We start from the raw sequence: 72,089 nt of genomic DNA on the forward strand, positions 1-72,089 counted from the left end.
TTAAGAAAAATATTATGAGACGAAAAGTAGTCAAATTTAAGGGCTACAATACATCACAAAGAGAAACATTAAAGAAACAAAATCAACTGTGCGATAATAAAAAGAAACGTACAAAAATAAAATCAAATGTACAAAACTAAAAAGAAATGTACATTAAAAATAAAATCAACCGTAAGATAATAAAAGGAACGTACAAATTCAAATACAAGAAATAGAAAAAAAATACAATAGGCTATTTCTTTCCAAGCAACTTCTTTGTTTTCTTGGCTGAATACGATGGAGTGTATTTTTTCGGGGGGGGGGGGCAGGGGGGAATATCTGTCCATAGATATTATGGATGACTCTCAGAAGAACTGTTGCACGAATTCCCACAATTCGTACAACTGAACCAGCAAGTACACTGGGTTGTCCAAATAATACCTGAGTGAGTCAGAGTCGATCCCACGAGGATTGTGATTTGAAGCAAGCTATGGTTATCTTGTAGATCTTAGTCAGGTGGATAGAAAAGTTGTTGGATTTATTTAAACGCATAAAAAGAAAATAAATAAAACGTTACTAGGTTGATGTGTTTGCAATGATAAGAAGATGGTTAAGGCTTGGAGATGCTTTGTTCTTTTGAATTAATCCGGTCTTACTGTCTACTCCAACTGTGTATGATTTCTTTTATGGCAGGCTGTATGTGATAAAGGTCTTTCTTACAAGATCGCCAATGCTCCTCCAGATCTGAACCCCAGGGTTAGTGCGGATCTAGTCTGATTGAAGGTGAAGCTCCTGCAGTTCATTCTCTTTCGTGATCCTACTTAAAACGCCACAGACAAGGTCAAATCTTCCAGATCATAGAATGTTACTCCTTTAGTTCTGGTCTCTACCACAGAGACTCTAATCTCCCTGTACCTCAGCTAAACTGGTGTCTCGAGAAGTTCCCAACAAAGTCGTGGATTAGCTGTCTAAGAGATGTATGATCAAGCTGGTGGTTCATCAACATCCGATAAAATACTCACTCTGAAAACCTTTAGAATGAGATAATCTTGTGTCGGTTCAACGCATTCATAATGATGAAGAACGGATATACATCTTAGAATAGAGAATCAAACACGAATTGTGATAGAACAATAGTACTTTATTAATCCATAAAACTCAATAGAGCTCCTCACCTCAACCTAGGAGGTTTAGAAACTCATATTGATAGAAAATACAATGTAGAAAAAAAAATAAGGAAGGTCTCCCCTTTGAATATGTAAAATTTCTCAAACAAATACTAGACTATTGTCTAAGGATTACATAAGAAGGGTAAAACAGTCTTTTAGTGCTAAAATCCACTTCTGGGGCCCACTTGGTGAGTGTTTGGGCTGATCTTGATTGAGATCCACGTGCAAGGAAGCCTCTAGGGCGTTGAATACTGGCTAGGAGGTCCTTTATGGGAGTTGGACGCTGGTCTCTTTTCCTTTGGGTGTTGGACGCCAGAATAGGGCAGGAGGCTGGCGTTAAACGCCAATTTTGGGCCTTCAATTCTGAAGCAAAATATGGACTATTATACATTGCTGGAAAGCTCTAGATGTTAGCTTTCCATAGCCGTTGAGAACGCATTTGAACTTCTGTAACTCCAGAAAAGCTCTTTCAAATGCAAGGAGGTCAGATCCGGACAGCATCTACAATGCTTTCTCTGTCTCTGACTAAGACTTTTGCTCCAGCTTCTCAATTTCAGCCAGAAAATACCTGAAAATTGTATAAAAATACACAAACTCAAAGTAGAATCCAAAAATGTGAATTTTGCACTAAAACCTATGAAAACATAATAAAACTTAAACAAAACATGCTAAAAACTATATGAAAATGATGCCAAAAAGCGTATAAAATATCCGCTCATCACAACACCAAACTTAAACTATCCCCAAGCAACTAAAAACAAAGTAGGATAAAAAGAAGAGTAAGATACAATAAATCTCAGAGTTTTCAATGAAGCTCTGTTTCAATTAGATGAGCGGGACGTAGTAGCTTTTTGCTTCTAAATAGTTTTGGCATCTCACTATCCATTGAAACTCAGAAGTGTTGGTCTCTTTAGGAACTTAGAATCTAGATGATATTATTGACTCTAATAGTTCAGTTCTTTTTTATTCTTGAACACAAATTTTAGAGTCTTGGCCGTGACCTTAAGCACTTTGTTTTTCAGTATTAGCACCGGATACATAAATGCCACAAACACTTAACTGGGTGAACCTTTTCAGATTGTGATTTAGCTTTGCTATAGAGGTGTCCAGAGTTCTTAAGCACACTCTTTTCTTTGGACCTCGACTTTAACTGCTCAGTCTCAAGTTCTTCACTTGACACCTTCACACCACAAGCATATAGTTAGGGACAGCTTGGTTGAACTGCTTAGGCCAAGATTTTACTCCTTTTAGGCCCACCTAACCATTGATTCTCAAAGTCTTGGATCCTTTTACCCTTGCATTTTGGTTTAAAGGGTTATTGGCTTTTTGCTCTTACCTTTTGATTTAAAGAGCTATTGGCTTTTTCTGCTTTTTATTTCTCTTGGTTTTTTCCGCATATATATATATATATAAAACAAGGAAATAAATATGAAGTTAGATGCGGCGGTAGTCCGCACGCATATGCAAGTTAGTATGAAGTTAGATGTGGCGGTAGTCCGCACACATATGCAGATGCAGAAAGCTAAATATGAAAAACATGAATCTGCAGAATTGGATAAAGATTTATTAGAAAACTGATTGAAAATAAGAAGAGAAAAGAAGAGGAGCTGAAGAGCTTACAAGAGAACACTCAGAGCTTCTCTCTCTAACTTCTCTCTATGTTTGTGTAAATGAAAGGGTGCCTCACAATGAGAACGTGGCTTCCTTTTATAATTGAAAATTTTACTGTTTCTACAGTTCCGGTATACATGACCTAGACTATAGCTACAGTTCCGGTGATTTTTTTTTCTAATTTTATTCATCAGCTAGACAAACTTCGAAACAGTCTTCATGAACTTCACTGTGTTGACCTTCGTCATCACTTTCTTCTTTAGACGAGGATTCTTCATCTTCTTGAAGTAGGTGAAGGATCTGTTGAAGCTTCCCCTTGATTGATTCCTTTGATTGTGAGGCTGCAAGAGCTGTCTGAATTTGAGCCTTTTGATTAAGAAATAAGGCCATTTCTGGATCTGAGATCTTCTGATTCTTGGGATTAGATTTGAACCATTCTCTGACCTTTTCAGGATAGGCCATCGAAGAATCAAATTGGGACCATCATTTGACATAAGCATGTCTTTGTAAGATTGGGAATGCTTTAGGATGGTCCGGTTTTGTATATTGGTATCGCTAGGAGAAAACCCAGGATAATGAGAAGACTGAGAAAAATTTTAACATTACAGGAACGCATGTTTCCTGAATGTCAAATTTTGATTGAAATAATTTGTACCCTTCATCGGTAGGTGAGGGTAGGATTTCTGGAATTGGTCCAAAGGAGTCCCACCATTGGTAGAGCTAATTTGGAAAAACATAGTTTGAATTTCTTTTAAAATAAATTAGCCATGAATGTCTGTACTGAGTATTTTGAAACCAAAATATTTTAGTCCAGGCTTCCATGTAATCCCAATAATTAAAACTTATTGGGTCATAATTTTGAGAAAACTTTTGATTTTTATTTAGATTGTTCCCAAATTGTTTAGGGGTCATGACTATGAGGATTTGGATTGTAGAATGGGTTATGAGTTCAGGATTGGTTTTGTCTTTATAGTGTTTAATAGATACTGAGTCAGTATCTACTAAAATGAACTCATAAAACTGGCGAGTTTTGTTGGGTGAGATAGGTTTGAAATGGAATCCGGTAGGAAAGATTTTTGGAATAACTTTGTTTGGTGATTCATCCCGAAATTCGGGTTCCATTTGGATGATATTTGAAATTTTGTTTGTAGGGATGTAGTTGGTTTGGGCCTTTTGTTGTTTTATTGTGATTGAGGATGTTTGTGGTGTTAGTGTTATGGCTTTTTCTTTTGGTTTGTGTGCGATTATTTTTTGGTTGGCTACTTAGGATATGAGCTGGGATAGGTCAACTTCTTCATCTGACTCACTACATATATCAGCCCAAGTTTTTTTTGTTGATTTTGGTGATACATTGGTCTTGTAAGGCCAAAAGGGTTTGGATTGGGAAGGCGTAATCTGCCTTAGTTTGCTTGGGTTGATGGGCTATTGGTTTAACAGATTGTTGGGTTGGTTTTTTGGAGAGTTGTTGGGTAGAAGATCCAGATTCATGATCAGATTGAGATTGCTTGGATGGCCCTGAAAGGGCTAATCGAATGCTTTTGCCTCTTCCTCTTGAAGAGGCGATAATTGCCTTTCTAGGAATCTTGATCTTGCTTGATTCCCTGCAAATATTCACGTGTGAGAAAGTCAGGGAGAGAGTTTGAGTTGCCCTTAATGTGCTCAATATCAAACTAAAAAACTCTTAAGATAGCTTACCATCTGGCAAAAATTTGTTTTGATGCAAGATTTTTAACATCTTTTTGTAAAACTTCTTTGGCCGATTTGCAATCAACCTGGACCAAAAATTTTTTAGTGAGTAAATCAGATTGAAATTTTGTGATGCACAAAACTATGGCTAGAATTTCCTTTTTGATTGTGGAATAGACTTGTTGAGTACTATTCTAATATTTTGATGTAAATACAATGATACATTCTTTGTCATGTAATTTTTGTTTTAAGATACCACCATATTTTAAATCAGATGCATCTGTTTCAATGATTTTGAATGCATGAGGAACAGGTAGGTAAAGACAAGAAAGATTACGAACTTTGGGTTTAAGGAATCTGATGATTTCAGAATGTTTGTCCATCCATGGTAGAGAATTTTTCTTAAGCCTATCATGAAGAGGCTTAATAAGATTGCTAAGATTTGGGATGAATTCCGAGACATAATTAAGACATCCTAGGAACCTCTGGAGCTGAGGTTTGTCAAGGATATAGTCTGTGAACTTTCAGCAAACAAAATTGATCTTTCAATTGGGGTTATTGTTCCTTGGGAAATTATATGACCAAGAAAACGAACTTTTGTTTGAAAAAGGACAATTTTTGATTTGGAAATAGCAAGTCTGTTTTTCTGGATGATGTACATAAAAGTTTTAACATGTTTGAAATGTTCTGCTAAAGTTTGAGAGAAGATTAAGACATCATCTATATAAATGATTACAAAGTTTGAATATGGGTTAAAAATATCGTTCATGATTTTTTGAAATTCAGATGGGGCATTTTTCAGACTAAACGGTATTACATTCTATTCATATTGTCCGAATAGAACTGTAAATGCAGTTTTATATCTGTCAGATTCTTTGATTTGGATTTGCCAAAAACCCGATTTTATATCAAATTTTAAAAGATATTTGCTGAGTTTAGCCTATTGAGCAAATCGTTTTTGTTTGGGATAGGATAACGAATCCACTATAAAGCTTGATTCAAAGGTTTGTAATTGATGACAAACCTGGGGGTTCCTCGTTCTATCTCAGATTGCTTATTGACATAAAAGCTGAGCAGGACCAATGACTCTTAGACGAATTAATCCCTTGTCCAAAAGATCTTTAATTTCCTTTTGGCAATGCTGCAAAAGCTGCTCATTCATTTGAATGGGGCAGACTTTTGTAGGGATTTGTGATTCTTTGAACCCTTTTTCATAGGGAAGATCAACAATGTGTTCTTTCCTTTTCCAGAAGGCATGAGAAAAATCAGAACAGATAGACTTTTCAATTTGGTTTGAAAGATTTTTTTTATTTTATCTTGAATCCTTGGTTGGGAAAGTTGGGATTCAAGGGTTTTGAAAGAGATTTCTTCTTTCAAAAAATAAATCTGTTTGGTTTTGGATTCAATTAGGTTCAGAGATTTTTGATTGGTGAGTCTAAAAATTCAAAGAAAGTTTCCTGTCCACCCACATAAGAAGTAATTCCAGAAAAATCTGCTAGGTATGGATACAAAAAGATTATAAAAGGCATCCCCAGGACTACATCATTTTTTATATCCTTTGCTATGATGAAATTGGTCGGAATCCTAAGATTACCCTTTTCAACAAAAGCATTGGATAATTTGAATTTGATATTTAGTCTTTCACCCGTTATCGAGCTAAGACGTTCAATAGTCTTTTCAAAATACTCTGTGGGAATCAGACCTTCTTTAATACAATTTGAATCTGCACCTGAGTAAAAAAGTGCTATGGTTTCAAGAACAAAATCTTTAACAACAATCCGGATATTAATACGACATTTCATAAAGGAAAATATGTTTATTATTCTTAGGATTTCTTTTCCATCATTATCGTTAGAAATTTCATTTTCTTGTTTTTCAGAAAACTCAGGTTGGTTTATAAGAGTATCAAGTTCTTCATCATTAGACTCTTCTTCTTGCATTAATTAAGAGAGAATGAGTTGATGATTGTCTTGATTTCTTTTGACCTCTCGAATTTTCTTTTTAAGGTTGTTGACCTCAGTATGGAGATCTTGAATGGTTATAGGATGGATAACTTGTTTTTTTAATTTTTTGAAGATGGGTTTGACATCATATTTATTACTAAGGACAAGGTTCTTGGGTTTCTTTTCCTTTTGTAAAGATTTTTTTAATTTCAAAAGAAAGTCTTTCTTTTGTTCTGGATCCTCAATAACCTCGATAGCATCAAATAGGAGATCTTGATCTTTGGATAAAACATTAATTTGCTTGACATCGGAATTTGAGAAAGATTCAATATCATCAACTTGGATATTATTGATATCATCCGAGAATTCTAGTCCAGAATCATCATCTGAATTTTCGATTAAAAGATTGTTAATCTGTTCCTCAATCTGAGGATCAAGGTTCAGATTATTAATCTTTCCTTTCAACCTACAGTATTTGCTAACATGTCCTGGTTTTTTACATGTATAGCAAATAATGGGGTTTTTCTAGGGATACTTTTGGAAGTTCTTTTGAAAACTTTTCTCATTCTTAGGGTTTTGAAAACCTTTTCTAGATCTCTTGAAGTTCTTTTCAGGATTAGGTTTAAAAACTTTTTGATTGGATGGTCTTTTAGATTTCCTTGGATGGCAAGTAGGAAGACCAAATTGTTCATAGAAAGTTCCCAAATCGATACGATTTTGTGTTTTCTCACGAGCAAGTTGTCGTTGGATTTTATCATCTTGACAAATATTTAGAGCAACTTTTTGGATGAATGAAATAAGTTGCCCATAACTTAACTCGTCATAGGGTATTATTCCGTCTGGAGTTAAGCTACGAATTTTGTCCCTTACTTTATCTCCCAGGGATTTGGGAAGTCCGGCTAGAAATTTTTCTTTCCAGAATGGTTGCTGACTGTCCTTTCTGGTGTAGACCCTGGTAAGGAAGGTGTCCTTATACCATCTAAAGTCAGACAAAGTTTGGCATCTGAGATTGGAAAGTAATTCAGCAGAACGATCTTTCCAAAGAGAAGGGTCACCTATGAAGTGGCTTGCTATAGTAAAGATTAAGGTGTTAACAGCATCAGGGATAGGTTCCCCGTCATCTCCAAGGATGGGTTCGTTTTGATCATTAACATTTATAGCAAAAAAGATTAATTATTTTTGGTCATCAGAAAGTTAGTTGTCCCACCAACCTTTGAGTTGACCAGAGATACCCAGAAACAATAACATTGGCTATTGCTTCCTCAGAGGTTTCATGAGCAGCTTGATAGGCTGTGCCTACCATGGTCATATGCTGAAGCATACTCATGATGTTGTATTCGATTTTGCCATCTATATTCTATTCATAGACATTATTGGCATTGAAGCTGACAAAACCTAGTTCCCTTTGTTCGAGCTAGATCAGGGGCAGACATACGATTATAACTAAGCGCAAAGGGTTTGGTTAAACCTTTCCACTTAGTCATAGAATTGGTCATAATTAGGCTAATTTTGAGAGTTAATTTGTCAGAATCATCACTTTTGTCAGAAGAAGACTCATTATAATCTTGGCCAAGGGAGTTAATGGCCTTAGATGAGCGAGTTTGTATACGAGATGTAGATTCACCAGAGTTTGTAGGAGTTTTAAGGATAGTACTAAGTCGAGTTAAAAGTTGGTCAATCTTTTGCATGACTTCAGAATCACTAGATTCTTGTTTTAAAATAGAAGTTTTAAGACTCTGTTTAGCCTTGCTACTCATTTTGAAAGGTTTAAAAAGGGATTTTTCAATAGGTTTGGAAGTAGAGGCTTCAGAGACATTTTTCAAAGTCAAATGAGATCCTGAAGATGAAAGGTTGTCACCCAAACATTGTAAAAACCTATTGGTGTAGTTTGATTGTTCAATGAGATTTTTAATGTCTTTTGGGGCGACAGCTTCATCTACGTTTTTTGTTTTAAATGAAGAGGCCATAACTGGGTTACGTCCTTCCGTATTTGAAATAACGAAAGATCCTTTTGGAGGAAACTCAGATCTGATTAAATTTCCATCTTTAACTTTCCAGGTTGAAATAACATTTGCTAATGACGAAAGTTTTTTATTTTTAAAAGGATAATTGATATTGTTTTTGATGAAATAAGCATGAAACCATTCAAAGAAAGGAATATGCATTCTGACCTCATTGAGAAAACTGTAATATTTTTCTTTAAATGATGAGATTTGAGAAGCTGTATATGTACGTTAGTACGTAAATACCATTCTCTATGGAGATCATACTCCTTAGAGTAAAGATTTTTACGTATGGCTTCTTTATTTATAATAAATTCTGTGCTACTCATGGGCATCATCATTCATAGAAGAATATGTTGGAGATTGAATAGATTGTAAATCAACATCATCATCAGTTTGATAAAATGGTTGAGAAATATTTGAATTATTTTGTACCCCAGAAATATTAATTCCAGAATTTACAGATCTGGGAATTTACTTGAAAACTGAGATTGCGAAGTCACAGAAAAATATTTTCTTGCTGAAGCAAAATCATTAGATGTTCCTGCTTCAGATCTAGAAGAAAAAGAGTTTTGTCTGTCAAAGAAAATCTCTACTCTTCCTGATTCATCCTGTTTTATTTCTCGTAAGAGAGGTGCTTGTCTAGGTTACGTTGAAATGGCTCTATCAATTGACCATGACTGAAGGAGGTCAATTTCATCCCACTTTATGAGCCTTGGGATCGTGACGTTGACCTTTGTCATGTCTGTGACAAACAAAGCAGTTTCACGATCACTGGATTTAAGAAGGACTCTAGAATTACAAGTGTTCATAACCTTGTAGTGAATCCTATAGATTAAAGCGGCTGGGATAGATCTTTCCTTCATGTTAAGACCATGAATTCAGATGTTTAGGAAAAGAGAGTCAAGGATGTTGATATCTAACAAACTGACTATTTTGTTTGGGAAATAGTTGAAGTAAATCGAACCGTGTCCTAGGCTTGTTTCTACTGTTCCGATTAAGGAATCTTGGAAATTATTGTGCCTAATATCTCTAAGACACATAAGGATGGAAGCATTAAGACCTTCTCTAATGAGAGGTTTGACAGCTACCTGGACACACCCTATGTGAAGATATTTGTAGTGACGGGCATGCTCTCTAACAGATTGCTTAGTTAAAAGATGGAATTCCTCGCCGGAGTCTGGTCCTAGAGGAATATTATTTTCAACGGTTTTGATAATGTAATCCGATTTTCTTTTGTTATCATCAGGGACATATAACTCATCTTGATGGATTTTGGGTATTTCCCAATTGTCTATGGCTTGATTGATATCTTCGAAGCACACTTCTTCTTCGAAGATATTGTGTTTGGGAGAAAGTTTCTCAGGCCGAGTTACTTTCTCAGTAAGAGGATTGTGGGGAGAATGGGGTGAAGAGGTGGAGGAAGAAGGTGAAGAAGATCCCCTAATAGAGAGACGTCTAGAGAGTGAATGGAAGAGATTAGACATATTTTCAAAAATCCTGATATCATTGCCCTCCTTTGGTTCAGAAAGAACATATATATTATCACTAAACTATCACTCAAATTTTTGAATCTAGGAATTATAACTCTCTTTTTTTTTTTGCAACATGCTTTTTCTTTTTTCTTTTTGCTGCTTTTTCTTGCTTCAAGAATCAATTTATTTAGATTTTTCATATTACCAATAATACTTTTCCGTTTTCATCATTCTTTAAGAGCCAACATTCTTAATTCCAACTTCAACTATGCACGATTTATTCATACATTCAGAAAATAAAAGCAATGCCACCACATCAAAATAATTGACTTTTCTTATTATAGAACTCAAAATTCATGTATCTATCAATTCTTTTCAAATAAAATTTTATTTTAAGTAAGGTGAGAGATATATGGAAAATTTTATAGCCTTAAGACATAGATAGAAATGATCATGCAATAAGAACACGAGAACAGACAATAAAACATAACAGAAAATAGAAAAATGACATAAGAAAAGGGAATTAAGAGAACGAATCCACCTTAGTGATGGCAGCTACTACTCCTCCTTGAGGATCCAATGTAGTGCTTGATCTCTTCAATGTCACGCCCTTGTCTTTGATGTTCTTCCCTCATAGCCCTTTGATCTTCTCTATTTCATGGAGGATGGTGGAGTGCTCTTAATGTTCCAACCTCAGTTGCTCCACGTTTGAGCTCCACTCTCCCAGAGAAGTATTCAGTTGATCCCAAAAAAAATTTTTTGAGGAGAAAAATACATCCCTTGAGGCATCTCAGGGATTTCTATTGAGGCGGCTCCACATGCTCTTGCTGTAGTCCATGTGCCGGCTCTCTAACATGCTCCATCCATCTTTTAGTGATGGACTTGTCCTCTTCTATGACAATTCCAACTGAATTACATAGGTGACAAATGAGGTGAGGGATGTGGGGGCAAGTGCCTTTCCATTCCTCTTCCTTGAGGTTTCACCAGTTTTTGGTGCCATACTTAGGAGTGGTAGAAGTCAAAAATCAAAGCTTTTACAATACCAAACTTAAGAGTTTTGCTCGTCCTCGAGCAAATATGAACAATAGAGAAGAATAGGGTAGAAGAAGGTGGAGTATGTGGAGATTCTGTGGGACCTACTGGTCCTGAGAGGCTAGGGAATTCAAATTCCCTGCCCTCCTTATGGGCGTTGAACGCCCAGCTTGTGCACCATAGCTGGCATTCAACGCCAGCTTGCCTCCCATTTGTAGCGTTGAACGCCCAGGAGGAACCTCCTTCCTGGCGTTCAATGCCAGGTCTTCTGCCTTTTTGGGCATTGAACACCCAGCCTAGCTCCCTGGCTGGCGTTCAACGCCAGCTTGTTGCTCCCCAGAGGGCGTTGAACGCCCGCTCTGGCTCCTTGTCTGGCGTTCAACGCCAGCTAGATTTTTGCTCCAATGTGTTCTGTTTCCAACTCTGACTGTTTCTGTTTCTGTTCTAACTACTGCACATGATCACAAACATTAAAAAGCAAGGGAAAACTCTAAAAAAAACTAAAATAAACTCAAATGAAAATAAAAGAAAGAAATAAGAATAGAAATACTCTACTCATGGTTGGGTTGCCTCCCAACAAGAACTTCTTTAATACATTAGCTTGACGGACAGCTCCTTTCAATGAGGAAGATAGTCATAGAGGAATAAATTCTTACTCCTTACTGGGAGCGTCCTTCCTGTGCTCTCATGGATTAGCATAAGACGCTTAAGAGACAGGATCTTGTTCACTGCATGAGGCAGGGTTGGGCTTGCAGCAATATGTCGGTGTCCCTTTTTGCCACTTCCCTCTTCCATGATGAATACCATGATGAGATAAGTGAACATTACCATTTTTCATGGTGAAAAGCCTTCAGTATGGATATTTTTATTTTTCCAGCCCCTAGGTATCATCCTTTTGGGGCCTTCCTCCTTGGTGGATAGTGTACATCCAACACCAAACTTATGTTTGGTCTTAGGAGGGATTGAATTGGTTCCATCCAAGGGAGGAGGCTTGATTACTGAATTCTTTATGCAAGTGCCTCCCTTGTTAGGGGGTAATGGAGGGTCAAGAACCTTGAACACCATCCAGTCCTCATGCAAGGTAATCCTTGTTTCTTGTGCCTCTTGGATTCCAAGCTTCTTTATCATAGATGAAGGTATCAGATTTAAACTTAAGCCAAGATCATACAGGGCTTTGTCAAAAGTGATCTTTCCAGTAGTCCATAGGATTTGAAAGCTCCCTGGATCTGGCATCTTCCTTGGCAGCTCATTCTGAACTAGGATACTGTACTTCTCAGTAAGTACCTCTATTTTATCTCCCCTTAGGTCCTTCTTTTCAAAAAGAATTTCTTTTGGACAGGTCGTATAGGGGTCTTTTTTCCCAATACCTTTGCAACAGAGATATTGACTTGTAGCTCCTTAAGGGCTACTGGGAAATGAGCCAACTGCTCATTTGCTGGTTCTTTCTGCATACCTAGGAAAGGTAGCTCTTGAGGTTCTTTCACCTCTGCAAGGGCGTGCTCTGTGGGAGTCACAGGCTCCACTTGCACACCCAGAGAAGATTCAACTCGAGGTTCCTTCTCCTCTGTAGGGGCGTGCTCACTAGAATTCTCAATATCCTCCTGGTCCTTGATTGCCTTCAGTCCTTCAGTAGCATGCTCCTGAAGTTTGGCCTCCTTGGTGAAGACTACTATTCCACCTTCTTTTAAGGTCTCCTTCCAAGAGAGCATCAAGCTTTCTGTGAATGCCCTATAGGGATGCACCTCCTCAAACAACTCAGTAAGAGGAATATTACCCTGCTCAGGTGTCCACTGGTCATGGGTATGAATGTCTATTCGAGGGTGGTTACCACTCATATCACTAGGAGCATTATAAATCTCAGCAGGGGGTGCGGCTACAGTCTCCATGTCTAGAACTTCTGTCCTAACTAGGGTCTCCTCACAGGAGTATAAGTGCTGGTTGTTGGCAACTATTCCAATGAGCTCATCTGCCTCTTCATGTGTCTCTACAAAGTACAGAGAACCACCTGCAAAGTGATCTACTGTCTTCCTGGCTATCTCAGAGATGGCTTCATAGAAGATGATAGTCTTGCTCCATCTGGAGAACATATGGGGAGGGCAATTCCTGAACATCAGCTTGTACCTTTCCCAAGCATCATGGAGAGACTCACTCTCCTTCTGCCTAAAGGTATGAACATCTGTCACTAGATTAGTTAATCTCTGTGAGGGAGAGAACCTGTTCAGGAAATTGTTAACAACCTTATCCCATGTGTTCACACTTCTTTTGGGTACAATATTCCACCAATCTATTGCTCAATCTCAAAGAAAATGGGAATAGTTTTAGCTTGTAAAATTTAGGGTCTATTCCATTGGTCTCTGCAATGTCACAGAACTATAGGAAGTCAGAGATGAATCTACTGGGGTCTTTCTGTGGATGTCCATGAAATTGGAACTTCTACAACACTAGGGTGATCAGTTGTGGGTTGATCTCAAAGTTTCTTGCTCTGATAGGGGGTGCATTGATACCTCCTCCACAGAAATAAGGAGTAAGATCTGTGTCGGGGTCCAGAAGTCTCCTGGCCTGCACATTCCACTTCAGACTCATAGTCACCTTGGTGTTCCTGCATGCATAAATAAGAGACAAAGAAAAATGGGAGTCTCTATGTCAGAGTATAGAGAACTCCCTGTAAGATATGAAGAAGAAAGAAGAAGAAGATGGAAGAATGAGATGAAGAATTCAAATAAAGATGGAAGAAGAATTCGAAAATTAGAAGTAAAAAAAGAAACTAGAATTAAAATATTTTTGTTTTTATTTTATTTATTTATTCAAATTCAAAAATAGAAGCTAATTAATTAAAAAGAATTGAAAATTAATTGATGAATTTTCGAAAATAGAAGAGAGAGAAGTAGAAGAGAATTTTCGGAAATAGGAGAGAGAAGAATTAGTTAGTTAGTTTTGAAAAAGAAGAAAGAGAAAACAACTAACTAATTAAGAAAGATTTGAAAACAAGATAAGATAGAATATTAGAAAAGATTTGAATTTAAAATTTGAAATTTGAAAAGATAAGATAGATGTTAAAAAGATTTAAAAAAGATTTGATTTTGAAAATTGAAATTAGAAAAGATAAGATAGGAATTTTAAAAGATTTGAAAAAGATTTGAAAGAGATAAGATTTGAAATTTGATTTTTGAAAAAGATTCGATTTTGAAATTTGAAATTTTGAATTTTTAAAATTGAATTTTAAAATTTGAATTTGAATTAAGATATGATAAGATTTTTGAATTTTAAAGAAAGATAGAAAGATAAGATAGTGATTTGAAAAAGATATGATTTTTGAAAAGATTTGAAATTAAGATAAGATAAGATAGTGATTTTGAAATTAAAATTTGAAAATCTTTTTGTAATTTTTGAAAATATTTTTAAAATAAAGATAGAAAAGATATTTTTTTATTTTTTTGAATTAATAAAGAAAGAGAAAAACAACTAAAAGACACCAAACTTAAAAATTTTTAGATCTAAAGTCACAATTTCGAAAATTTCAAAGCCAAACACCTAAAGACACCAAACTTAAAATTTTAAAGATCAAAACAAGAAGAAAAACAAGAACACTTTGAAGATCAAGAAGAACACCGAGAACAAAACTCGAAGGATTCAAAGAAAACAAGAACATGCAAAGAACACCAAACTTAAAAATTTTGAAAACCAAACACACAATTTTTGAAATTTTAAAAGAAAAGATTCAATAAGACACCAAACTTAAAGATTGACACAAGACTCAAACAAAAGACACTACTTTTGAAAAAATTTTGGAAAAAGAAACAAGAAATTTAAAACCTGAACAAGAACAAGAACAAAATATTCAAACAAAAGATAAAGATTAATAAAGAAAATAAAAATTTTTGAAAAATTTTTTGATAAAGAAAACAAGAAATAGGTAAGACTCAAAGTAAGAAAATCAAAAGAAAATACATAGCCAAAAATAGAAAAGGTTTTGAAAATATTTTTGAAAGGAAAAATAAATGATTCAAAACAAAAGTAAAAAGTACTTAATCTAAGCAACAAGATAATCCGTTAATTTGTCCAAACTCGAACAATCCCCAAAAACGGCGCCAAAAACTTGGTGCACGAATTGCCACACTTCGTACAACTGAACCAGCAAGTGCACTGGGTCGTCCAAGTAATACCTGAGTGAGTCAGGGTTGATCCCACGAGGATTGTGATTTGAAGCAAGCTATGATTATCTTATAGATTTTAGTCAGGCGGATAGAAAAGTTGTTGGATTTGTTTAAATGCATAAAAAGAAAATAAATAAAACGTTACTAGGTTAATGGTGTGTTTGCAATGATAAGAAGATGGTTAAGGCTTGGAGATGCTTTGTTCTTTTGAATTAATCCGGTCTTACTGTCTACTCCAACTGTGCATGATTTCTTCTATGGCAGACTGTATGTGATAAAGGTCTTTCTTACAAGATCACCAATGCTCCTCCAGCTGAACCCAAGGGTTAGTACGGATCTAGTCTGATTGAAGGTGAAGCTCCTGCAGTTTATTCTCTTTCGTGATCCTACTTAAAACGCCACAGACAAGGTCAAATCTTTCAGATCAAAGAATGTTTCTCCTTTAGTTCTAGCCTCTACCACAGAGACTCTAATCTCCCTGTACCACGGCTAAACTGGTGTCTCAAGAAGTCCCCAACAAAGTCGTGGATTAGCCGTCTAAGAGATGTATGATCAAGCTGGTGGTTCGTCATTATCCGATGAAATACTCACTCTGAACACTTTTAGAATGAGATAACTTTGTGCCGGTTCAACGCATTCATAATGATGAAGAATGGATATACATCTTAGAATAGAGAATCAAACACGAATTGTGATAGAACAATAGTACTTTATTAATCCATAAAACTCAGTAGAGCTCCCCCCCCAACCTAGGAGGTTTAAAAACTCATACTGATAGAAAATACAATATAGAAATCGAAAATAAGGAAGGTCTCCCCTTTGAATATGTAAAATTTCTCAAACAAATACTAGACTAATGTCTAAGGATTACATAAGAAGGGTAAAACAGTCTTTTAGTGCTAAAATTCACTTCTGGGGCCCATTTGGTGAGTGTTTGGGCTGAGCTTGATTGAGATCCACGTGTAAGGATTCCTCTAGGGCATTGAACGCTGGCTAGGGGGTCCTTTATGGGCGTTGGACACTGGTCTCTTCTCCTTTGGACGTTGGACGCCAGAATAGGGTAGGAAGCTGGCATTGAACTCCAGTTTTGGGGCTTTAATTCTGAAGCAAAATATGGAATATCATACATTGCTGGAAAGATTTGAATGTTAGCTTTCCATAGCTATCGAGAATGCTCCATTTGGACTTCTGTAGCTCCAGAAAAGCTCTTTTAAATGCAAGGAGGTCAGATCCAGACAGCATCTGTAGTGCTTTCTCTGTCTCTGAATCAGACTTTTGCTCCAGCTCCTCAATCTCAGCCAGAAAATACCTGAAATTGCATAAAAACACACAAACTCAAAGTAGAATAAAAAAATGTGAATTTTGCACTAAAACCTATGAAAACATAATAAAACTTAAACAAAACATACTAAAAACTATATGAAAATGATGCCAAAAAGCATATAAAATATCCGCTCATCAAGAACGCGCATCCTAACCACTAGGTATACCACCCCCACAACTCTCAGAAGCACTGACATCTGCCCTATTAGCTTTGCCGACATCATAAATCCCAAAAACACTCACGTCTTGAGCACTCACTCTACTGTAATAATACTCGTGCTACATATCATCCTCTTCGAAACCCTCTTAATGTTGTGGACATTCATTCAAATCAAAAAATTCTGTACGTGGTGATGCAGTCGTATGTGGTGGTTCAACCCTCGATGAATGGTGTTTTCGTTCTGGTCGATCCATCAAAAAGTCACTAGCATGAGGTGAGAAGCAGTAATGACCAACAGACAGTTTAGAAGCATCAGACTTTGTTGAGATAAATGAAAGAATGCCTCGGTCTCTCTCAGTGTCTGAGATAAACTGATGCACCAAATGGGTTCAACGGACTGAAATTTTCTTCTGCTGGAATACCGATTATGGTATGTACGGGCTCTACTAGAGGCTGTTGTTGTGGTTTCGGTTCTAGTTCCAGTTCTGATTTCGGTTTTAGTTATGGTTTCGGTTCCGACTATGGTGGGTAAAAAGAAAATTGATGTTGCTCATAACTTGGAAACTGATGTTGTTGCTCGTAAGTTGGATATTGAAGTTGTTGCTTATAAGCCAAAAACTGATGATGTTGCTCATATACCAGAAACTGATATTGTTGCTCATAAGCCGGAAACTGATACTGTTACTCATATACTGAAAATGGTTGTTGTTGCTCATAATAGGGAAACTGATGCGGTATAGGTGGTGGCCCGGGGGGACGGGATGTGGTTGATTCGCCCCGGGATCTACATGCGCAACTCTATCTGACAACCTTAGATGATTGCCATACTGTTGTATGTACCAATCATAGTACACCGGGAAAGGGTGAAAGTCGACAATTTCATCTCTTGTTTGCAGTGCATTATAGCGATGAGAATTTCATATATCGACCCAAACTTTGTTCCTTTCCCTCTAGTCATGGTTTTGTGTTCCGGTCAACCATTTGCAATGATCTTTTCCAATCCGAAATGCTTCCTCTGGTGAAAGTTGTACACGATCAAATTGGCATCTTACTTTGTCTGTTGGGTGCCATTCTATACACTCGAATGACACCAATGGAAGCTTTGTGGAGCACACATGCTGATGTAAGGATAAGTCCTTAGGAACATTAACTCCGATATATGGCCTCTATATAAATTGCACAAAAATAAATACGAAAAACAGTTAAATTATTAAATATAAAAAACTTCTTAACAAAAATCGTTAAAACGTACGTCATTCACACCCATGTTATCTAGTGGTTGCCTAAATTATGTTGTGGAACTTCGCACATAATCTCTTAGTCGGCACCAATGACTCCATCTAAATTAGTTTACATTGGTCATAATCAATATAATAATAACAATAATAACAATAATAACAACAATAACAATAACAACAACAACAATAATAATAACAACAACAACAACAAACAATAATAATAATGACGATAAGTATTACCGTTACCCTATTGGAACGCTAATAACTGGAAGTTCACCGTGAGGAACTGGTCCTATTCACTGCATACGCTCCCATGATCTTTATAGTTGTATCGCGAGGAATGACACAATGACCTATATAGATATGCCAAAAAAGTTGACCCCAACGATAATTTCGAATGCGATGGAAATCTCGAAGAAAAGGTAAGAATTTCGAGTTGGCAGAATTTGTCAATTTGTCTGAAAACACAACAGTTCCAAGCAGAATATGTGAGCCCGAACATACCGCTTAATAGACTCTTAGGTATCTAATGGTTCGCTATCTCTATATTATCGAACCCATGCTAGGTTTACCTTCCTCAACGTGTGATCATGCGGACCGGGCTGCCTACCAAAAACTGCTTTGCAATTCTCCACCAAGAATGAGTGACTACTGCCCATTCCACCCGTCACAAGGTATCCATTAATTGGCAGGCCAAAAATATGTGTGACGTCTTCTTGGATGACAGTCACTTCACCAACTAAAAAGCAGAATGTATGAGTTTTCGGCCTCCATCGCTCCACCAAAACACTCAACAGTGCAGAATGTCCTTTCACTTCACCTATTCGCGAAACGTGATGGAACCTAGTTGTTGCTAAGGCGAAAACAGTTATGTCAGTATAGGTTTCGAGCGGATCAAATTTTTTGGGCAATAAACTCTTGGTAGCATGCAGAAGAAAAAAATTAATAGTCTATTAATACAACAACAACAACAACAACAATAATAATAATAGTAATAATAATAGTAACAACAATAGTATACTACTATGTGTAACAACAACAACAACAACAACAGCAACAGTAACAATAATAATAGTAATAATAACAATACTACCAGTAATAATAATTATAATAATAAATAACAGTAATAATAACAATAATAATAACAGTAACAATAATAATATAATACTAATAAAAAGATAAAAAAAATTTACATATGGAGGATTATCCATATGTTCACTAATATGCTTCGCAATTAATGTAAAATCACGAACCATTTTAATTAACTTAAAATTAAAAAAAAAAACTTATGCTAAAGATGAAGAGAAGTTCAAGTTCTTCACCTTTCCTCTCGCACACGAAGAAGCTCAACATAATGCTATGCAAAATGCAAATGGAGCAATAGGCATATAAAGGAGAAAAGAAGAAAAGCAATCAAAGGAGAGTATACGTGTCGCACATGCATGGACGTTCAATGCGGTGCAACTGCAAAATGCAGGTTGCGTTTTGCTTCATCCCATGAAAAGCTGGTCAAACGAGCAGAGCTTGGGGGACATGTTTCGAGCATGCATCCATTTTTTCTATTGCAAGACCTATAATTTTTTTCTTATTTTTTTTAATTTGTTGTTATTGACAAACGCATGTTGCAATTTGCAGGTGTATCGTTTTGCAATCCACATTTTTGCAAAACACACCATGATCCAATATTATTGACTTACACTATTTTTTTCTCCATTTGTAAATTAATTTCTGGCCAAACTTTTCCCCATTTTTTTTATTTTAGTTTGGTGTTTAACCCAAAAGAAAAAAGAAAATTCTTTACTTTTTTTTCTTTGTTCTACGCGTTTAAATTAGAAAAGGCAGAAACAGTGTCTGTGTCTTGGACTAGAGTATACTGTTCGGTGACTCATCTTTATAATAACAAATAAATAAAGGGTTAACTACTAAAAATGCTTCTAAATTATTCAGAAACAAACAATAATGACCTCCATTTTTGTTATTGACAAAAATAACCTTTAATAATTAAAAAACGTGCACGAAATAGCCAGATGTCTAGAGAGACATTTTCGTTAATGAAAATATCTGATGTGGCAAACGAAATGCAAACAGAGCCTCTGTAACTAATGATGTTGCATCATTTAAAATTTAGGATTTCAATTTTCAAATTAAAACTCTAATTTCTCAATTAAATTCCTAATCTTTCAAATTTTTCTCTCTTCCTTATTTTCATTTCCAGATTCATATCTCCTTTCTTCTTCATTCAAGATTACTTAGACACATAATAATAATAATAATAATAATAATAATAATAATAATAATAATAATAATAATAATAATAATAACAGTAGAACAACAACAGTAACAATAATAATAGTAATAATAACAATACTACCAGTAATGATAATAATTATAATAATAACAGTAATAGTAACAGCAACAATTATAGTATAACATACTAATTAAAAAAAATAAAAAACTTACAAATTAAGTATTATCCATATGTTTAATAATATGCTCCGCAGCTAACGTAAAATCACGAACCATTTTAATTAACTTAAAAAAAAAACAACTTGAGCTAATGATGAAGGAACAGAAGAAGTTCAGATTGTTCACCCTATCTCTCACACACGAAGAAGCTAAACACAGTGTTGTACAAACCACAGATAGAGCAACGAGCATATAAAGGAGCAAAGCGATCAAAGGAGGGGACATGTGTCGCACATGCATGAGCATTCAATGTGGTGCATCTGCAAAATGCAGGTTGCGCTTTGCTTCGTCCCATGAAAAGCTGGTCAAACGAGCATGTCTTGAGAGACATGTTTCGAGCATACATCCATTCTCATGCAAAATGTAGGTTATCTTTTACAGGGCTTTTTTTTTTAATTTGTTGTTGCTAGAAAATGCACGTTGCATTTTTTGCAGGTGTGTCATTTTGCAATCAACATTTCTGTATAACACACCATAATCCAATATTATTGAGTTATACCATTTTTTCTCCATTTGTAAATTAATTTCTGGCTATTTTTTTTTCCATTTTTTCCATTTTAGCTTGGTGTTTAACCCAAAGGAAGAAAATAAAATTCTTTACCCTTTTTTTTGTTCCACACATCAGAATTAGAAAAGGCATAAATAGTGTCTGTGTTGGGCAGGAGTATATTATTTGGCGACCCATCTTTATAATAAATAAATAAATAAATAAATAAATAAATAAAGGATTAATCACTAAAAAAGTCCCCGAATTATTCACACAGTGATAATAATGACATCCTCTTTTATTATTAACAAAAATAATCTTTAATAATTCAAAAACGTGCAAGAAATTGCCAGACGTCAAGAGAGATGTTTTTCGTTAATGAAAATGTCTGATGTGGCAAATGGAATGTGAACGTGGCCTCTGTTACTAATGACTTGGCATCATTTAAAACTGAGGGTTTCAATTTCCAAATTAAAACCATAATTTCTAAATTAAATTCCTAATCTTCCAAATTTTTTTATCTCCCTTATTTCCAATTCCAAATTTGTATCTCCCTTCTTCCTCATTCAACATTACTTAGACACGTAACAACAACAACAACAACAACATCAACAATAGCCGACGAGTTATAACTCAAATGACATAGTCTCTCTATCCTCACCTAGAGGTCTTGGGTTTGTGTCTCACTCCTAACTTTGGAATAATAATAATAATAATAATAATAATAATAATAATAATAATAATAATAATAATAATAATAATAATAAGGATAATAATAATAAAATCAACAACAACAATAATATTAATAACAACAGTAACCATAATAGCAGTAATAATAACTATAATAATAATAACAATAACAATAACAGTATAATCTACTAATTAAAAAAAATAGAAAACTTACATATTAAGGATTATTCATATGTTCAATAATAAGTTTCGCAGCTAATGTAAAATCACGAACCATTCTAATTAACTTAAAATTTAAAAAAAAAATAAAAAACTTGTGCTAATGTTGAAGAAGAGAAGAAGTTCAAGTTATTGTCCCTCTCTCACACACACGAGAAGCTCAACACAATCTTGTGCAAAATGTAAATGGAGCAATGAGCATATAAAGGAAAAAAAGAAGAAAAACAGTCAAAGGAGGGGTTATGTGTCGCACATGCACGGGGTCGTTTGACGTGATGCATCTACAAAATGCTGGTTGCTTTTTGCTTCATCCCATGAAAAGATGGTCAAACGATCAGGGCTTAGGGGACACGTTTCAAACATGCATCCATTCTCATGCAAAATGCAACCTACATTTTGCAAGGCCTTTTTTCTTTTTAAATTTGTTGTTACAGACGAACGCATGTTCCGTTTTGTAGGTGTGTCATTTTGTAATCCATATTTATGCATAACATGCAATGATCCAATATTATTGAGTTACACAATTTTTTTCTCTATTTGTAAATTAAATTCCAGCCAAACTTTTTTTTCCATTTTTTCCATTTTAGTTTGGTGTTTAACCCAAAGGAAAAAAGAAAATTCTTTACTTCTTTTTGTTCCACGCATAGAATTAGAAAAGACAGACACAATGTCTATGTCCTAAGCTGGAGTATACTATTTTGTAACCAATCTTTATAATAATAATAAATAAATAAAGGGTTAACCACTAAAAATACTTTGAATTATTCAGATGCTGACAATAATGACCCCGCTTTTATTATCCACCAAGATGACTTTTAATAATTCAAAAACGCGCATGAAATAGTCAGCCGTCAAAAAAGTCATTTTTTGTTAACGAAAATGTCTGATATGGGAAACGAAATGCAAATGTGGCCATTGTAACTGATGATGTAGCATCGTTCAAAATTTAGAGTTTTAATTTCCAAATTAAAATCCTAATTTTCGAATTAAATTCTAATTTCTCAAATTTTTTATCCTTCCCTGTTTCCATTTCCAGATTCATATCTCATTTCTTCCTCATTCAATAGTATTTAGACAAATAATAATAATAATAATAATAATAATAATAGGAATAAAATAATAATAAGGATAATAATAATAAAAACAATAATAATATTATTAACAATAGTAATAATAACAATAATAATAGTAATAATTATGATAATAATAATAATAGTAATAATAATTAAAATAACTATAATAGTATAATATAATAATAAAAAAATATTGCATATTGATGATTATCATACGTTCAATAATAATATGCTTCGCGGCTAATGTAAATTACTAACCATTTTAATTAACTTAAAATTAAAAAAAAAACTTGTGCTAATGATGAAAAAGAAAAGAAGTTCAAGTTTTTCACCCTTTTTCTTTCACACAAAGAAGCTCAACACAATGTTGTACAAAATGCAGATGAAGCAATGGACTTATAAAGGAGAAAAAAAGAAAAACAGTCAAAGGAGGGGACATGTGACGGACATGCACGAGGGTTCAACGCAGTGCATCTGCAAAACGCAGGTTGCGTTTTGCTTCGTCCATGAAAAGGTGGTCAAACGAGTAGGGCTTAGGGGACACGTTTCGAGCATGCATCCATTCTCATGCAAAACGCACGTTGTTACTAACAAATGCATGTTGCGTTTTGCAGGTGTGTCATTTTGCAATCCACATTTTTACATAATACACAATGATCCAATATTATTGAGTTACCCAATTTTTTCCCCATTTGTAAATTAAATTCTACCCATATTTTTTCCCATTTTAGCTTGGTGTTTAACCAAAGGAGAAAAGAAAATTCTTTACGTTTTTTTGTTTGTTTCAAACATCAAAATTAGAAAAGGCAAAGACAATGTCTGTGTCTTGGGCTGGAGTATACTACATGGTGACCCGTCTTTATAATGATAAATAAATAAAGGATTAAAAACATCCCGAATTATTCAGTCACTGCCAATAATGACCCCATTTTTGTCATCGACAAAAATGACCTTTAATAACTAAAAAATGTGCACAAAATAGCCAGCAGTCAAAAGCTAGTCACATGAAAAGCTGGTCAAACAAGCAGGGCTTGGGGGACACGTTTCGAGCATGCATCCATTTTTTCTATTGCAGGACTTTTTTTTCTTTTTTTCTTTTTAATTTGTTGTTACTAACAAACGCATCTTGCATTTTACAGGTGTGTCATTGTGCAATCCACATTTAATTTTTGTAAGTTAATTTTTGGCCAAACTTTTTTCCATTTTTTCCATTTTAGCTTGGTGTTTAACCCAAAAGAAAAAAGAAAATTCTTTACTTTTTTTATTCCACGCGTCTAAATTAGGAAAGGCAAAAATACTATCTGTGTCTTAGGCTGGACTATACTATTTGGTGACCCATCTTTATAATAATAAATAAATAAAGGATTAACCACTATAAATACCTCTGAATTATTCAGACACTGACAATAATGCTTTTATTATCGACAAAAATAATCTTTAATAATTGAAAAACATGCACGAAATACTCAGCCGTCAAGAGAGACATTTTTCGTTAGAGAAAGTATGAGGAGCTAATGTATGTAGTGTACAATGTGTACAATGGAGGTTAAATTGAAATTAAAATCAAATGATAATTAAATAATTAATTTTAAATAGTTTCTAATTTGAAATTTAAAAGAAATAAGGATTCTCGTCAGTTGCCTAAACCCAAAAACGGCTTTCTTCTCCCTATTTGTTGTTACCTCCTTCCGCCCGGCCTCCTCATATCTCACAGTGCCGCGCTGCCATAGACACCAGCTGCTGTCCAACATAGATTTGGCTGACGTGGACGTGCGCAAACACGAACACCCAATAGCATCATCCAATTGTTTGCGTCGTTCCCGCCGTTCTGCATCACCCAAGTCGTAAAGCCCCTTCCTCGCAGCTTGTGTGTTTGTCCCTCCCGACGTCGTCATTCACAAGATAGAGGGGTCACAAGTGTGTTTCCTTTGATACATCCATTACCCCTCGAAAGATCATAAATGGAGTACAATTTCGTTGAACCGCTATGTCGTGTTCCATTTTCCGTCAGTAACGACAATTCATCGAATCCACATGACAACGTTCCCAACCATGTCGTCGTGGAGGGTGAGCAATCTAATAAAGTAAACAATGTGCATTGAAGTATTGATAACGGATGGTTATTTCCGTATGATTTAATTGATTATACTTAGTGCAAGTGGAGTGTTCTATTTTATATTAACTGGTTAACTAGATACAACATAATCATTCCTTATGCAACCAATTTTGTGCTGGTATTAAATTCATGGTACGATTATATGTACGAAGAATTTGCATGTGATAATGAATCATGTCATATATATTTGATGCTGGCTGAAACTAGTTACATTTTGTACTCTCCTATAAGAATGTATGTATTTATTTAATCAAATTTACCTTGCATGTATAAACATAAGAGTTGGCTACATTGGAGACCTTACTCCTCAATGAGCAATCAGCCATGTTCCTGTACATGATGCTCATTGCCCCGCTGGAATGTTATTAGTGTAGTATATTGAATAAAAAATCCAGGTAATGGTATTATCATTATTAAGACTATTTTGGAAAATGTTTATTAAATAAACAAGAGTTATCAATTCATTGTCTACTTAATCTTCGACCTGAATGTTTAGATTAAGTATAATATATATATATTAACAAAATAGATAGAAAATCAATAAAAAAACCAACTCTAGTGACCATGGGCTCTGAAACCGAGGACTTAACTAAGTGCATGTTAGTTTTATGGATTGTATGTTGATCTATGTGATTTATAGTGTTATTATGAAAGATAATAGTAGTAGATATAATACTTATATAATAGGTGAAATTAAACTATTAAGTCAAATATTATCATTAGGTGATATTTATGCATTTGCTTCCATATTAAAATGGGTAGGATGATGGAGTTGATTTGTATTTGTGTCACATTGTTTTAGCTATTTAGTGGGGCGTTTATGTACATGATATTTAGTTCATCGTGCGGTATCTAATTAGTTTGTTTGTTTGGATTTGTGCGGTTATTTTGCGATTGTAGACCATGCAACTGTCGGATGTTACTGAGGTTGGAAATGAGGAGATGGATCTTAGTTATGAGCTTTGGACTGTAGTTTAATTTTGTTTTGTCATGAACCGCATGTTTGATTTGATCTTTGTTTTCAACTGAAACGTAGTTACCGGATTACGGTTGCCTTCGGAAAGACGAAATACCAAGAGTTAGAATGTGGTTTGCGCAGTTACAACTGGCTCAGGAATTCTATGTTAGCTACGCAAAGAAAGTTGGGTTTGCAACTAAAATAAGGATGACAACATGTGAGAAGATGACAAAGGAACCCATTAACCAAGCTATCTACTGTAATGGGGAAGGTTTCCGCGGGTCTCGTGTCAAAGCACCAACATGGAAGAACACGATTTCAGCTGCCGGGTGTAAGGCAAGGTTATTTGTGAAGTTTGATAGGGAGAAGCAAGATTGAATTTTCTTGAAGGTTGAGCTGTGGCACTTGAACCCATGTTAAGCAAAAATGATGGTACACTACCATGAGTATAGGGAGCTGACTATGCATGCGAAGTGCGTGATTGAGGATAATGATGAGGCTGGGATTCGACCAAACAAGACATTCCTAGCATTGGCTAATGAGGTTGGGGTATCGTCGAACCTGGGCTTCTCAGAAAATGATTTAAGAAAATACATTACATCAAGACTCCGAACCAGCAACATAAATGTGGATGTTAAGGGAGGTGATGAACTACTTCATGTGAATGAAGGTCATCAATCCAAACTTCTTCTACGCGGTGAATTTTGACGAGGAGAGTAAGTTTAGGAGTGCAATATGGGTGGATGCAAGGTGCAGGGCGTCGTATGAATATTACGGAGACGTGGTGTCCTCTGATAGCACATACAGTACAAACAAGTATGACGTAGTTATGTTGGAGGTTTTTATTTTAATTTTTTTTTGGTATGGTCATTGGTGCATGAAATTGTGATTCACACTTTTCACAACTCCGCACAACTAACCAGCAAGTGCACTGGGTCGTCCAAGTAATACCTTACGTGAGTAAAGGTCGATCCCACGGAGATTGTCGGCTTAAAGCAAACTATGGTCATCTTGTAAATCTTAGTCAGGCGGATTCAAATGGTTATGAGGTTTTAATAATTAAAAGATAAATAAAACATAAAATAAAATAAAGGTACTTATGTGATTCATTGGTGAGAGTTTCAGATAAGCGTTTAGAGATGTTTTGTTGCTTCTAAACCTCTGCTTTCCTATTGTCTTCCTCCAACCATGCGTGCTCCCTTCCATGGCAAGCTGTATGATCCTCTCGGATGAAAAATACCAGGTACCGCCTCTGCACGGCTAATCAACTGTCGAATTTCTCGTCTCGGATGAAAAATACCAGGTATAGCTACCGCACGGCTAATCATCTGTCAGTTCTCACTAGCGTCAGAATAGGATCTCTCTATCCTTTTGCACACTGTCACTGCACCCAAAATTCGTGAGTTTGAAGCTCGTCACAGTCATCCCTTCCCAGATCCTACTCGGAATACCACAGATAAGGTTTAGACTTTCTGGATCTCAGGAATGCTGCCAATGGTTCTAGCCTATACCACAAAGGTTCTAATCTCAAATTTGGATGCTCTGTTGTCAGGAGAGACGATGCGAATCGCGGATCAGAGACCCAAGAGAATATACTCTGGCTATCATCCAATGACTACGTTGAACATCATGTAGACCACTTGTGGTTGTCAGGCACGCGGATCTTGGCTAAGCAAGTAACGAAGATAGTGGGTGATTGTCACGGGTCACCCCTTCATTCTGACTTAAATGAATTAAGTACAAGAGTATATCTTGGAGAAGAAGTAGGCGTGAATTAAAAGAGAAACAATAGTACTTGCATTAATTCATGAAGAACAGCAGAGCTCCGCACCTTAATCTATGAGGTATAGAAACTCCACCGTAGAAAATACATAAGAGAAAAAGGTTTAGGCATGGCCGTGTGGCCAGCCTCCAAGTCCAAGGATGATAATGATCATCATCCCCTAATACAATAGTAAAAAGTGCTATTTATACTAAACTAGTTACTAGGGATTACAGAAAATGACTAACTAAGTGCAGATAGTGCAGAAATCCACTTCCGGGGTCCACTTGGTGTGTGCTTGGGCTGAGCATTGAAGTTTTCACGTGCATAGGCCATTCCTAGAGTTAAACACCAGCTTGGATGCTAGTTTGGGCGTTTAACTCCAGTTTTGGTGCTAGTTCCGGCGTTTTACGCCAGAAAAGGGTCTTTGGTGGGCGTTTGAACGCCAGTTTGGGCCATCAAATCTCGGGTAAAGTATGGACTATTATATATTGCTGGAAAGCCCAAGATGTCTACTTTCCAACGCAATTAAGAGTGCGCCAATTGGGCTTTTGTAGCTCCAGAAAATCCACTTTGAGTGCAGGAGGGTCAGAATCCAACAACATCTGCAGTCCTTTTTTAGCCTCTGAATCAGATTTTTGCTCAGGTCCCTCAATTTCAGCCAGAAAATACCTAAAATTACAGAAAAACACACAAACTCATAGTAAAGTCCATAAATGTGATTTTTTCATAAAAACTAATAAAAATATAATAAAAAGTAACTTAAACATACTAAAAACTATGTAAAAACAATGCCAAAAGGGTATAAATTATCCGCTCATCACAACACCAAACTTAAATTGTTGCTTGTCCCCAAGCAACTAAAAACAAAATAGGATAAAAATAAGAGAAAATACAATAAATTCCAAAATTATCAATGAAGATTAGTTTCAATTAGATGAGCGGTGCTAGTAGCTTTTTGCTTCTGAACAGTTTTGGCATCTTACTTTATCCTTTGAAGTTCAGAATGATTGGCATCCATAGAAACTCAGAATTCAGATAGTGTTATTAATTCTCCTAGTTCAGTATGTTGATTCTTGAACACAGCTACTTTATGAGTCTTGGCCGTGACCCTAAGCATTTTGTTTTCCAGTATTACCACCGGATACATAAATGCCACAGACATATTATTGGGTGAACCTTTTCAGATTGTGACTCAGCTTTGCTAGAGTCCCCAGTTAGAAGTACCCAGAGTTCTTAAGCACACTCTTTTTGCTTTGGACCACGACTTTAACTGCTCAGTCTCAAGCTTTTCACTTAACACCTTCACGCCACAAGCACATGGTTAGGGACAGTTTGATTTAGCCGCTTAGGCCAGGATTTTATTCCTTTGGGCCCTCCTATCCACTAATGCTCAAAGCCTTGGATCCTTTTTACCCTTGCCTTTTGGTTTAAAGGGTTATTGGCTTTTTCTGCTTGCTTTTTCTTTTTCTTTCTTTTTCTTTATATTTTTTTTGCTAAAAATATTTTTTTTCTTTTTTTTCGCAAGCTTTTGTTTTTCACTCCTTTTTCTTGCTTCAAGAATCAATTTCATGATTTTTCAGATTATCAATAACATTTCTCCTTTTTCATTATTCTTTCAAGAGCCAACAATTTTTAACATTCATAAACTTCACTATAAAAAATATGCACTGTTCAAACATTCATTCAGAAAACAAAAAGTATTGCTACCACATCAAAATAATTAAGCTAATTTCAAGACAAATTTCGAAATCCATGTACTTCTTTTTCTTTTTTAGAAAATATTTTTTTAAAAAAAAAGGTCAAGGATTCATGGAGTCATTCATAACTTTAAGACATAGACACTAAACATTAATGATCATGTAATAAAGACAAAAACATAGACAAAACATAAAGCATAAACCGAAAAACAGAAAAATAAGAACAAGGAAATTAAAGAACGGGTCCACCTTAGTGAGGGCGGCTAGTTCTTCTTCTTGAAGATCCTATAGAGTGCTTGAGCTCCTTAATGTCTCTTCCTTGCCTTTGTTGCTCCTCTCTCATGTTCTTTTGGTCCTCTCTGATTTCATGGAGGATGATGGAGTTCTCTTGGTGCTTTATCCTTAGTTGCTCCAAGTTAGAACTCAAATCTCCTAAAGAGGTGTTGAGTTACTCCCAATAGTTTTGTGGAGGAAAATGCATCCCTTTAGGCATCTCAGGGATTTCTTGATGAGGAATTTCCTCATGCTCTGGTTGAGGTCCATGAGTGGGCTCTCTTGTTTGCTTAATCCTCTTCTTAGTGATGGGCGTGTCCTCTTCAATGAGGATGTCTTCCTCTATGACAACTCCGGCTGAATTGCATATGTGACAGATGAGATGAGGAAAGGCTAACCTTGCCAAGGTGGAGGGCTTGTCAGCCACCTTGTATAGTTCTAGAGATATGATCTCATGAACTTCTACTTCCTCTCCAATCATGATACTATGAATCATGATAGCCCGGTCCACAGTAACTTCAGACCGGTTGCTAGTAGAAATGATAGAGCGTTGGATGAACTCCAACCATCCCCTAGCCACGGGTTTGAGGTCAGACCTTCTCAATTGAACTGGCTTGCCTCTTGAGTCTCTCTTCCATTATGCTCCTTCCACACAAATGTCCATGAGGATTTGGTCTAACCTTTGATCAAAGTTGACTCTTCTAGTGAAAGGATGAAGATCTCCTCTCATTATTGGCATGTTGAATGCCAACCTTACAGTTTTTGGACTGAAATCCAAGTATTTCCCCCAAACCATTGTGAGCCAATTCTTTGGGTTTGGGTTCACACTTTGGTCATGGTTCCTAGTGATCCATGCATTAGCATAGAACTTTTGAACTATTAAGGTTCCAACTTGTTGGATGGGTTTGGTGAGAGCTTTCCAACCTCTTCTTCAAATCTCACGTCGGATCTCTAGATATTCACTCTTTTTGAGCATGAAGGGGACCTCGGGGATCACCTTTTTCTTGGCCACAACTTCATAGAAGTGGTCTTGATGGACTTTTAAGATGAATCTCTCCTTCTCCCATGACTCGGAGGTGGAAGCAATTGCCTTCCCTTTCCTCTTTCTAGAGGTTTCTCCGGCCTTAGGTGCCATTAATGGTTATGGAAAAACAAAAAGCAGAGCTTTTTCCCACATCAAACTTAAAATGTTTGCTCGTCCTCGAGCAAAAGAAGAAAGAAATGAGAAGAAGAAAAATAAATGGAGGGGATAGAGGGGAGGAGTAGATTCGGCCAAGGGGGTTTAAGTGTTTATGAAGTGTGAAATTGAAGGTGGTAACAAGGGGTATTTATAGGGTAAGAGAGAGAGGGAAGTCGTGTATGAGGGGTTGGGTTTGGGAGGAAAATGTTTTGAATTTGAATGGTGAGGTAGGTGGGATTTTATGATGGATTTTTGGGGAAGAGTAGATGGATGTGAGTGGTGAAGAGATTGTGGGGAAGAGGGTAGGATTTGATAGGTGAATGGTATTTGGGGAAGAGTGCTATGGAGAGGTGTAAAAAGGAGAGAGAGAGAGAGTTGGGGTAGGTGAGGATCTTGTGGGGTCCACAGATCCTGAGGTGTCAAGAAATTCTGCTCCCTGTACCATTCTGGCATTTAAACGCCCCCTGTGTGCCATTTCTGGCGTTTAACGCCAACTCTGCTACCTTTTCTGGCATTAAATGCCAGGCTGATGCCCCTTTCTGGCGTTTAACGCCAACCAGACACCAGACACCCTTTTCTGGCGTTAAACGCCCAGAATGCTGCCTGCATGGGTGTTAAACGCCCATTCTGCTATCCTTACTGGCGTTTAAACGCCAGTAAGCCTGTCCTTCAGGGTGTACTATTTTTGACTCTATTTTTTATTCTACTTTAATTCTGCTGCTGTTTTTATGACTTCACATGATCATCTACCTAAAGAAAACATAACATGACAATGGAAAACAAATATATAAATATAATTAAATAACATTAGGTTGCCTCCTAATAAGCGCTTCTTTAATGTCAATAGCTTGACAGTGAGCTCTTAGAGAGCTTCACAGAGACTCAGAGCTTAATGGTGGCCTCCCAACACCAAACTTAGAAGTTGAGTATGGGGGCTCTGTTTGACTCTGTATTGAGAGAAGCTTTTCATGCTTCCTCTCCATGGTTACAGAAGAAGATCCTTGAGCCTTAAACACAAGGTAGTACTCATTCAATTGAAGGACTAACTCTCCTCTGTCCACATCAATCACAGCTCTTGTTGTGGCTAGGAAAGGTCTTCCAAGGATAATGGATTCATCTTCATCCTTCCCAGTGTCTAGGATTATGAAATCAGCAGGGATGTACAGGCCTTCAACCTTCACTAAGACATCCTCTACAAGTCCATAAGCCTGTTTCATTGATTTATCTGCCATCTCTAATGAGATTCTTGCAGCTTGTACCTCAAAGATCCCTAATTTCTCCATTACAAAGAGTGGCATGAGGTTTATTCCTGACCCCAGGTCACACAGAGCCTTCTCAAAGGTCATGGTGCCTATGGTACATGGTATTAAGAACTTTCCAGGATCCGATTTCTTTTGAGGTAAATTCACTTGAACCAAAGCATTCAGTTCATTGATGAGCAATGGAGGTTTATCCTCCCAAATCTCATTACCAAATAACTTGGCATTCAGTTTTATGATTGCTCCTAGATACTGAGCTACTTACTCTTTAACAATATCTTCATCTTCTTCAGAGGAGAAATACTCATCAGAGCTCATGAATAGCAACAGCAAGTTCAGTGGAATCTCTATGGTCTCTGTATGAGCCTCAGATTCCTTTGGTTCCTCAATAGGGAACTCCTTAATGGTTAGTGGACGTCCAGCAAGGTCTTCTTCATTGGGAATCACTGCCTTTTTGCTCTCTCTAGGTTCGGCCACTTTGGATATAGTTATAGCCTTGCACTCTCGTTTGGGATTCTCTTCTGTATTGCTTGGGATAGTACTAGGAGGAGTTTTAGTAACTCTTTTACTCAGCTGACCCACTTGTGCCTCTAAATTTCTGATAGAGAACCTTGTTTCAGTCATGAAACTGAGAGTGGTCTTAGATAGATCAGAGACTATGGTTGCTAAGTCAAAGAGGCTCTACTTAGAATTCTCTGTCTATTGCTCAGAAGATGATGGAAAAGGCTTGTTATTGCCAAACCTATTTCTCCCACCATTATTATTATTAAAGCCTTGATTAGGCTTCTGCTGATCCTTCCATGAGAAATTAGAATGATTTCTCCATGAAGGATTGTAAGTGTTTCCATAGGATTCTCCCATGTAATTCACTTCTTCCATTGCAGGATTCTCAGGGTCATAAGCTTCTCATTTAGAGGAGGCTTCTTTAGTACTGCCAGATGCAGCTTGCATTCCAATCAGATTTTGAGAAATCATATTGACTTGCTGAGTCAATATTTTGTTCTGAGCCAATATGGCATTCAGAGTATCAATCTCAAGAACTCCTTTCTTCTGAGTCATCCCATTATTCACAAGATTCCTTTTAGAAGTATACATGAACTGGTTATTTGCAACTATCTCAATGAGTTCCTGGGCTTCTACAGGCATTTTCTTTAGATGAAGAGATCCACTAGTAGAGTGGTCCAATGACATATTGGATAATTCAGACAGACCATCATAGAATATACATAAAATGCTCATTCTGAAAGCATGTCAGAAGGACACCTTCTGATCAATTGCTTGTATCTTTCCCAAGCTTCATAGAGGGATTCACCTTCCTTCTGTCTGAAGATTTGGACTTCCACTCTAAGCTTGCTCAACTTTTGAGGTGGAAAAAATTTGGCCAAGAAAGCATTGACCAACTTTTCTCAAGAGTTTAGGCTTTCTTTAGGTTGTGAGTCCAACCATATCCTAGCTCTGTCTCTCACACCAAAGGGGAAAAGCATAAGTCTGTAGACCTCGGGATTAACCCCATTGGTCTTAACAGTGTCACAGATTTGCAAGAATTCAGCTAAGAACTGATGAGGATCTTCCAATGGAAGTCCATGAAACTTACAATTCTGCTGCATTAGAGAAACTAATTGAGGCTTAAGCTCAAAGTTATTTGCTCCAATTGCAGGAATTGAGATGCTTCTTCCATAGAAGTCGGAAGTTGGTGCAGTAAAGTCACCAAGCACCTTCTTTTCATCTCCACCATTGTTGTTGGGTTTGGCTGCTATGTCTTCTTCTTTTTCAAAAATTTTTGTAAGGTCCTCTCCAGAGTGTTGTACTTTAGCTTCTCTTAGCTTCCTCTTCAGAGTCCTTTTAGGTTCAGGATCAGTTTCAATAAGAATGTCTTTATCCCTATTTTTGCTCATATGAAAAAGAAGAGAATAGAAAAGAAGAGGAATCCTCTATGTCACAGTATAGAGATTCCTTTATGTGAGTAGACGAATAGAAGAGTAGAAGAATGAGGTAGAGGGAGAATAAGAAGAATTCGAATACAGAGATAGAGAGAGGGTTCGAATTATTAGTAGAAGATAAGTGTTAGTAAATAAATAAAATAAATAGAAAGAGATGAGAGAGAGAGTTATTCGAATTTTAATTAAAAGAAAAGAAAAATATTTTTGTTTTATTTTAATTATAAGTTAGAATTCGAAATTTAAGAAAAGAAATAAAATAAAATTAGAATTTAAAATAATTAGTTAATTAAAAAGAATTTTGAAAAAGTGGTTAGGGATTTTCAAAAATTAGAGAGAGAGAAAAGTAGTTAAGTGGTTTGAGAAAGATAAGAAATAGTAAACTTTTTAAAATTAAAACAAACAAGTCAAGTGGTTAATTAAAAAAGATTTGAAAATCAATTTTGAAAAGATAAGAAGTTAGAAAAAGATTTTGAAATTAAATTTTGAAAAAGATATGATTGAAATTTATTTTGAAAAGGATTTGAAAAGGAAATTAAAAAGATTTGATTTTGAAAATTAAAGTTGATGACTTGACTAACAAGAAACTAAAAGATATAATTCTAGAATTTAAAGATTGAACCTTTCTTAACAGGAAAGTAACAAACTTAAAATTTTTGAATCAAAACATTAAATGTTAGCAATAATTTCGAAAATATGAAATAAAAAATAAGAAAAAGATTTTAAAAAATTAGTTTGAAGTATTTTCGAAAAACATGAAAGAAAAATGAAAAAGATTTTATTTTTTTTTAAAAGATTTGAAAAGATAACATTTTTAAATTGAAATTTTGACTTGACTAACAAGAAAAACCAAATTTTAAAAATTTTGACTAAGTCAATCCAAAATTTTGAAATTTATGAGTAAAATAAGGGAAAGATATTATTTTTTATTTTTTTGGATTAATGAAGAAAGAGAAAAATAACAAAATGACACAAGACACAAAAATATAAGATCAAAACAAATAATGCATACAAAAACACTTTGAATGTCAAGATGAACACCAAGAACACTTTGAAGATCATGATGAACATCAAGAACATATTTTTGAAAATTTTTAAGAAAAGAAACACATGTAAGACACCAAACTTAAAAAATTTTAATGTTTAGACACTATGAATTCAAAAATGCATATGAAAAATAACAAAAACCACAAAACAAGAAAATCACAAGATTAAACAAAGAAAACCATCAAGAACAACTTGAAGATCAAAGAAGAACACAATGCATATATTTTCAAAAAATTAAGAAAAATTAAAAAATGCAATTGACATCAAACTTAAAATTTGACACTAGACTCAAACAAGAAACACAAATTTTTTTTTGGTTTTTATGGTTTTATTAATTTTTTTGTATATTTTCGAAATTATTTTGGAAAAAGAAAATAAGGAAGTTCAAAATTTTTAACAAGAATTCCAGGATTCATGCAATTGTTAGTCTAAAGCTTCGGTCCAAAAAAATTAGACATGGCCAAATGGCCAGCCAAGCTTTAGCATAACAATTACAAACATGTCCTTTCTACAATGGAAAGTGGAAACCTTAGTCCAAAAGATTAGACATGGCTTAACAGCCAGCCAATCTTCAACATATCTCATGAAGCTCTAGAATTCATTCTTAAAAACTCTAAACAACATTTTTTTGAATTTTTCGAAAATAAAAATAAAAAGTTTAAACATAAAATAAAATTACCCAATCTAACCAACAAGATGAACCGTCAGTTGTCCAAACTCGAACAATCCCCGGCAACGGCGCCAAAAACTTGGTACACGAAATTGTGATTCACACTTTTCACAACTCCGCACAACTAACCAGCAAGTGCACTGGGTCGTCCAAGTAATACCTTACGTGAGTAAGGGTCGATCCCACGGAGATTGTCGGCTTGAAGCAAGTTATGGTCATCTTGTAAATCTTAGTCAGGCGGATTCAAATGGTTATGAGGTTTTAATAATTAAAAGATAAATAAAACATAAAATAAAATAAAGGTACTTATGTGATTCATTGGTGAGAGTTTCAGATAAGCATTTGGAGATGCTTTGTTGCTTCTGAACCTCTGCTTTCCTATTGTCTTCCTCCAACCATGCATGCTCCCTTCCATGGAAAGCTGTATGATCCTCTCGGATGAAAAATACCAGGTAGGGCCTCTGCACGGCTAATCAACTGTCAGATTTCTCGTCTCAGATGAAAAATACCAGGTACAGCTACCGCACGGCTAATCATCTGTCGTTTCTCACTAGCGTTGGAATAGGATCTCTCTATCCTTTTGCACACTGTCACTGCGCCCAACATTCGTGAGTTTGAAGCTCGTCACAGTCATCCCTTCCCAGATCCTACTCGGAATACCACAGACAAGGTTTAAACTTTCCGGATCTCAGGAATGCTGCCAATGGTTCTAGCCTATACCACGAAGGTTCTAATCTCAGATTCAGATGCTCTGTTGTCAGGAGAGACGATGCGAATCACGGATCAGAGATCCAAGAGAATATACTCCGGCTGTCGTCCAATGACTACGTTGAACATCATGTAGACCGCTTGTGGTTGTCAGGCACGCGGATCTTGGCTAAACGAGTAACGAAGATAGTGGGTAATTGTCACGGGTCACCCCTTTATTCTGACTTAATTGAATTAAGTACAAGAGTATATCTTGGAGAAGAAGTAGGCGTGAATTGAAAGAGAAACAATAGCACTTGCATTAATTCATGAAGAACAGCAGAGCTCCGCACCTTAATCTATGAGGTGTAGAAACTCCACCGTAGAAAATACATAAGAGAAAAAGGTCTAGGCATGGCCGTGTGGCCAGCCTCCAACTCCAAGGATGATAATGATCATCATCCCCTAATAAAATATTAAAAAGTGCTATTTATACTAAACTAGTTACTAGGGATTACAGAAAATGACTAACTAAGTGCAGATAGTGCAGAAATCCACTTTCGGGACCCACTTAGTGTGTGCTTGGGCTGAGCATTGAAGTTTTCACGTGCATAGGCCATTCTTAGAGTTAAACACCAGCTTGGGTGCCAATTTGGGCGTTTAACTAGAGTTTTGGTGCCAGTTCCGGCGTTTTACGCTAGAAAAGGGTCCTCGGTGGGCGTTTGAACGCCAGTTTGGGCCATCAAATCTCGGACAAAGTATAGGCTATTATACATTTCTGGAAAGCCCAAGATGTCTACTTTTCAACGCAATTAAGAGCGTGCCAATTGGGCTTCTTTAGCTCTAGAAAATCCACTTCGAGTGCAGGAGGGTCAGAATCCAACAACATCTGCAGTCTTTTTTCAGCCTCTGAATCAGATTTTTGCTCAGGTCCCTCAATTTTAGCCAGAAAATACCTGAAATTACAGAAAAACACACAAACTCATAGTAAAGTTCAGAAATATAAATTTTGCATAAAAAGTAACTAAAACATACTAAAAATTATGTAAACACAATGCCAAAAAGGGTATAAATTATCCGCTCATTAGTCATGATCGGATTTTTTTATATGTGGTTGTTCTGCTTGTAGGCATGGATTACTGTTTGCGTCGTTTGTCAGTGTCAACCACCATGGTAAGTCGACCCTTCTCGGCTATGCTCTTCTAGGGAATGAGGAAACTTCAAGTTATGAGTGGGTATTCAGCCAATGGTGAGGTGCATGGGAATTGCTCCACAGGGGATCATCACTGATCAATGCAAATCCATGTTCGGTGCAATTAGAAAGGCCCCAGGCGATATGCATCACCGTTAGTACATCTGGCACATTATGAAGAAGTTACCGCACAAGCTTGGAGGTTATTACCGGTACAGAGAGTTGTATGCTGACCTCAATGACATTGTGTGGAATTCTCATACGGTAGAGTCATTTGAAGATAACTGGTCTGAATTTATAGATGAGTACAACTTACATAACAACACATGACTGTCACATTCGTTACTATAAAGTTACATTACGCGCTTTAATTTATAAGTCTTTAGTGCCTGGCTTTATTTGTTTTGTAGTAGCAAGTTCAGTTTAAGGTTTCCGTGCTAAGAATGGTTTGTTTTCTGCAGACCTTTATGGCGACCGACGCATGTGGATTCCCATATTTCTCAAGGGTAAATTTTGGGCTGCTATGAGGAGTACGGAAAGGAGTGAGAGTATGCATACATTCTACGGTGGATTCTTACACAGCAGGACTAGCTTGGTCCAATTTGTTCATGAGTATGACAATGTGCTTGGAATCAAGGAGAAGAGGAAATTGGAGGATGATGCAGCGAACTCGAGGGGGGTTATGCCGTGTGCAATTAGCTCACCTATGGAGAGACAATTTGAACAAGAGTACACAACCAGCATGTTTAGAGATGTTCAAACTGAGTTTGTGAAGAAGGCTGATTGCAGAGTTTCTGTTGTTACTAAAGAGGGGGAATCGGTAGGCATGAAGGTAGAAGAGGAAAAACTAGTCAACGATACTACTCTTTGCATTGCATACAACGTCCACTTTGACCGTTCAACGCAAAAGGTTCGTTGTGAGTGTAATCTTTTTGAGAGTTCAGGTGTTTTGTGCTATCATTGTCTTGCAGTTTTCTATTCGTACAAAGTGTATAAAGTACCTACTTGCAATGTTCTCCCTCGTTGGAGCAAGAACATAAAGCGCAAGCATACTTATGTCAAGAGTAGTCACGATGTGAGACAACCGAATGAGAGTCATACTGCATTCGAACGATGATGTGCATACTTCTTCAACATTTCTCATGACTTCGTCTGTGACGACGATGAAACAGCCTTGCTGCATGTACTTTGGAAGAAACAAGGGCCAAGCTGACTGAGCACCGTGCCAAGAAGCGGTCCAAGAGCGTCACTGATACCCACGCTTGTGTTGGCTCACAGAGTTCGAACGTGGTGGGTCTAGACGATATTTAAGGCCCGTCAAATGTCACCACAAAGGGCTGACCAAAAAGTAAGAGGCTTGACATTGTCCTGGAGAAGTCCTTCAAGAAATCTGTTCGGAGGAAGAATAAGAATGTCACCCCGGTATATGTTTGTGTTAATCTAACCTTGCACGGTTATTTGGTATATTACTATGCAAGTTGTTAATTGTTGTAATCTTTTTGTTTTGTTTAGCAAGTTGTTCATTCGGAGGCCTCTGGAAATATAGAGTTCGGTGCTCCCGTTGGCCGGAATGAGTCCCATCAACTTGGTGGTTTCATGTCTTTGTTAAGCTCCTTTGGCAATAGTTTGTATCTGTTGGACATGGGTTTGAGAATGTTAATTTTTTATCTACACGGATATAGGGTTTCGATGGTTATTTATGTATTAGCTAGTGTAAATAAAAATGGTATTTTTTCTACATGCAAATGCTATGTGTGATGCTATTGTTGTACGAAAGGAGTGGGTTTATTTTCTAAAACTATAGGATTCATGTTTGTTTGTAGTTGTTGCAAGAATCTAGACTTGATTAATTTCAATGTACTAGTTTAATGTGGAGTAACTCGGATACTTAGTTGTATATGATGCTGGATGGTTATTATTTAAGTTACGAGTATGGTTATTAATTTTGCTACTAGTTTCCATATGCTATATTACATAGTCATCCAGTATGCAGATGGTCATTTTAGATAGTGATTACATGATTATCTTTACTCACATACATTGGATTTTCATGTCTATACATAACCGGATGTTCACTGTTATTGTATATGTGGATGGTTGTTTTTAGAGCTTCAAACCGTGTTCACTCTAGCAGGTATTCCAAAGGAATCATGGGATCTTGGGTCAAGAACAGTGATCATGATTTTGACACTTAACAAATTCAAGTCATTCCACTTTGAAATACGAAAGAAAAATCCCTGTATTAAGACATAATATACCAGATGTTCGGTTTAATATGTATCTAAATGGTTACTTTTGTATACAAAATAGATGGTCATTTTGAATCACTCGTGAGTATGACATGCTTGAATGATTGTAGACCAACAGATTCACAGAAGTTTAAAAAATAAGGGAGTGACCACAAATAAGTCCTCCTACTGTCTCAAAAATAAATACCCAAGACTCTAACCAGTAAATAAGCTCAATATGAAACTCTAATGTTATACCTAAACTTAAGTATGCTACTTTTTCCTGCCTTTGAGCTTTCTCCCATTTGGTATTCCTTCGGCACGTTGTATCAACGTCCTCGTGTTAGGTGTTGTGAATGATGATCTCACTTCCTTTCGCTTGTTTCATGGTTGATTGCGGCGTACATGTTCAGCTTTTTCCTCCAATAATGAAAGCACCTGATCAACCAATACATTTTGTGGCCCATAGACAATGTCTAAGATCAACTCTAACCTGATTGATCTGAGGATATCCTGTATGAAGATTTTTATAACGAGTTAGATGTTAGAACCGTGATAGTAATATGTGTTATAATTTACACATGATATATGCCGAAAAGTTTGTTAAAGTCATCTCGTCCCATTAATCAAACTCACGGCCTTCAGTCCAATTCTCCATGAATTTAAAAACATAGATGCCACAATCAGAGCTACAAACAAGGAAAATATTTGTACAATCAGGACGACAAAAATGTTACAAAAAGTATGCCACATGTTAAAAAATTTTCAGCTCACTTGTTTGGCTGCTTTGGAACACTGGCGTACAAACGAGGGGGCCATTGTAGTCCACACGTATGCGGGGATGGCAACTCTAGCCATGTCCTCAATCAATCTTCCGTGAAAAATAGGAAAATATATAGTCGGATAATGTGTTATAGAACTATGTATTACAAATATCTAGCGGGTACACAGAATATATTATGTTACCATATATACATCGAGTTTATCTCGTTCATCATCAGGCGCTATAGAATACAAACTATCGATTATCACAAGCCGCTTTGTTGGCACGTCAAACGCATACACCCACCAATGGTCCTCCCAACAAATAGGAATTAACCACTGCAGCAAAAAATACACAAGATTGAATATGTTGTTACTAAGAAAGTGACGACCACTGCCGTAACATGTTGCTATCAACATTAAGACCAATGTAGAGCACTACTATACTGAAATGAACTCAAATTAGATTGTCTTAAGAGATCAACTAGTGCACAATGCATCACAACACCCCATAAACAACTGTAATCAATTATAAAACCCAGCAAAGAAGATTAGATTCAAACAACGTAACATGGCAAACCCAAATAGCAATCTCTACAGTGAAAATCAACCATCTCGATAGATAAAAAAGTAACCATCAGTTTCATGTCAGTTCAGGAATGAATATTTGAGTCCAAAACCCGCTTTGGGCACCATATATACATATGCTTACTTAAAAATAAGACACGCATCAAACAGAATCTGATTCAAACAAGCTATCAATATAGTAAAACTAAATAGGAGTCACTAGCATGAAAACCAACCATCTGGATCCATAGTAAAGTAACCATCCGATTTGAACAGAAACTCATCATGTTTACAATGAATACAATAAGAAAGAGTCATGCTATTTGTGTTATTAGAATATGCATACACAACACATGGAACATAACCAGGCAAAACAAACAAGGAGGTATAATATTTTACAAGGTGTCTAATAAATGTGGAAATATAAACTAGTTAAATAGGATTCTAACTGACCCATTTTCTCTTTGCTGCTTCGACTTTGTCAAAGATCCTATTATCTTCACCAAAGCTTGGACCAAACTGTACATACACTGGACTTGCACCGTCCTTGAATGATTTCATATTAAGCTCTTGTGTGACCGTTTCCTGGAAAGCCAAAAGTAGTTAGAATCGTAACACATTCTGAAATGTATTGTAATCAATAGAGCATAAATACCAATATTTTTGGACACACGCAGTAGAAATATCGCGTAAATCTTGATAATTGTTATTCGTTGAAAGTGTAGCACATCCATTGAATGATCTACACGGTAGAGTATGCAAGAAGAAATTTAAGAGCAATAATAATGTAGTGAATTAAAATGCATGATTCAGTTCAGATACGAATCGTGTTGTTGACCCAGCTACAGGCGTTCAGCATCCATAGGTCCTTCCTTCACAGTATTAGATGCTCCCGACCTTCGTAGGCTACCAACAGTTGCTCTTTGTCTAGGGACAAGTTCAGTATCCATCCTCTGATTTGTTTCTCCTTACACTCACCATTCTTTATATTCTTAAGCCTCGGATGAATTGAAGAGGTCAAGGACGGGGTTGGTGTCTTCTCAACTTGAGTCAACCCTAGTGAGAAGTTGGGTTTTCCTGGACTCGGTGTATGGTAGCATAACTTCTTTGGCATCACTATTTGTAGGGGCTCCATGCTTATGGACCTTGTGTTCCGCCCTTGTTCAACATTTTCCAACATTTGTTTGAATTCCGGACACTAAATAAGGGAGACGTCAAATTCACTGCAACCAATGCACACTGTCGTTAGTTAAAACAACGAGTTATGCTTGCTACGAACTCTAATCACGTCATGGGTAAAAGAGACTGAGACAACAAAGTAAACCACACATAACTTGCCTGTCAAAATGGTACCCAGTAAGCTGGATAAGTGCCAAAGATGGCGTACGTGGAGCTACTTGCTTATGGCCAGAGTGATCTTCATGAGCCCCTTCATGTTCGACATTGACCTCGGCCTCCGCTGGGTAGTCATCCTACGCCGGACCATTTTGTTGGAATAGTCGGTTCCTTTTTTTGCCAAGGGGCTCGTTATCTTCATCATCAGAGTTAGGGGCAATCAAAGGTGTCCCCTTGCTTTTCGGAATAGTATCATTTGGACGTGCTATTTTGTTGCCTCTGCAGGATTAGCTTTTGCCAATGGGCAATTTTCTCCTTGTACCAAGCCTGCATTCTTGTGGTGTACACATTGAACGGGGCAATAAACATAATCAAACCAGTAAACTAGGAAAAAAAAAATATAAAACACTTTATCATGCTTGAGAGGAATAATATGTACGACTACAACAGTCTCGACTATAGTCCCAAGATGGTCATTTGCATAATAAGTACTAAAACCAGTCGCATACATACTAAAATGAACATCCAACATACTACTACAAGTACTTTTAATGAATAGAGATCACCTTTTGCGCATTTATGTCTCCTTGCGGAAGTTCGGTCCTGCTCCGGGTAGACGGCGCTTATTTTAAGTCCTTGCGGGGTCGTTTATTTCCATCCCAGCCCTTGCCAAACTACTGGAATAAATTGAAAAATAACAATTACATGAACATCACACCACGTTATCAACCCTACAAGGAAGAATGAAATAACAAATTATTAACCCTAATGAAAGCAACGATACTCTATCTTTCACCAACTCAAGTGGGTATTTACCTTGGGTGATGTGGTGGTTTTCCCTGCCCGCTTTCCGTTTTCTTTTGCAAAAACTGGTTGTGAACATCTATGCCTTGCTTATTCGTTACATCCTTTGCTTGCTCCTTCCTTTGCGATTTTACCCATCCTTGACTTGTCCATAATGCATCCCTATGTGTTCAATGTGGGAAAAAGTAGATATAAAAAATCAACTTAAACCACGAAAAACATTGACTACATCATTCACATCACAAATACTATTTTTATTCAAGTTCAGTCTAAACATGAAATCGTTACGGATTGTACATGGGAGATCACATTGTTGGCCTTGTTATCAAGTTCATCAGTGGTCCATGCAGCAACCCATGGCTTCAGTGCTTGACACGCATCTAATGGACCATGCTTCAGGAACTGAAAGTACAGAACTTGGATAACAGTAGTTCACAGGTTAAGAATCATATCATAAGTCGTACATGCAGGAGAAATTATGTAAATTATTTGCGATACTAGCAAGACGAACATACATCCGCCACTTGTCTCATGGTTCTCAGTTTGGAATTTTTTAATTGCCTCTTGCAACCACTTCAATATCTTATATGACCAATTGAATCTTCTGGGGTTTAAGACATCCAGAATCGGTGGGATGTGCTATGGGGAGATAGTCTATTGGCTTGTTGGGCAAAGAAACATTTTTAACACCACTAGAATAAAGTGTCGTCTAAAAGCCATCCGTTGTTCCTCAGTCTTAATTGGACAGACCTAGACAAAGTCCCGCAGTTGTGTTGTTGTTTTCTTTTGGAATTGTCTCTTAATTGCAACATGGGATGCATTCTTCTTATTCAGTTCCAAGATGTCGTCCCTTACATTAATGAAGCATGATAGAATAATCAATCACTTATTGCATAGGCAAACCCAAAATACATGCACAATAACTGTCATATGATACAGAACTGCTACTGACCTCCAGAAGGTATGTCTAGTACCTTGCCGATCAACTCGGCGGTAATGTGGATGTCGCCTACGTCCACCCTCAGTGCGTTCGATTCCACATCATAAGGCCTTGCAAGTTGAATCATGATGCTCTACTTCACATGCCAGTATAGTATCCACCTTAGGAAATAAAATATGATAGCCTCAATCTCAGCCAACTTTGTGTTCTCGTTATGTTGTTCCAAGTGGGAAAACAAATTGTTCACGTAGTAAGTTGAGCAACGCATCTCGACTATTTTCTGTCGAACAAAAAAATAAAATCACATTAGAACAAATTATAATGACCTTTGTTTCATGCTATAAACAGTGTGTTACCTTTTTACCCATCTGATTTTTTCGTATGGACTGTAGAATTATGATAAGTTAGAACGTCGTGAATAGTTAATAATGCAACAGGTCCTGCGCAATCTAAAGCAAGATTTTGTTCAGTTTATAACCATGTTCAACGCATTATAATAACATGACATTTAAACTTTATAAACATTCAAACTACTACTTTTGACCCTATCCACCATCACTAGTAAAAACTGAAAACAATCAATAAACACCTCACGCGTGCAAACTAAACACTGAACACCGGTTCACAATTGCAAGTTTGAATATGTTTCTAAACAAAAAAAAAAACTCAACTAAATCAACCATGGAAAATCGAGAATATCATCGACTCACATAACAGTCACAACCAATTTCGTAAAAAACAATTAATTGATTAAAGGGAGGACCACAGCTACAACATGTTGTTACCATCAACATTAAGACTGTTGTAGAGCACTACTATAGTAACAACATGTAATCAAATATAAAACCCAGCAACTATAAGAAAATATAAAACCCAACAACTATAAAAAAATATAAAACCCAGCAACAGTCCAACATTCCTATTTGCCATGAAAAAGAAACGGTTTTGCATCCCAAGATAGGACCGATGTAGACAAAAAAGGTCTTAAGCAAGTATTTAAGGGGTCTTAGAGACCGACTCAACCAATTATAAACAAAATAATCAGCAAGGTAAATTAGATTCAAACAACTCAACAACATGGCAAACCCAAACAGCAATCTCTACAGTGAAAATCAACCATCCCAATAGATATTAAAGTAACCATCTGTTTCATATAAATTCATGAATGAATATTTGAGTTCGAAACCCGCTCTGGGCACCATATACTTTGCTTACTTAAAAATAATACACCCATTAAACATCACCTGATTCAAACAAGCTATCAATACAGTAAAATCCAAATAGCAGTCACTATGATAAAAACCAACCATCCAAATGCTTGGTAAAGTAACCATCTTATTTGTACGGTATCTCATCATGTTTACAATGAATTATCAGCAAAGACAAAAGCAATCATACATCTAATATCAGAGCAACATGGTTATATTGAATTATCATCAAAGACAAAAAGCAAAGTTATTTTTAATTGATTGACTTATGGAGTTTGTAGCTCGACTTGAGGACTATATATACATTTACTTTACCTCAACAAATCTTTAAAAGGACTCAAATACTGAACTTAGTTGCGTAAAAACAAGAACACATCAAATAGCACCTAAGTCATACAAGCTAAAAACTTAGTAAAACCAAATTTCAGTACCTATAATGGAAACCAACCATCCGGAAACATGCTAAAGTAACCATCTGATTAGTGTCAACTAAAGATGGTCAATAGTCAACTAATTTACGCAACGTTGCATGCAAAGGTCCACACAGTGAGCGAAACCTACTATGCTATTTAAACCAAATTTTGCAAAAATTCCCACGATAAGATTAAATCAATTTCAACCATCTACAACAACAACAACAACAACTTATTCTACATGTTCCAATCCTGTGAAATTGCAATAATGGAGTTCTTCATTATGAACAATCAAAAGACTCCGCAAGAGTCATTGCATGTACAACTAGTAGCAAGAGAAATAGTTTAAATCACATTAAGAAATTAATTTACTAACCTATGGTAGATCGTCGACGACGAAAGGTGTGTGGGGGCCGTAACAGCAAATAGGTCGACCCATTCAACGGTCACGGTTTCAACGGGCTGAAGCAGGATGCAAGCGGATGCAGGGTGCACACACGGGTCTCGGTAGTTGTGCTAAGGCGAGCTGCGACCTAGGCTCCTGCGATGTGCAACTCAGTTGACAATGAGGTCCTATGACGAATGCCACGCAAGACCCGTGACGGAAAGTAGGGTCTGACCCAACTGGCTGCTGCCGGCAACGGAAGAGGCGTGCACGAGAGGTTGACCAGTGTAGGTATTGTCGATGCTGATGGAAGTGCTGGGTCACTCGGTGCTACTGTGGTGGGATGGTCAGGGGAGGTCATCGAGGGTTGGGTGGAAGGATTGCCGTCGGTTCACAAATAAAGAATTGGAGAAAATTTGAATCATCGATTAGATGGTTATAATTAAAACAAAACTTAATGGTGTTTTTGAAATTATGGTAAAATGTGGGTTGATTTTCATTTTTAACTTATATTGGGTTAAATGACCAGCCCATTGTAGACATTGTAAAGATACCCCATTGTCTCTCTAGCGGAATTCTTTTCGTTAACAAAAATATCTTATGTGGCAAACGAAATTCAAATGTGGCCTTTAAATTAAAACAACAATTTCCCAATTAAATTCCTAATCTTCCAAATTTTTCTCTCTCTCTTGTTTCCATTTTCAAATTCGTATCTCTTTTCTTCTTCATTCAACATTTCTGGGTTTCTATCTCTCTCCACATTTCTTGTTGGTGCTAAAGTAGTGAGAATAAATCTATTGCAAAACAATAAGAAGAAGACACTCCCTTCCCCTTAAATTCCTTAAAAGAAAATGGCATCACCTTCATTTAACAAGGCTACCAACAACAACAAGAACCCATAAAACCACTCATAAAATCATCCCTACCAACTCTGCCAAGATTACTTCCAGTGTCGACTAGCACCGCCAGAGCAACATCCTTCTCTCCACCATATTCATCCTCCTTTGTCTATGACCTTCCTTCTCAGGCTCACCAAACTGGATCAACGCGCCGCTGTCCCTGTCTGAGGATGTCTTCCAATGTCGATGAAGGATCCAACTCCCATCCCGCCACGCTCACCTTACAGACCCGGTCGGGCTTGCCTTCCAATTCTGATCGTTGCGCTTCCATTCAAGTTTCAATCATGCTCGCATTCTAGTTCTGGGTGTAGTTTTGAGTTGTTGTCCTATAATTTCTGGCATTAGAAAGAGAAGAAGACGAAGATATGGCAGTGACTATGGCTTCAGAAGGAAAAGAAAATGACAGTGTGTGCTTGTTGGGTTGCCAGGAACGGAAACGAAAACAGGCTTGCCAAGAGGGACTCGGTTGGGAAGTGGAAGTGGCGGTGGCAGCAGAGGTTGCAATGGTGGTGGCAGTGGAGGATGAAGACGACAAACATTTGAGAATTTAGTGTTAACAAATTTGGGAATAGGGGATAAAGATGGCGCCATGAGAAAGAGAAAGAAATAAGAGGTAAAGGAAAGGGGAAGATGCTAAGGAGGAAGAGGGAAGTTGCTAAGGAAAAAGTGTGTTATGTAGCAATTCTATTTATCACATCAGATATTTTTGTTAACAAAAAACATTTTTTTATGACAGAATATTTTGTCCATGTTTTTAAATTATTAAAAGTTACAATTATTCTCCACGTACAAGTATTTTTTCCATACAAGTCTTTACAAGTCATTTATATTCACGCGTTTTGTACCATTACTGCAGGTTCTTCTTTTTCTTCTTCTTCTTCTTCTCCTTCATTATCATCGTTATCAACACCTCATCTTCCTCCTTCTTTTTCATTGGAATTTCTTCTCCTCCTTTCTTTTTCTCTTTCTCCTCCATTATCAGTTATCTCATTGTTGAAGATAATGAATAATTCAAGTTCAGATTGTCAATTGAAGCAGAACGAAATTGATTATTGTTTTGAATCCAATCAAGTGACTGAGGTGTGGTTCAATTCCGAAGAAAAAAATGTAGCATTAGAGGAAATATTTTTTTGTATTTGCAGCAAATTTAGGTGTAACACGAAGATATTTGGGTGTATTTTAAGAATTTTGGGTGTATTTTTATTCTGATAAGTTCTGCATAATTTAAAACTCTTCCTCTTCCTCCTCCTTATCTTCTACTACTTCTTTTTTTTCCATAATCATTACCATATTCTTCTTTTTTTTTTTCTTATTCATCTTTTTTTTTTTGTTTTACCTTCTCAAGTTTCTTCTTGTTTTACTCTCTTAACAAGAATAAAAACAAAAAAATTAAACAAAGAAGAAGAAGAAACACATAATATTGCAAAATTATTTGGAAGATGATGAATTTACATTCATTTAACTAAAAGAAAGAAAGAAATAAAGGGGGAAAAAAAGAAGAAGAAAAAAATGCAGCATCAGAGAAAATAATTTTCTGTATTTGCAGTAAATTTGGGTGTAACGTGAGGATATTTGGGTGTAACATGAAGATATTTAGGTGTATTTTAAGAATTTTGGGTGTACTTTTATTCTGATAAGTTCTGTATAATTCAAAACTCTTTCTCTTCCTCCTTTTCATCTTCTGCTGCTTCTTTTTTTTCATCATCATCACCATCTTCTTCTTCTTTTTTTTTTTACTTATTCATCTTTTCCTTTTTGTTTTACCTTCTCAAGTTTTTTCTTGTTTTACTCTCTTAACAAAAATAAAAACAAAAAAAATCAAACAAAAAAGAAGAAACACATAATGCTGGAAAATTACTTGGAAGAAGATGAACTTACTTTCATTTAACTAAAAGAAAGAAAGAAATAAGGAAAAAAAGAAGAAAAAAAATATAGTATTAGAGGAAATATTTTTCTATATTTGCAGCAAATTTGGGTGTAACACGAAGATATTTGGGTGTATTTTAAGAATTTTGAGTGTATTTTTATTTTGATAAGTTCTGCATAATTCAAAACTCTTGCTCTTCCTCCTCCTCATCTTCTACTGCTTCTTCTTCCTCATCTTATTTCATTTTCTTATAATTTTTCTTGGGAGAAAAAATCAAACAAAGAAAAAAATACATAATGTTGCAAACTCAATAGAAAGAGGAGGAGAAAAAAATGCAGTAATAATAACAACAATAAAAAGAACCACGATAAGGAAGAAACACGCGAAGAAGAAAAAGAAAGAAGAATGATGAGGAATGCAAAGAAGAAGGAGAAGAAGAAGAAAGAGAAGGGGGAAGAGGAAGAACGTGGAATACAAATGTTGAAGAAAAACCGTTTCTCATTTCACGCTATTCAAAGTTGAGGAAGTGCGTGTTTACATGCTCTCTAAATTGAGAGTTGTTTTTGTTAGATTTGGACTAACTTGTAAATTTGTATGACAAAAAGACTTGTATATGTAACACGTCTCTAAATAAATTATTTTAGTCAATAGTTAAAGTAGGAGTAATAGACGATTTTTTGTGATTAACCAATAAATAAATAGATTCTGATAAAATGTATTAAAAAAAAAAAAAAAGATTCTTATAAAATGAGTAAAATTTTTAAATCAAATAAAAAATAAGCATAATCTAATATTGGTAATCCCTGCTAAAAAAAGTCTAGCTCCGCGGCTCTCCCCCTTTGTACCTCATCTCTCACAGGTTCAGGGTTTTAGCCTTCTTCCAATGTTCCCACTCGCCACTCCCACTGTGGTCTCACCCACACGGGCACCCATGGCCTCTCTCCGGCACCTGTCCCTCAATCCCCACCGTTCATCGTCACTCTCTCCATTCTCCCTCTCCTTCCCTCCTTCTTCTTCAACCACCTTTAAGTTCTCATCCATTCGCGCCTCCTCCCAAAACCACCCCAAACCCCAAAACGACGATCTCCTCTCCCGTTTCCTCAAAACCCTAATAAACCCCATCCTCTCGCCAGCCTTCGAAACCACCTGCATCGTTATCTTCGCCACCGCATTCTTTTTCATGCGCCTCCGCCATAACCCCGTCATCGCCGCCCCCCTCACCTCACCCTCCGCCACCGCCGAGACCTACACCTCCGCCGACCCCGACGCCCCCAACGAGGAGAAAGAAAAGGAAATCGAGGAGCACCTCAGCACAAACGCCTCCGACATCGAAGCCCTCCGCACTCTCATGGAGCTCAAGATCAGAGCGCGCAAAATCGACGAGGCCATTGGCATCATTGACAGGCTCATCGAGCTGGAGCCTCAAGAGTCCGAGTGGCCACTCCTCAAGGCTCACATGCACGTCTACAACGATCAAGTTGACCTTGCACGCAACGTGTTCGAGGAAATTCTCCAGAGAGACCCGCTTCGCGTTGAAGCCTACCACGGCCTCGCAATGACCGCCTTTGAGTCCAAGCTTCCGTTGAATGATTTGTTGAAGAGGATTGAGGCTGCCATGGAGCAGTGCAAGAAGCAGAACAGGAATTCAGAGGTCAGGGACTTCAAGCTCTTGATCGCGCAGATAAAGGTCATGGAGGGAGACCTTGATGCGGCTCTCAAGGCTTACCAGGATCTTGTGAAGGAGGAACCAAGGGATTTCAGGCCTTATCTTTGTCAGGGTATTATATACACCTTGCTGAAGAAGAAAGACGAAGCTGAGAAGCAGTTCAACAAGTTTCGAAGGCTCGTCCCCAAGAACCATCCTTACAAGGAATATTTCGAGGACAACATGTCTGCCACCAAGTTTTTCTCGCAGAAGGTTGAGAGGGAAGGAGCTGCTGCTCGGAGCTGACCAGAGAAATCAAAGAATTTGTGGATTGTTCCACTGAGAGGTCTTTAATGAGTTCTTGTTCCCTTATGTTTTGCTATTTTTAACCCCAGGTGTTTACGTAGGTGATTAGCGTAGTAGTCTTTCATGAGATTACCTCTGGTTGGTTCTCTGGTGAATATAGATACCATGTCTTTAGATCAGTTTATTCTGGGTTCATAACAGTTCATAGTTACAAGCTTTTATCAAACAACTCTTCAAAATATTATGATATCCCTTCCATTTTGGGTTTTTCTATCTTTCTCTATCTCGCTGAAACATAATCAAAATGCAATTATACCTGTCTTTGGAGAGGCAGAAGAACTTGGCTACATTACTTCAGCAACAACAGGAATATAGTATAATCGTTATGCTACTACTATATATCGAAACATTTTACGGAGCAAGAATAAATGTTTTGGGCATAGTAATTCGGTTGAACATTGAACATTGCCTACTATATATCTTCTGTTTTCTATCGGTGAGGTGCCTACTATAGTCATTCTTTTTTATGGGACTATAAAATGATAAGAATTGCATGCAACTATGCTCATTCTGGTTTGACACTCTTAGTAATAGATTCGAATCTGTTATCCTGTGGCATGTTACATGCCTCGTTACATTTCTACATGTAGCTGCTCTTCATTGTACTGAAGTATTTGCTCTTGCTAAATCATCAGGCTCTTTTATAATTTATCTATGTCGTTACTATTAGATTGAAAGTTGCATAAGGATAATATAGTACGTTGACTACGTTCTGTTGACAATGGTTGATCTTTCATTTTATGTGTGAGGTCAAAGGATAATGTAATGTCTTGGTATATAATATTTGATACCTGTCAGCCGTTGACTGATCTACTAGTTCATCTAATGGTATAGGTTGGGTGGATGTTTTAATCAACTTTATGAAGCTTTTAATCACATCTAAGTTTCTAGATGCTATAGTTGATACATTTCTAGATTATGTAAGGCGATAATTATTTGTCTAAATCTTCATGTTGCAAATATGCAGAAACCTGTCCTGTCCATTTCCAGACTCAGTCTCTGTGCTAGAACCTTCTTTTGCTAATGATGTATCATCTAGTTCTAAATGTTTTGAAAGTCTCATTGTTAACCTACAATGTAATTGTATCAAGATGTTTATTTGATCAGTAGGGAATGTTGTGTTGACTTTCTCTTTCCCTCCTATGTCTGGTTCCTTTTTCATTTTATTTTCTCTTCCTCAATCCTTATTGCATCTTGTTCACTCACTAGTCACTACTATCACTCTGTCTACAGCAGTTTTTTTAACCATCATGGTTCATAGTAGAAACACTTTCCGAAATCTGTGCAAGAAGAAAATGGATTAGTGTGCAGACTTCTATTTGCATGACAGCTTCGGATTCAAATTTTAGTTCTCACTTTGAGAGCAGTTCACTTATTTACATTATTAGGAATACTTGTGCATGCAACTATGCAAGCGTAATACCTTAGAAAAATATTAAGTAATCAATATTTTTCATTTGGATTTGTCTTACATTGGAGTCAACATTAACCAAAGAAAACTACTAAAATGGACTACTAAAATGGTATTCGAAAGTTCTCATCGTTGACAAAACAAACCTCAAAAATGTTAACGATAAATAAATTTCTGAAAGATTTAAAAAAGATTTAAAAACATGACAAAAAGAACTAAATATTAAATATATATTCTAAAAAACGACTTTAAAGATAAAATTTTAATACAAACTTTAGCAATTATTATTAGAAAAATAAAATTTTTTCATCTTTAAAATTTGATAATTTTTTTGTCAAGTAAATTTTTAAAAAATTTTTTTATTGTAATGACTATATTTTTTTGAAAAATAAAAAAAATCTAGAGAACAAATTTTGTTCTGAATTTTTTTATAATTTTTAAATATTTATTAAAATGTTATCACAAAAATTTATATCAAATGTATTTTTTCGCATATCAAATTAGTAGTTAATCCTTTTATTTTTATTTTTACTAAAAGCACTAACTTAATAGTATTCTCTATTTTAGATTAATACAATAATAAGAATAATGATATACATCTAAATTTTTTTATGAATTAAGTTCAATTAAATTAAATAATAAAATTTAAAATAATATTATTTATAACTAATTTTTATAATGTTAAACTAATTTAATTAAATTTAATTAACAAAAATACTTAAATGTATAACATTATTTCAATGATAAATACTCTTAGAAACCCACAATAAGGCGGTGTGAGTTTATTCACTTATTTATCAACCTGTCATTTTCATTGCACGTATCCAGATTAAGGTGATATTGAGTTACAGTTGTTTGTATACAAAAAATTTTCTTACATTATTATGAGTAAAATATTTAAATAAACCAAAGATATAGAAATATTACCTATATTACTTAAAGCAAAAAATGATTTGTGAATTTTTTAAAGGTAATTTTTATATAAATCGAATTAGAATAATTTAAATTACAATTTTTAGTATTAAATTAAATTAGACTACATAGATTTATTAGAAAAGGTTTAGATACACATAAATTGAATTAGGCAATTTGAATTTACACATGCACTAAGTAAATGGAATTAAGCTCATCAGATTTATACATAGTTGGTATATTTTCAAATAAATCGAAATAACTTAACTCAATTTATCTTGTTAGTGATCAACATGCATAAATTGAATTATGGTAGGCAGATTTACTATAGTTTTAGCAACATTTTTTTTTAAAAATATATCTTTTAATAAAATTTACGGAATTTAAAATAGGAAAAATAGACAAAAGTACACCCAAATTTTCACACGGTAGACAGATGTACTCCTAAATTTTTTAATGAGTCATTTGTACACACCAAAATAAAATTCCGTTGTCAATTCTACCCTTCCGGTGGTGGCGGAGGCCAGGTAGCACGGTATTGTGTGATGTGGCTAATTTGGAGTGACACAATAGAAAATATAATTATTACATTATTAAATTTGTAGAAATAAATATAAAAAAAGGGCATAATGGAACCACTGTTCATCCTCTTCCTTCTCCAATTCCTTCGAACCCTAAGAACCCTAACACAGGGTGAAATATAATTCTTCTTTCTTTCTATTCATTTTTCTCTGTACATCTTCTTCATGTCTGTCGTAATAGGGGTTTGTACACTCTAATGTATCAAAATGTCACACTCTCAACGAAGGAAGAATATACCTCATGCTTGTGCTAGTGGTTGTGGTGGCTCGTCTTCTGCGCCAAAAAATAGGAAGAAGAAGATGTACAACTACAATAATGACAAGTGTCTTCATGGACTTGACGCAGTGGTGCTTGAGTCTGCTACAGAGTGGAACCTTGGAAAATTGTTTCTTCATTGTTTGTCATGGGAGGTGATACGTAACGTAAACCTCGGCTATTATAACAAACGTATATCTCAGCACAAAACAGAATCAAATAATAACAACCCACAGAATCCGGACGAGCTTTGAAAAGCTCGGAACCACAACTAACGAATCAAAAGCTATCCTTATAGATAACTTCGGCAAACATGGAGAATCCCGAAACAAACTCTAACTGAACAACCTAAAACGTCTATATAAACAAAAAAGTTACTCCGGAGTAGGTCAGGTCACATAACTCACTCTAGTTTCATTATCATCATTTCTCTTAATCCATATTCTTACTTGAGCGTCGGAGTGCATTTTGCAGGTGCTCCCGCCGCGGTGTTCCTACCCAGCCGACGTATAACTCTTCCGCCCGAACACAGTCGCTAGCAGAAGAAGTTGCTATACCTCGGCCTCACACGCACGGAACATTTGGCGCCCACCGTGGGGCTTGAATTAATATAACCCCACTATTTTCTCTACCCAGTTCTGTACTCTTTTCTTTTGTAGGGTTTTCGATCTTCCAACATGGCCGATAATGGGGTTCATCAGCCCACACAGGCCGAGCTTCTAGCTCAGATTGTTGAACTCCAGGCAGAGATTCGAAGGATAGCCGAGCTGTCCACCCATAATAATGTCAGGAAAAACGAGGAAGGAAATTCCAAAAGCTCGGCTTTGGGCAACACAGACCCTCTAAGCATCACCCCACCAAAGGAGAAGCTGACATTAGACAACCCTTTCTCTGAAGAGATCACTAATTTTCAAATGTCAAAGAACTTTGTGTTGCCCACATCCCTCGAGCCATACAAGGGGATTGGTGACCCCTGTGCTCATATTAAAAATTTTCAGTCCATGATGTTTTTTAATGGCGCTAATAATGAGCCCATACTTTGCCGAGCTTTTCCCACTTACCTCAATGATGCTGCTTTACTATGGTTCTCTAAATTGTCTGCAGGTACAATCTCTTCTTTTGAAGAAATGGCGAGGTCTTTTATCGACTATTTTGCCGCATCAAGGATATACGTGCACGGATCAGACTACCTCGGCATAATCAAACAAGGACAACACAAAAGTCTAAAAGACTACATGACTCAATTTGCTGAGGCCACTATGGAGGTTCCAGACTTAGACCCCACAATGCACTTACACGCACTAAAGACCGGCCTCCGACCTGGCAAGTTCTGGGAAACAATAGCAATAATAAAACCAAAGTCGCTAGAGGAATTCCGAGAAAGGGCCACGGGCCAAATGGAGATCGAAGAACTCCGAGAAGCCCAAAAGGCGAACAAACAACCAACCAGGAGAGAGGAAGAGAAGACCTTCAAATCGGCAAGCAATAAAGAACAAAAGAAACCCTTCAACACTAAGAGGGAGAACATAATCAAGGAGATCCTCAACGCCAAAATAGTGAAACCTCCTGCTCGTGCAGGAAGCTATCAAGATGAGCGATTCGTAGACAGGAGTAAACACTGTGCGTTCCACTAGAAGTATGGGCATACAACGAATGAATGCGTAATAGCCAAAGACTTGCTAGAAAGGTTAGCTCGGCAAGGACTCCTGGACAAATACGTCGAGGGACGAAAAAGTAGAGAAGCCAAAAAAGACCAAGACGAACACTCAATAGAAAAAGACAAAGGGAAATGGACAACCCCAAGTCTGCTAAGAGGAATCAGAAACCGCATATTGGGAGGATATGCAGGAGGGGGCGAATCAAGCTTGGCCCAAAAACGAAGTTACCGAGCAATGCTGGCAATCGAAGGAACAGTACCTCCGACAAAACAGGACACGGTAGAGCCAGAGATAACCTTCAATCAATCCGACCTAGCCTCACCAGGCCCAAACCTCGACGACCCAGTAGTAATTTCCATCCAAACAGGAGAACTATTAGTAAGAAATGTCCTTTTGGACCCAGGTAGTAATGCTGATGTATTATTTTATTCAAATTTTCTAAAAATGCAACTATCTGAAAAATCCATGCAACCCTCATAAGGAGAACTGGTTGGGTTCTCTGGAGAAAGGGTCTCGATAAAAGGACACATATGGCTAAAACAACAATGGGCAACACCCCATTATCAAAAACTATAGATGTCCAATACCTCACAGTCGACTGTCCCAGTCCTTATAATATTATTCTCGAAAGGCCCGCCTTGAACAACTTCAGAGCGGTAGTATCTACCTTACATTTATGTGTCAAGTTTCAGGTCCAGAATGACAAAATAGCAACGGTACACTCAGATCGTCAACAAGCTCGGCAGTGTTACAACGCCAGCTTGAAAAAGACCAACATAACACAAAAGACTAACCAGGAAGTGAAAGCAATCCATAGGGCATCTGAGGTACTGTCTCTTGCAGAGCTCAACCCAGGGAGGACTTTCAGGAGAGACCTCAACCTACAGATGACCTCCAGAAAATCCCTCTGACCACAAAGGCCGAACAATTCACCTACATCAGACGATCTCTAGAAGGAGAAGAGAGATCATAGCTGATAAGGGTGCTTCAGGACAACACTACAAGAAAAATACCCATTCAGCCACACTTTTTTTAGACTACATTTGAAAAGCGTAGTCTATTCTAGGAATAGGCTACGCTTTTCTCTGTGTTTTTTTTGTAGGAGAATAGGAAACACATTTGTGGCATCACTTGAAAAGTGTCTCCTTAGATATTATAAATATCATTTATAAAGCGTAGCCTTATCTTAAGAGCTATGGGTTCACTTTTTACACCAAAGAGTACGCTTTTGAAGGGTAACTTATTTGTTAGGTTTCAGGTGCGCTTTAAAAATGTTGCCTAATATATCTTAGGTCAAATGTCCAACACTTAGTAATTTTTTTTTTCACTTTACAGCATATAATAATATACAAATTAAGGATTTGGATCCTCTAAAGTTTGAATTTCACTTTAAAGAGTAAAGTGTGATTTTCTCTCCTTGAATAGTTTCTGGTATGCGAAATTGCTACTCGGGTTGTGAATTGTTGCTCGAAATTGATTCCCTGGCAATGGCACCAAAAACGGATGCACAGAACCATGGTCTAAACTTATCTTCACAACTTCGCATAACTAACCAGCAAGTGCACTGGGTCATCCAAGTAATACCTTACGTGAGTAAGGGTCAAATCCCACGGAGATTGTCGGTATGAAGCAAGCTATGGTCACCTTGTAAATCTCAGTCAGGCGGATATCAAATGGTTATGGAGTTTTCGAAAATAATATAATAAAATAGGGATAGAAATACTTATGTAATTCATTGGTGAGAATTTCAGATAAGCGAATGGAGATGCTTTCGTTCCTCTAAACCTCTGCTTTCCTGCTATCTTCATCCAATCAGTCTTACTCCTTTCCATGGCTGGCTTTATGTGATACATCACCACTGTCAATGGCTACTTTCGGTCATCTCTCGGGAAAATGATCCAATGCCCTGTCACAGCACGGCTAATCGTCTGGAGGCATCACCCTTGTCAATGGCTTCATCTTATCCTCTCAGTAAAAATGGTCAACGCACCCTGTCACGGCACGGCTATTCATCTGTCGGTTCTCGATCATGCTGGAATAGGATTTACTATCCTTTTGCGTCTGTTACTAACGCCCAGCAATCGCGAGTTTGGAGCTCGTCACAGTCATTCATTCATTGAATCCTACTCGGAATACCACAGACAAGGTTTAGACTTTCCAGATTCTCTTGAATGCCGCCATCATTCTAGCTTACACCACGAAGATTCTGATTAAGAGATCTAAGAGATACTCATTCAGTCGAAGGTAGAACGACAGTGGTTGTCAGGCACGCGTTCATAGGGAATGATGATGATTGTCACATTCATCACATTCAGATTGAAGTACGAATGAATATCTTAGAAGCGAAACAAGATGAATTGAATAGAAAATAGTAGTACTTTGCATTAATCTTTGAGGAACAGCAGAGCTCCACACCTTAATCTATGGAGTGTAGAAACTCTACCATTAAAAATACATAAGTGAAAGTCCAGGCATGGCCGAGAGGCCAGCCCTCAAACGTGATCTAAGATAGCATACAACTGATCAAAGATGCCTAATACAATAGTAAAAGGTCCTATTTATAATAAACTAGCTACTAGGGTTTACAAAAGTAAGTAATTGATGCATAAATCCACTTCCGGGGCCCACTTGGTGTGTGCTTGGGCTGAGCTTTGAGTGTTGCACGTGTAGAGGTCCTTCTTGGAGTTGAACGCCAGCTTTTGTGCCAGTTTGGGCGTTCAACTCTGGTTTTGGCTCCTTTTCTGGCGCTGGACGCCAGGTTTGGGCAGAAAGCTGGCGTTGAACGCCAGTTTGCGTCGTCTATTCTTGGCCAAAGTATAAAGTATTATATATTGTTGGAAAGCTCTGGATGTCTACTTTCCAACGCAATTGGAAGTGCACCATTTCGAGTTCTGTAGCTCCAGAAAATCCACTTTGAGTGCAGGGAGGTCAGAATCCAACAGCATCAGCAGTCCTTCTTCAACCTCTGAATCTGATTTCTACTCAAGTCCCTCAATTTCAGCCAGAAAATACCTGAAATCACAGAAAAACACACAAACTCATAGTAAAGTCCAGAAATGTGAATTTAACATAAAAACTAATGAAAACATCCCTAAAAGTAACTAGATCCTACTAAAAACATACTAAAAATAATGTCAAAAAGCGTATAAATTATCCGCTCATCACAACACCAAACTTAAATTGTTGCTTGTCCCCAAGCAACTGAAAATCAAATAGGATAAAAAGAAGAGAATATACTATAAATTCCAAACTATCAATGAAACATAGCTTCAATCATATGAGCGGGACTTATAGCTTTTTGCCTCTTGAATAGTTTTGGCATCTCACTTTATCCATTGAGGTTCAGAATGATTGGCATCTATAGGAACTCAGAGTTCAGATAGTGTTATTGATTCTCCTAGTTCAGTATGATGATTCTTGAACACAGCTTCTTTATGAGTCTTGGCCGTGGCCCTAAGCACTTTGTTTTCCAGTATTACCACCGGATACATAAATGCCACAGACACATAATTGGGTGAACCTTTTCAGATTGTGACTCAGCTTTGCTAAAGTCCCCAATTAGAGGTGTCCAGGGTTCTTAAGTACACTCTTTTTTTTTTGCTTTGGACCTTGACTTTAACCGCTCAGTCTCAAGTTTTCACTTGACACCTACACGCCACAAGCACATGGTTAGGGACAGCTTGGTTTAGCCGCTTAGACCAGGATTTTATTTCTTTAGGCCCTCCTATCCACTGATGCTCAAAGCCTTGGGATCCTTTTTTATTTGCCCTTGCCTTTTGGTTTTAAGGGTTATTGGCTTTTTGCTCTTGCCTCTTGGTTTTAAGAGCTTTTGGCTTTTTCTGCTTGCTTTTTCTCTTTTTTTTTTCTATATATTTTTTTTCGCCTATTTTTTTCTTTTTTTTTTCTGCAAGCTTTGTTCTTTGCTGCTTTTTCTTGCTTCAAGAATCATTTTTATGATTTTTCAGATTATCAAATAACATGTTTCCTAGTCATCATTCTTTCAAGAGCCAACATATTTAACATTCTCAAACAACAACTTCAAAAGATATATGCACTGTTCAAGCATACATTCAGAAAACAAGAAGCATTGTCACCACATCAATATAATTAAGCTAAGTTCAAGGATAAATTCAAAACTCATGTACTTCTTGTTCTTTTGAATTAAAACATTTTTCATTTAAGAGAGGTGATGGACTCATAGGACATTCATAACTTTAAGACATAGTTACTAACTACTAATGATCATGTAATGAAGACACAAACATAGATAAGCACATAGCATGGAAAACGAAAAACAGAAGAAATAAGAGTAAGGAATGAATCCACCTTAGTGATGGTGGCGTTTCCTTCTTGAGGAACCAATGATGTCCTTGAGCTCTTCTATGTCTCTTCCTTGTCTTTGTTGCTCCTCCCTCATTGCTTTTTGATCTTCTCTTATTTCATGAAGCAGGATGGAGTGCTCTTGATGTTCCACCTTTAGTTGTCCCACATTAGAACTCAATTCTCCTAGGGAGGTGTTGATTTGCTCCCAATAGTTTTGTGGAGGAAAGTACATTTGAGGCATCTCCGGGATCTCATGGTGATGAGCTTCATACACCTCTTGAGCTCCATGAATGGGCTCTCTTGCTTGCTCCATCTTTTTCTTAGTGATGGGCTTGTCCTCTTTAATGAGGATATCTCCCTCTATGTCAATCCCAGCTGAATTGCATAGATGGCAAATGAGGTGAGGGAAGGCTAACCTTGCCATAGTGGAGGACTTGTCAGCCACCTTGTAGAGTTCTTGAGGTATAATCTCATGAACTTCCACCTCTTCTCCAATCATGATGCTATGGATCATGATGGCCCGGTCTATAGTAACTTCAGACCGGTTGCTAGTGGGAATGATTGAGCATTGAATGAACTCCAACCATCCTCTAGCTACAGGCTTGAGGTCCAATCTTCTTAGTTGAACCGGCTTGCCTTTGGAGTCAATCTTCCATTGAGCTCCTTCTACACATATGTCCATAAGGACTTGGTCCAACCTTTGATCAAAGTTGACTCTCCTTGTGTAGGGGCGTGCGTTCTCTTCCATGTTTGGCAAGTTGAACGCCAACCTCACATTTTCTGGACTAAAATCTAAGTATTTCCCCCGAACCATTGTAACATAGTTCTTTGGATCCGGGTTCTTACTTTGATCATGGTTCTTGGTGATCCATGCATTAGCATAGAACTCTTGAACCATTAGGATGCCGACTTGTTGGATGGGATTTGTTAGAACTTCCCAACCTCTTCTTTGAATTTCATGTCGGATCTCCGGATACTTATTTCTTTTGAGTTTGAAAGGGACCTCAGGGATCACCTTCTTCTTGGCCACAACATCATAGAAGTGGTCTTGATGGGCTTTGGAGATGAACCTTTCCATCTCCCATGACTCGGATGTGGAAGCTTTTGTCTTCCCTTTCCCCTTTCTAGAGGATTCTCCGGTCTTAGGTGCCATCAATGGTAATGGAAAAACAAAAAGCTTATGCTTTTACCACACCAAACTTAGAATTTTGCTCGCCCTCGAGCAATAAGAAAAAGAATAGATGAAGAAGAAGAAGAAATGGAGGAGAGGGAGAGTGGGAAGTGTTTCGGCCAAGAAGGGTGTATAGGGGTGTGTTGTGTGAATTTGATGAAGAATGGAGGGCTTTATATAAGGAAGGGAGGGGGGAAAGGTTTCGGCCATATGGGTGGGTTTGGGTGGGAAATTGGTTTTGAATTTTGAAGGTAGGTGGAGTTTATGAGGTAGGTTTATGGGGAAGAGTGGATGGATGTGAGTGGTGAAGAGGTGATGGGGAAGAGAGATTGAGGTGATTGGTAAAGGGTTTTTGGGGAAGAGTGTTTATGGGGTTGTGTGAAAGAGAGTGGTGAGAAGAAGTGAGTGGAGGTAGGTGGGGATCCTGTGGGGTCTACAGATCCTGAGGTGTCAAGGATTTACATCCCTGCACCCATTAGACATGTAAAATGCCTTTGCACACAACTCTGGGCGTTCAGCGCCAGGTTGGTGCCCATTTTGGGCGTTCAACGCCCATTTGTTGCCATTTCTGGCGTTGAACGCCAGAACCATGCTTGTTCTGGGCGTTCAGCGCCAGAATGCTGCCCATTTTGGGCGTTCAGCGCCAGAACCATGCTCTGTTCTGGCGTTGAACGCCAGGCAGATGCTCCTCCAGGGTGTGATTTTTCTTCTGCTGTTTTTGATTCCGTTTTTAATTTTTATATTTATTTTGTGACTCCTCATGATCATGAACCTATAAAGACATATAACTAAGAAAAATATAGTTAGATAAATAAAAATTGGGTTGCCTCCCAACAAGCGCTTCTTTAATGTCAATAGCTTGACAGTGGGCTCTCATGGAGCCTCACAGATGTTCAGAGCATTGTTGAAACTCTCCAACACCAAACTTAGAGTTTGGATATGGGAGTTCAACACCAAACTTAGAGTTTGGTTGTGGCCTCCCAACACCAAACTTAGAGTTTGACTGTGGGGGCTTGGGTTGACTCTGCTTTGAGAGAAGCTTTTCATGCTTCCTCTCTATGGTTGCAGAGGGAGATCCTTGAGTTTTAAATACAAGGGAGTCCTCATTCCATTGAAGGACTAGTTCACCTCTGTCAACATCAATCACAGCTCTTGCTGTGGCCAGGAAAGGTCTTCCTAAGATGATAGATTCATCCTCTTCCTTTCCAGTATCCAGGACTATGAAATCAGTAGGGATGTAAAGGCCTTCAACCTTCACTAACACGTCCTCTACTTGTCCATAAGCCTGTTTTCTTGAATTATCTGCCATCTCTAATGAGATTCTAGCAGCTTGCACCCCATAAATTCCCAGTTTCTCTATTACAGAGACGGGCATGAGGTTTATCCCTGAACCAAGGTCACACAGAGCCTTAAAGATCATGGTGCCTATGGTACAAGGTATTATGAACTTCCCAGGATCCTGTCTCTTCTGAGGCAATGTCAGTTGATCCAGGTCACTTAGTTCATTGATGAACAAGGGAGGTTCAACTTCCCAAGTATCAATGCCAAATAATTTGGCATTTAGCTTCATGATTGCACCAAGAAACTTGGCAGTTTGCTCTTCAGTAACATCCTCATTCTCTTCAGAAGAGGAATACTCATCAGAGCTCATGAAGGGCATAAGGAGGTTCAATAGAATCTCTATGGTCTCTAGATGAGTCTCAGATTCCTTTGGTTCCTCAGAGGGAAGCTCCTTATTGGTCACTGGACGTCCCAGGAGGTCTTCCTCCTTGGGATTCACGTCCTCCTCTCCCTCATTGGGTTCGGCCATTTTGCTTATGTCAATGGCCTTGCACTCTCCTTTTGGATTCTCTTCTGTATTGCTTGGGAGAGTACTGGGAGGGATTTCAGTGATCCTTTTACTCAGCTGGCCCACTTGTGCTTCCAAATTTCTAATGGAAGACCTTGTTTCATTCATGAAACTCACAGTGGCCTTGGACAAATCAGAGACTAAGTTTGCCAAATTAGAAGTATTTTGTTCAGAGTTCTCTGTCTGTTGTTGAGTGGATGATGGAAAAGGTTTATTATTGTTAAACCTGTTTCTTCCACCATTGTTAAAGCCTTGTTGAGGCTTTTGATCCTTCCATGAGAAATTTGGATGATTTCTCCATGATGAGTTATAGGTGTTTCCATAAGGTTCACCTAAGTAATTCACCTCTGCTATTGCAGGGTTCTCAGGATCATAAGCTTCTTCTTCATAAGAAGCCTCTTGAGTACTGTTGGATGTATCTTGCATTCCATTCAGACTCTGAGAAATCATATTGACTTGCTGAGTCAATACTTTGTTCTGAGCCAATATGGCATTCAGAGTGTCAATCTCAAGAACTCCCTTCTTTATAGGCGTCCCATTATTCACAGGATTCTTTTCAGAAGTGTACATGTAACAATCCGAACGATCCCACTACATCAGGACCCTTTCGACGTTGCACGAAAGCCCAATAGGTGTTCTCTACCATGAGTCAAGGGCTAGGAATCCACTGAATAGCTAGTAACATAGATTGTGTCTAAAAAGCTAAGAATCTCCAGGTCGTAAGCCTTTATACCATACCGCTTTTTCTAATTCTATATTTCTTTACTTCATATTTATATATCATTCTCCGTTTCATTTCCTTCGAAAGATATGGCTTCTGGTGGTTGTGTCCGCGAATATTAATGATTATAAAGTGGCATAGCTCCAGACATGGGCTTCTTCCCAAACTGGTTATTTGCAACCATGTCAATGAGTTCTTGAGCTTCTGCAGGCGTTTTCTTTAGGTGAATGGATCCACCTGTAGAAGTATCCAATGACATCTTTGATAACTCAGATAAACCATCATAGAATATATCCAGGATGGTCCATTCTGAAAGCATGTCAGAAGGACACTTTTTGGTCAGTCCTTTGTATCTCTCCCAAGCTTCATAGAGGGATTCACCTTCTTTCTGTCTGAAGGTTTGAACATCCACTCTAAGCTTGCTCAGCTTTTGAGGAGGAAAGAACTTGGCTAAGAAAGCCTTGACCAGCTTATCCCAAGAGTTCAGGCTATCCTTGGGTTGAGAATCCAACCACACTCTAGCTCTGTCTCTTACAGCAAAAGGGAAAAGCATGAGCCTGTAGACTTCAGGATCTACTCCATTAGTCTTAACAGTATCACATATTTGCAAGAATTCAGTTAAGAACTGAAAAGGATCTTCAGATGGAAGTCCATGAAACTTGCAGTTCTGCTGCATCAGAGAAACTAATTGAGGTTTCAGCTCAAAGTTGTTTGCTCCAATGGCAGGAATGGAGATGCTTCTTCCATGTAAATTGGAATTAGGTGCAGTAAAGTCACCAAGCATCCTCCTTGTATTATTATTATTTTCGGCTGCCATCTCCTCTTCCTGTTCAAAAATTTCTGAAAGGTTATGTCTGGATTGTTGTAATTTAGCTTCTCTTAGTTTTCTCTTTAGAGTCCTTTCTGGTTCTGGATCTGCTTCAACAAGAATGTTCTTGTCCTTGCTCCTGCTCATATGACAAAGAAGAGGGCACAGAAAAATAATAATAATAGAGATCCTTTATACCACAGTATAGGGATCCCTTTGTGAGTGGGAGAAAAGAGGGGGACAAAGAATGTAATGTAATGGAAGAAACACAACTGTGAGGAGGGTAGAGATGTGAGATGAGATGTTAGTAGATGAATAAATAAATAGAGTAAGATGGGAGAGGGAGAATTTTTGAAAATAATTTTTGAAAAAGGGTTAGTGATTTTCGAAAATAGTTTTTGAAAAAGGTTAGTAATTTTTGAAAAATTTTGAAATCAAAAATAAAAATAATTAGTTAATTAAAAAGAAATTTTGAAAAAGAGGGAGATATTTTCGAAAATTAGAGAGAGAGAGAGAGTTAGTTAGGTAGTTTTGAAAAAGATAAGAAACAAACAAAAAAAGTTAGTTAGTTAGTTGAAACAAATTTTGAAAAGATAAGAAGTTAGGAAGTTAGAAAAGATATTTTGAAATCAAATTTTTGAAAAAGGTAAGATAAGAAGATATTTTTGAAAAGATATGATAGAAATTAGTTTTTGAAAAAGATTTGAATTTTTAAAATCACAATTAATGACTTGATTCACAAGAAATCACAAGATATGATTCTAGAACTCAAAGTTTGAATCTTTCTTAACAAGTAAGTAACAAACTTGAAATTTTTGAATCAAAACATTAATTGTTATTGTTATTTTCGAAAATTATGAGATAAAATTAAGAAAAGATTTTTGAAAAATATTTTTGTAATTTTCGAAAATAACTAAAAAAAATGAAAAAGATTTGATTTTTGAAAAAGATTTTGAAAAAGATAAGATTTTTAAATTGAAAATCTGATTTGACTCATAAGAAACAACTTGATTTTTAAAATTTTTGAAAAAGTCAATCCAAATTTTCGAATTTGATGAGAAAAAAATGGAAAGATATTTTTTTTTTGAATTTTTTATGATGAGAGAGAAAAACACTAAAAAGATGCAATGCATGAGAATTTTAGATCAAAACATGTGATGTATGCAAGAATGCTATGAATGTCAAGATGAACACCAAGAACATATTTTTGAAAAAATTTTAATGCAAAGAAAACATGCAAGACACCAAACTTAGAATTCTTTAATGCTTAGACACTAAGAATTCAAGAATGCATATGAAAAACAAGAAAAGACACAAAACATGCAAATGCAAAGATCAAACAAGAAGACTTACTAAGAACAACTTGAAGATCATGAAGAACACTATGAATGCATGAATTTTCGAAAAATGCAAGATGAATATGCAATTGACACTAAACTTATAACATGACTCAAGACTCAAACAAAAAACACAAAAATATTTTTTATTTTTATGATTTTCTAATTTTTTTTGGATTTTTCGAAAATTAATTGAAAAAGGAAAATAAGGATTCCAAAATTTTTTTATATGAATTCCAGAAATCTTGCATTCTTAATCTAAAGCTTCAGTCCAGGAATTAGACATGGCTCACTAGCCAGCCAAGCTTTCAATGAAAGCTCCGGTCCAAAACACTAGACATGGCCAATGGCCAGCCAAGCTTCAGCAAACATAGATACCTCTCATGTATACAACAACTGATATTTCATCCAACTTCATATACTTATGAGTGGAAGCCTCAGTCCAAAAGAATTTAGACATGGCTTTACAGCCAGCCAGGCTTTAGCATGCTTCATGAAACACTAGAATTCATTCTTAAAAATTTTGAATAAAAATATATTTTTGAAAACATTTTTATTTTTTTCGAAAAACAGGTGAGAAAATTTTGAAATAATTTTTTTTTTGAAAAATTTTTGAAAAGAATACGAAAAGAAAGTTACCTAATCTGAGCAACAAGATGAACCATCAGTTGTCCAAACTCAAACAATCCCCGGCAACGGCGCCAAAAACTTGGTATGCGAAATTGCTACTCGGGTTGTGAATTGTTGTTCGAAATTGATTCCCTGGCAATGGCACCAAAAACGGATGCACAGAACCATGGTCTAAACTTATCTTCACAACTTCGCATAACTTACCAGCAAGTGCACTGGGTCGTCCAAGTAATACCTTACGTGAGTAAGGGTCGAATCCCACGGAGATTGTCGGTATGAAGCAAGCTATGGTCACCTTGTAAATCTCAGTCAGGCGGATATCAAATGGTTATGGAGTTTTCAAAAATAATATAATAAAATAGGGATAGAAATACTTATGTAATTCATTGGTGAGAATTTCAGATAAGCGAATGGAGATGCTTTCGTTCCTCTGAACCTCTGCTTTCCTGCTATCTTCATCCAATCAGTCTTACTCCTTTCCATGGCTGGCTTTATGTGATACATCACCACTGTCAATGGCTACTTTCGGTCATCTCTCGGGAAAATGATCCAATGCCCTGTCACGACACGGCTAATCATCTGGAGGCATCACCCTTGTCAATGGCTTCATCTTATCCTCTCAGTGAAAATGGTCAACGCACCCTGTCACGACACGGCTATTCATCTGTCAGTTCTCGATCATGCTGGAATAGGATTTACTATCCTTTTGCGTCTGTCACTAACGCCCAGCAATCGCGAGTTTGGAGCTCGTCACAGTCATTCATTCATTGAATCCTACCCGGAATACCACAGACAAGGTTTAGACTTTCCGGATTCTCTTGAATGCCGCCATCATTCTAGCTTACACCACGAAGATTCTGATTAAGAGATCTAAGAGATACTCATTCAGTCGAAGGTAGAACGGAAGTGGTTGTCAGGCACGCGTTCATAGGGAATGATGATGATTGTCACGTTCATCACATTCAGATTGAAGTAGAATGAATATCTTAGAAGCGAAATAAGATGAATTGAATAGAAAACAGTAGTACGTTGCATTAATCTTTGAGGAACAGCAGAGCTCTACACCTTAATCTATGGAGTGTAGAAACTCTACCGTTAAAAATACATAAGTGAAAGTCCAGGCATGGCCGAGAGGCCAGCCTTCAAACGTGATCTAAGATAGCATACAACTGATCAAAGATGCCTAATACAATAGTAAAAGGTCCTATTTATAATAAACTAGCTACTAGGGTTTACAGAAGTAAGTAATTGATGCATAAATCCACTTCCGGGGCCCACTTGGTGTGTGCTTGGGCTGAGCTTTGAGTGTTGCACGTGTAGAGGTCCTTCTTGGAGTTGAACACCAGCTTTTGTGCCATGTTGGGCATTCAACTCTGGTTTTGGCTCCTTTTCTGGCGCTGAACGCCAGGTTTGGGCAGAAAGCTGGCGTTGAACGCCAGTTTGCGTCGTCTATTCTTGTCCAAAGTATGGACTATTATATATTTCTGGAAAGCCCTAGATGTCTACTTTCCAACGCAATTAGAAGCGTGCCATTTCGAGTTCTGTAGCTCTAGAAAATCCACTTTGAGTGCAGAGAGGTCAGAATCCAATAGCATCAGCAGTCCTTCTTCAACCTCTGAATCTGATTTCTGCTCAAGTCCCTCAATTTCAGCCAGAAAATACCTGAAATCACAGAAAAACACACAACGTCATAGTAAAGTCCAAAAATGTGAATTTAACATAAAAACTAATGAAAACATCCCTAAAAGTAACTAGATCCTACTAAAAACATACTAAAAATAATGCCAAAAAGCGTATAAATTATCTGCTCATCAGTTTCTCTTTCATATTTATTATTGGTCCCACCTATGAAATCAATGGTGAGAGATCAAACTTTACTCTCTAAGGTGAAATTCAAACTTTAGAGGATCCTGTTACGGCCCTGGACTCCCGCGGGTCAACTCGACCCGAGCTCCACCCGGCCCGACTACACGCCTCTCAACCGACCCGGACACGCGTCCCGTACGGCTCTCTCGCAGCTATGGGACAGCGTCCTTGGGAATATGGGCCTGTCCTCCAGAGGGGCCCAATACTGACATGTATATAAGGGGAAGACTGGCTCTTCCCCCAAGGTACGTCACATCCCTACACCACCTTCACTCCGCCTGCACGTATACTGACAAGAGCGTCGGAGTGTCTTTGCAGGTGGCACCTACCCTCACACGAAGTGCTCGGGACCTCGCGCCCTCGGACTGGAAGACCGTGATCAGACGAGCCCCTTCCTTCACCCCTGATTCTGACCCGAACCGTCCGGTAACCGACCTACCGAACATTGGCGCCGTCTGTGGGGAATCTCGTCCATGGACTTCGTACTAGTCCAGACTGGGACCGGCAGCGAGGCCGCGCCTCCCGTGCTTGGGGGAGGCACCGTTTCGACAGAAACTCGACAACATCAGAGGTCGCCTCCAAGGGACACGACGCAGACTCACGAAAGACGCCCCTTCGGAGGAACTGGCGACAACCACACCAGGATAATGCAAGAGTTGCGCCATAGGATGCAGGACTTAGAACGCCGGCTAGCCGAAAGAGAACGCGACCAACGCACCCCGGAGCAGAGCCCCACCCGCTCCCGTTCAAGGAGCCGCTCGAGGCGCTCACTCAGCCCCCAATACGAGTCGGAGAGCACGGGGGGACGGGGACGAGCCAGAAGAAGAAGTCGGGACCCCATCATTTACGCCCGACACGAGAGATGGCGTGCGTCAAACAGGGGCGAAGAGGGCGCCCGTCGGGAGAATAACGAGCCGGGGAGAACTACCCGGGGACCAGTGATAATAGAAGCGACCCCTTTCCACCGTTCCGTACTCACGGTCCGGCTGTCGAAACACTTCGACAAGCCAACGGACATGAAGTATGATGGAACACAAGATCCCCTGGAACACTTGACGGCCTTTGAGGCCAGAATGAACCTGAAAGGGGTGGGAGACGAGGTCAGATGTCGCGCCTTCCCGGTCACCTTGGCGGGCCCAGCGATACGGTGGTTCAACAACCTCCCGCAGGGCTCGGTGACTCAATTCTCCGACATCAGCCACGCCTTCTTGGCTCAATTCATGACCAGGATTGTCAAAGCAAAACACCCAATCAATTTGCTAGGGGTGACACAGAGACCCGGAGAGCCGACCAGGAAATACCTGGACCGTTTCAATGACGAGTGCCTGGAAATTGACGGTCTAACGGACTCGGTGGCAAGCTTGTGCTTGACGAACGGGCTCTCGAATGAGGACTTCAGGAAACACCTTACCACAAAGCCCGTTTGGACAATGCAAGAGATCCAGTGCGTGGCCAAAGAGTACATCAATGACGAAGAAGTCAGCCGGGTCGTGGCTGCCAATAAACGGCAGCCCGCCTACAACCAAGCACGGCACTATGAAGGCAGAGAAAGACCAAAGGAACACGCCAGGGACGGCGGTCCGAGTAAAACACCCAAACCGTTCCCCCGAGTTGGGAAGTTCACCAATTATACCCCCCTCACGGCACCAATCACCGAAGTTTACCAACAGATAGCGGAAAAGGGGATACTGTCAAAGCCCCGACCTCTGAAGGACAGGACGGGAGGAAACAAGAACCTCTACTGCGAGTACCACAAGGGTTACGGGCACAAGACCCAAGACTGCTTCGACCTAAAAGACGCCCTGGAACAAGCTATCAGGGACGGGAAACTTGCCGACTTCTCCCACCTTATCCGGGAACCAAGAAGACGCAACCGGGACCACGACAGTGAAGACAGATCCCGGTCAACAAGGCGACGGCAGGAACCAGAGGGTGACGACCACGGCCTTACAATGGTAAACGTGGTAACGGCCAGGAATACCGCCCCAAGGTCAAAGTCAGCACAGAAAAAAGACGCCAAAGTCCTAGCAGTCTCCACCTCGACTGTTAGAAGTTTCCGAGGTATCCCACCCATCTCCTTCGGCCCAGAGGACTAATGGTTTGACGAGGCACCGGAAAGTCCGCCCATGGTCATCACGGCCAGGGTCGGGACGGGCCTCGTCAAACGAATCCTGGTAGATACGGGGGCAGACTCGAACATCATGTTTCGAAACGTTTTCGATGCCCTGAGACTAAGGGACGCCGACCTGACGACCCACCAGCACGGTGTGGTAGGGTTGGGGGGCCACTTCATCAAGCCGGATGGAATCATCTCACTCCCGACCTCTGTGGGACGGGGGCAAAAACGACGAACAGTCATGGCGGACTTCATGATATTACGAGACTCCACGGCTTATAACATCATCCTGGGGAGAAAAACCATCAACGACCTGGGGGCGGCCATTAGCACAAAGCTGCTGGTGATGAAGTTTGTCACCGATGACGGATCCGTAGGATCCATTAAAGGCGACTTGGAAACGGCGGTCGCTTGCGACCACGCCAGCCTTTCTCTCAGAAAAAAATCCAAAGAAGCATCTGGGGTCTTCCTTGCCGACCTGGACGCCAGGATAGATGACAAACCTAGACCAGAGCCAGAAGGAGACTTGGAAAAGTTCAGGGTCGGCAAGGAGGACGATAAATTCACATTCATAAATAGGAACCTCCCCCATGATATGAAGGAGCCTTTGATGGAAATGATCAGGGCTAATGCCGACCTCTTTGCCTGGACGCCTGCCGATATGCCCGGGATAGATCCCCAGCTCATATCGCATCATCTGGCCGTCAAGGCGGGAACCAAGCCAGTGGCCCAGAGGAGGAGAAAAATGTCGCAAGAAAGGGTAGAAGAGGTAGCCAGGCAGACGGCCAGCCTCCTAGAAGCAGGATTCATCCGAGAACTGGACTACTCGACCTGGTTGTCGAACGTGGTCCTGGTTAAAAAGTACAATGGGAGATGGAGAATGTGCGTGGACTACTCTGACCTCAACAAGGCGTGTCCCAAGGATTGCTACCCCCTACCTAACATCGACGCAGCGGCGGGGTACCGGTATCCGAGCTTCATGGATGCCTACTCAGGATACAATCAGATACCGATGCACCGACCCGACGAGAAAAAAACGGCGTTCATAACGCCAGGGGGAATCTATTGTTATAAGGTAATGCCTTTTGGTTTGAAAAACGCTGGGGCCACGTACCAAAGGCTGATGAATAGGATATTCAGCGAACTTATAGGCAAAACAGTAGAAGTCTACGTGGATGACATACTCGCAAAGACCACACGACCCGACGACCTCCTGAGTGATCTTGATGGCGTTTTTTCGTCCCTACGGCAACACGGCATGAGGCTTAATCCGCTCAAGTGCGCGTTTGCCATGGAGGCCAGAAAGTTCCTGGGATTTATGATTACTCAAAGAGGAGTGGAAGCCAACCCCGAGAAGTGTCGAGCAGTTCTCCAGATGAAGAGCCCGGGTTGTATCAAAGACGTCCAACGACTTGCCGAGAGGTTAACGGCTTTATCCCGATTCCTCGGCGCGTCAGCAGCAAGAGCCCTGCCTTTCTTCAATCTAATGAAAAAAGGAATGACGTTCGAATGGACCCCAGCATGCGAAGAGGCATTCAACCA

At 37.9% G+C, this 72,089-nt stretch overlaps 2 protein-coding genes and 2 non-coding genes across 4 annotated transcripts; all 4 read left to right on the forward strand.

Moving 5' to 3' along the window:
• Positions 1-26,211: 26,211 nt before the first annotated feature.
• Positions 26,212-39,742, forward strand: LOC148555018 (protein FAR1-RELATED SEQUENCE 5-like). The gene is made up of 6 exons (XM_088490579.1): positions 26,212-26,331; positions 26,453-26,598; positions 37,427-37,470; positions 37,951-38,564; positions 39,002-39,134; positions 39,597-39,742. The coding sequence occupies exons 1-6, from the start codon at positions 26,212-26,214 to the stop codon at positions 39,740-39,742; spliced, it is 1,203 nt and encodes a 400-aa protein (XP_088346705.1).
• LOC148555019 (small nucleolar RNA R71) lies at positions 33,201-33,308 on the forward strand. Its single transcript, XR_015887514.1, has one exon. It is a non-coding gene; the product is annotated as a small nucleolar RNA R71 (small nucleolar RNA).
• A 9,948-nt stretch (positions 39,743-49,690) lies between the features above and the next one.
• Positions 49,691-51,123, forward strand: LOC107648714 (Tetratricopeptide repeat (TPR)-like superfamily protein). Its single transcript, XM_016352533.3, has one exon. It carries the CDS (start codon positions 49,781-49,783, stop codon positions 50,846-50,848), a length of 1,068 nt encoding a protein of 355 aa, XP_016208019.1. The 5' UTR covers positions 49,691-49,780; the 3' UTR covers positions 50,849-51,123.
• A 12,980-nt stretch (positions 51,124-64,103) lies between these two features.
• On the forward strand, positions 64,104-64,211 carry LOC148555020 (small nucleolar RNA R71). The gene has a single exon (XR_015886675.1). It is a non-coding gene; the product is annotated as a small nucleolar RNA R71 (small nucleolar RNA).
• Positions 64,212-72,089: the final 7,878 nt, after the last annotated feature.

The sequence above is a fragment of the Arachis ipaensis genome, chromosome B6 (assembly GCF_059453495.1).
Source record: "Arachis ipaensis isolate K30076 ecotype BB chromosome B6, ASM5945349v1, whole genome shotgun sequence".
NCBI classification, from domain to species: Eukaryota; Viridiplantae; Streptophyta; class Magnoliopsida; order Fabales; family Fabaceae; genus Arachis; species Arachis ipaensis.

Bases quoted from the DNA above. Each gene is read 5' to 3' on its own strand.
- LOC107648714 (XM_016352533.3), top strand. From the start codon at position 49,781: ATGTTCCCACTCGCCACTCCCACTGTGGTCTCACCCACACGGGCACCC.
- LOC148555018 (XM_088490579.1), top strand. From the start codon at position 26,212: ATGGTACACTACCATGAGTATAGGGAGCTGACTATGCATGCGAAGTGC. The intron at 26,332-26,452 runs GTATCGTCGAAC...ATGTGAATGAAG, and splicing joins CATTGGCTAATGAGGTTGGG to GTCATCAATCCAAACTTCTT. The intron at 39,135-39,596 runs GTTTGAGAATGT...GGTTGTTTTTAG, and splicing joins TTTGTATCTGTTGGACATGG to AGCTTCAAACCGTGTTCACT.